Below are 72089 nucleotides of genomic sequence, written 5' to 3'. Positions count from 1 at the left end.
TTAAGCTGAGACTTCCTGTTCTGTCTGTGATGGTGGAACTGCTGGAAAGTGATCTTTACAGCATCATAAGGAAAGCATAGTTGCCAACAGTCCCGTTTTTGCCGGGACTGTCCCAATTCTGAGGAGCAAAAGCATGTGTCGGGAAGCTCCGCCCCCTTTCAGCACAAGTGATGTCACTTATGCAGAGCAGGGAGAGGAGTCCCTAGGGGACTAGAAGAAGAACAATACTGGTGGGGTATACCTGTTTTTTGTTTTAAATACAGATGAACGGACAAGAGGATGCTGAAGGGGGTACTGGTATGATGATGAAGGGACAGGAGGAGGATGAAGGGGCAAGTAGTATGATGATGGAGGGGAAGGAGGAGGAGAGGGGTAGTAATATGATGGAGGGGCAGGAGGATTAGAGGGGTAGTAGTATGATGGAGGGGCAGGAGGATGAGAGGGTTAGTAGTATGATGATGGAGGGGCATGAGGATGAGATGGGTAGTACTATGATGATGGCAGGGCAGGAGGATGAAGGAGGAAGTAGTATGATGATGGAGGGGCAGAAGGATGAGAGGGGTAGTAGTATGATGATGGAGGGGCAGGAGGATGATGATGGAGGGGCAGTAGGATGAGAGGGGTAAAACTATGATGATGGAAGGGCTGGAGGATGAGAGGGGTAGTAGTATGATGATGGAGGGGCAAGGGGTTGAGAGGGATAGTAGTAGGATAATGGAGGAGGAAGTATGATGATGGAGGAGCCGGAGGATGTGAGGGGTAGTAATATGATGGAAGGGCAGGAGGATGAAATGGGAAGTAGTATGATGATGGAAGGGCATTAGGATGAGAGGGGTAGTACTATGATGATGGAGGGACAGGAGGATGAGAGGGGTAGTAATATGATGATGGAAGGGTAGGAGGATAAAAGGGGAAGTAGTATGATGATGGAGGGGGAGGGGGATTAAAGGGGTAGTACTATGATGATGGAAGGGCAGAAGGATGAAGGGGGTAGTTGTATGATGATGGAGGGGCAGGAGGATGATGAAGGGGTAGTAGTATGATGATGGAGGGGCAGGAGGATGAAGGGGGTAGTAATATGATGATATGGGGTGCAGCTGCATCATATGGGTACAAACTACTAGTATATAGTCTGTAAAGTACTATCTCTGAGTCTCAGCCTGCTCTGAGTGGGGTGTGTAATATTTTGGGGACCTGAAACTAGGGTGTGTAGTATACTGGGGACCTGACACTGGGGTGTGTAATATACTGGGGACCTTATACTGTGGTGTGTAATGCTCCTTTTGTGTTGTTCTGACTGTAAATTCTAACTGGAAAATTTTGAACCCACACCCATGATAATCCACACCCATAATAAGCCACACCCCTTAACGACAAATGGCGTATATTTACGCCCTGTTGCCCTTAAGGACGTTCAGAGCGGGGCCGCACGGCGACCCCGCTCTGAACCACGGCGGTCCCGGGTGCCGCTTGTAGCCCGGGAACGCAGGTATTAGCGGACACGGTCCGATCGCCGTGCCCACTAATACAGTAATCAGATGCAGCTGTCAAACATGACAGCTGCATCCGATTACCGGATTCAGCCGTTCCCTGGTGTCTAGTGGAGGAGATCGCTCCTCCGGGATGTTATCGCGGAGGAGCGATCTCCGTTTCTGAAGCCAGCCGGGGACCGCTCCAAGATGGCGCCGTCCCCGGCTCGGCATTCGTTTACTTCCGGCTGCAGCAGCCGGAAGTAAACGAGTGCCTATCTCTTTGATCTCTGCAGCATATCTATGCTGCAGAGATCTCTATGAGAGATCAGTGCACTTATAACATTTCCCCATGTTATAAATAAAAGTAAATAAATAAATAAACATGTTTGGTATCTCCGCGTGTGTAATCGCCCGAACTATTAATTAATCACATTCCTGATCTCGCACGGTAAACGGCGTAAGCGCAAAAAAATCCCAAAGTGCAAAATTGCACATTTTTGGTCGCATCAAATTCAGAAAAATTGTACTAAAAAGCGATCAAAAAGTCGTATATGCGCAATCAAGGTACCGATAGAAAGAACACATCATGGCGCGAAAAATGACACCTGACACAGCCCCATAGACCAAAGGATAAAAGCGTTATAAGCATGGGAATGGAGCGATTTTAAGTGACATATATTTGTTGACAATGGTTTGAATTTTTTACAGGCCACCAGATACAATATAAGTTATACATGTTACATATCGTTGTAATCGTAACGACTTGAGGAACATATATAACAAGTCAGTTTTACCCCAGGACGAATGGCGTAAAAACAAATTTCCCCCAAATAAACAAAGTGCTTTTTTTTTTTTCAATTTCACCACACTTTAAATTTTTTTCTGGTTTCGCAGTGTACTTTATGCAAAAATTCAGCCTGTCATTGCAAAGTACAATTAGTGACGCAAAAAATAAGGGCTCATGTGGGTCTCTAGGTGGAAAAATGCAACTGCTATTGCCTTTTAAGCACAAGGAGGAAAAAACGAAAACGCAAAAATCGAAATTAGCTTTAAGGGGTTAAGGCTAAAGTGTCCCTGGAAAATTTTTTCAAATGTTGACAACTATGGGAAAGGTGACATTGGTAGATAAAGAAACAATAAATGAAGCTCAGCCCTCCCCTTTTGTGAAATGACCTCTGCACAGGTAATAGAGCATACTTACAAATATTCCCCATAGAAAAAAATTGGGTCTGGAGATATTGTTTGTGTTTTTGTCAGTGGGGCCTCCCTTATTACATACATCTAAATGCTGCTAAAAGCAGCTTAGGTAAGATGGCTGCCCCCATAATTTTAATTAAATGCAATCTGAAAATTAAGAGATTAGAAAAAGAATTTATTTAATGGTACTTCTACACGGAGCGATAATTCGCCCGATCACACGATTAACGATTTTGAATGAACGGTGTTTTTTTTATAACGATCAGCGTTTAGACGAAACGATACATCGTACGGAAAATTCGCTATGCGATCGTTTAAGCCTATCTCACACATAGGTGAAATCGGTGAAAGAATGTTTACACGGAACAATCTGCGAATTTTTTGCGAACGATCAACGATGATTTGAGAACATGTTGAAAGATCTAAATGAACGATTTTTTGCTCGTCGTTTGAACGTTCGCTGCGTTTACACGTACGATTATCGTTCGAATTTGACCGTTATCGTGCAAAAACGAACAATCAATCGTCCCGTGTAAAAGGACCATTAGTGATGGCCCCAATCAGTAAGTTGACATTACCTGTAAGCACAAAGACAAATGCAATGCAGTATCTGTCCTGATGAGGGAGCACTGGCACACAAAAAAATAAACTTCAAGGTCTTCTCTGGTTTTGGGACTTTGCAACAGTCACTACATGGTTGAGCTGAGGGGGCCAGATCAGAAAGCTGCTTTTAAAGGATTTTTCATGCTCTGAAGTATCTGGCACCTTCATGCAATTATCAGCAGGGGGCAGTGGCAGTAAGTCTGTCTCTTATAAGAACAAGTCTCTTGTAGCACCGAAGTTCGCTGTGCAACTAATTTATCAAATAGTCGTACATTAGTTTGTAAAAAGTCACATAAGCATAAATGCGTACTTTGAGTTATAAGTTTGTGACAGGTTATGTAGCATATTTACTTACTATTTTTTTCTTAGAGCAGCAGATAACCATGGCAGACAAATAAGGATTCTATATCAAGCTTATTGGAGCAGTTCTTCTGAATAATGTAAGGGGGTTATCCAGGATTAGAACAACATAGCCACTTTCTTCTAGAAACAATGCCACTCTTGTGTGTGGTATTGCAGCCAGTTTGTAATACCACACACAACCTGAAGACAGGCATGGCACTGTTTTCGATAGAAAGCGGAAATGTTTTTCTAATTCTGCATAATCCCTTTAACTATTAAATAATAAAGAAACATAGGTATACATTGATGACAAATGACTAAGATAGCAACGATCTGCTGCCGTCGCTCTGTGGAATAGGAGCAGTGGCAGCAGACCGTTTCTAACTTCTATGGGCTGCCTGGACGATCTAGCAATCACCTGGGCAACCCCGCGGACCCACGGCTCTAAGTGCCAGTGGCGAGTGGGGCCCCGTGTAATAGAGGCTTTACTTTCATCCTCAGCACTGTTTCCGTGATGTTAGTTGTGCCTGATAAGCCATTAGGAGCCTTGGGGGCATGGCTACTGCCATACCGAGCACCGAACTGGCCCATCCCAGGGCTGCCCCCCCTTCATTGATAATCATTAGAGGGGCGGGCGTCACATCTAACAGCACAGAAACGGCACTGAGGATGAAGGTAGGAGACATAACTTCATCCTCAGCGCCCTGTGCCCACTAGGGAGCTATCAGCAGGTGAGAATCGAGAAAAAGGTTTCATCTGTCATCTCATTGGCAATTTATAGAAACACTATAGCTCGCTGTGCTACACTCTTACAGTAACTGCCATTCACCTCTATGGGAGTTAAAGGAGAAGTCCAGCCAAAATATTTTTTTTTAAATGTTATTACTTATGGAAAGTTATACAAATTTCTAATGTACATTAATTATGGGAAATGCACATATAGGGCTATTTCCCTTAATTTAGTAGGTCATGGAGTGTTAGAATTCTCAGATACAGCGATGGCACGACCCAGGGTATAATTCCTATGGAGTGTCCAGCAGGGGGCGCTCTATATGTAGAAGTCTATGAGGCTTTATGGTTTCTATGAATGTCTATGTAAACTAATGGAATGTAATGTACAGTGTGCTTTATTGAATGAATACATTTATGGAATACTTTGGGGAGCAAGTGTCCTTGCTCCCCAAAGTATTCCATAAATGTATTCAAGTCAATACATTAGGAGGGCACATATACACAGTACTACTCCTCCCATCTGCTCATAGTATGAGTATATGACGAGGGTGTAGTACGGCCGCAGCACTGGACTATATGCACTGAACTACTACTCCCATCACCTGCTCATAGTATGAGCAGGTGATGGGAGTAGTAGCTGAGTTATCCCTATGACATGCCTGCCGCCGCTGCTGATGCCGTCGAGCGCAGGGGGGGGGGGAGACGCTCATCACAGTGCAGCCATCATGCCCCCTCCGCTCCCCCCTACTTCTTCCAGGATTCTGGCTAACTTCCCCCTTTCCTTCCCAACCGGCACGTGTGGGAGAGGACGGTTCGTGCGGACACTGAGAAGCACCGGAAGCCAGTATGTCTGAAGGGAGATCGGCGGCCGAGCGGGGAGTCAGCAGTGGGATAGGGGGAAGTTAGCCAGAATCCCAGAAGAAGGAGGAGGGGGGAGCGGAGGGGGCATAATGGCTGCACTGTGATGAGCGGCTCCCCCCTGCACCCGGTGGCATCAGCAGCAGTGGCAGGCATGTCATAGGGATAACCCAGCTACTGCTCCCATCACCTTCTCATACTATGAGCAGGTGATTGGAGTAGTAGTTCGGTGCATATAGTCCAGTGCGGCGGCGGTTCAGTGGGTGATGGAGATCGGCCCTAGTACTACACCCCTCTTATCTGCTCATACTATGAGCAGATGATGGGAGGAGTAGTACTGTGTATATGTGGCAGCAGCAGCACTGAGCAGGGAGGGAAGGGGGGGAGGTAGATGCACAGGCACCTCTCTTCCTCCCTGCTTGGTGCCCTCCTAATGTACTGATTGAATACATTTATGGAATACTTCGGGGAGCAAGGACACTTGCTCCCCAAAGTATTCCATAAATGTATTCATTCAATAAAGCACACTGTACTCTACATTCCATTACTTTACATAGACATCCATAGAAACAATAAAGTCCCATAGACTTTTACATATAGAGTGTCCCCTGCTGGACACTCCATAGGAATTACACCCTGGGTCGTGACATCACTGTATCTGAGAGAATTCTAACACTTCCTGATCTACTAAATTAAGGGCAATAGCCCTATATGTGCATTTCCCATAATTAATGTACATTAGAAATTTGTATAACTTTCCATAAGTAATAACATATCAAAAAATAATTTTGGCTGGACTTCTCCTTTAAAGTAACAGTGTAGCACAGCTGGCTTGGTTGTTTCCATAATCCTGACTACCTCTCCTATCACAGCAGCTGCTTTAACATGTGGGATAGGAGGCCTCTGTTTTGGAGAGAAATGTGACCTACAGCTACCCACCATAAATGCTTGAAAATAGAATAATCCTTTAAATAGTGCTATTTACTACTCCTTTTTTCTATTGAACAGTAGTAAAACGCCTGTCTTTTCATAAACACGTAAATTTTACGACAGTAAAATTAAGTGTTGTCCCCAAAATACATTCGAAGTTTAAATAAATAATTTTTAGGCAATTGATTTTGATGAAGCCCAAGAAAAACTACTAAAAATAGACAAAAAAATGCCATAAAAGTAGTGAAATATAAAACCCACAAATGTCCCAAAAGAAAAAAAAAAAGCGGCTAAACATTTCACACGTTTAAAGGGGTACTCTGACATCAAGGGGAAAAAATAAACATGCTGCAGAAGCATACAGAATTGCTTACCTGTCTGCCCCAGTTCTGAAACAACAAAAATCTATTTGTTGTCTGGGTTTTAGTTCTGTACAATTCCCAGAATGCATAGCTTTCCTCAGCTCTCCAACACCCTCTTGCTCTGTCTATTTCACTCCCAAAGCACTCCTGTCAGTTCTCCACCCAGAGCTGTTGCAGAACACCTCATTTCACAGATGACTATTTCATGATAAATGAAGGTTGCAGCACCTGCTGCATTCATCCCCTATATGCTCTTTTTGTGACATCATGCTGTAAACATACCTCACTCTCCGTAAATACTTCAATAAAGATATATATGTTTCTGCATATATAACAAGGAGGTGATATAGGCTGTTCAATTCCAGTCCTCATGGCCACGAACAGGTCTTGTTTTTAGGATCTCCTTTGTATTTCACAAGTGATATAATTGTACTCATTGCAACAGGTATAGGGGCTGGCTGGCAAATTGTAGCCTAAGGGTGCAAGTGCATCAGATATTGTCAACTCTGGAAGAAAGTGGCCATGCTTTTCTAACACTGGATAATGCCCTCTAAGGGCCATTATTTAGGGAGGATTGTCCAAAATGGTAGGAACAGTGGTTGTAGTAAGAGCAGGACTGAACTGTCCCTATCCATTGTGACCGATTAGCTCTTTGTATCCCAGGCATCCAGAGGTACAGTATTGCATTGGACACTTTCCTGGGTGCCCTATTATGGGTCCACTCAATGTGTACTGTATATTGTACAGAACTGTGATACTTCTGTTCTCATGAGGTGTATAGCCTATAATTCCTAAGCACCATTGGAGAGGTTTATTAGGACCTGTATGCCAATCTTGAAAGTGAAGTACCAGCAGGCACTCCGGCGTGTAGATGCCGATGCCGTAGTCCTCTTTTTTTAACCACAGCCCAGTTCCAGCTGGTATTTACTAACAGCCTGTCCCATATTTCTCCTTTCTCGACCAAAAAGTAATTAGTAGCAATTAAAAAATAAATTAATTAACTGTGTTCTCTCTTTTTTTTTACCTAACTATATATATGTATATTTTTTTATTGTAAGAGAATATTTTGTCATTAGTGTGACTATCTTGAAGTCCCTTAAGTGTAACTGTAATTTTAAAACAACTTTACAGAAATCAATGGTACAAGAGATTTTAAGAAACTCTGCAATAGGTTTTATTAGGCAAAAAAGCCTTTCTGTCCTCGAATCCCCCCCCCCCCTTTCAATTCTTATCTGTTCATTATAATGGACACAGCAAAGTCGCCTTCACTTTGCTTCACTGCAACGAATAAGTGGGGTGGGGGTGGAAAACCGCTTTATCAGTACAGAAAGGCTTTTTTTTGCCTTATAAAATCTATTAGGGTAGGTTCAGACGTACCGGATTTGCAGCGGATTTATCCGCTGTGAATCTTGGTAGTTTAAAGTTCAATGGGGTTACAAACCTGCAGCAGAATTTTTATTCTGCTGCGAGTATGTAACCCGGCCCCTGTAACCCCCCCCCCACCACCCGGAGCATACATTACCTGCTCGGCACCGCGGTTGCATGTGAGCCTCCCAGCTCCTGTCGGTCCCCATAAGCCAGTCAGGGCACGGCAGCACTGATTGGCTAAGCGGGAGCTGGGAGGCTCACATGCAGCCGGGGTGGGGGGTTAAAGGGGCCGGGTTACATACTCACAGCAGAATGAAAATTACGCTGCGGGTATGGAACCCCATTGAACTTTACAGTACAAGTATTCACAACAGATTTTGCTGCAAATTGGCAGCGTGAAATCCGCTGCAAATCTGGTATGTTGGAAGGCACCCTTACAGAGTTTCCTAAAGTTGCCTGTACTAATTTCTGCAAAGTTGTTTTGAAATGACAGTTACACTTTAACCACTGCTAGCTGAGCTGACTGTCATCAGCAAATGGGTATAGAGAATTAAAATTTGCTCAAGTCATGGACAGCGTTGTATATACATCTGGGCACAACGCTGTATAGTATACTTGTGCGATCGGCGCAGGCGGGATTGTGTTAGGAGATTGACGATTCTCCCTATATGATATATGCGCATGCGCGAGTCTTCTAGAATGGCGCTGCTGTCTATTCATAGTTACGGTCGCCATGTTTTTGTAGCCTTGATAGGATTAGCTTCTTCTGTTTATTCCTCTTATTTTTTTAACTTACTGCGTACGCGCAGCCTCCCCAAGATGGCGCCCGCTATCGCTGGAAGCCAGATTCTCCTGCACATGGTACGTTCTGATTGTAATTGTCCACACATGTTTCAGATACATATATAGCATGCCCCCCACTCTACCACTCATATCCCTGAGGAAGCCGCTGGGCGGCGGAACGCGTGGGGTAACTCTTTCCCACCTGACCCGTTTTCTATACGTTTTTAGGACTGTTATGGTGATTACTTTGTACTGTCCTACCTATATGGATATACCATTGTGGTGTTGTTATAGGGTATATGTTACAAGGACTCTGCTTAGGCAGTTTGGTTATATTCTGATATTGGTTGTACAGTCCTGGGTCAGGGTGGTTGAATAGTCCTTGCTGGTACACCGGCCGGACTCATGTGGACATTTTAATTGTTTTTAATGCAGAGTGTTATTGGGGTTTGTCTCCCTTTTTGCCATACTCCTGCTTTATCTATTTAGTGGTAATTTCTGTATTTGTGTTTATATTGTAATAAAGTATTTTTGTGATGTGCTACCTATTTGTGCATATGCTTTTTGTTCTTTTTGGTTCTATGGACCACGACAGGACCCCTTTCTGCAATGTGCAGCCGCACAGCGGGATTCAGAGTGGGGGACATGGAAGCCAGGGAGGTAAGTGTGTGTAATTTTTTTTTCAATTACCTTCTCCCCTGGCAATAACACAGAAAGGGATCTTGGCAGGACAACCTCTTTAAATGGTCATAAAAAAAAAACCAAAAACTTTTCACATCAAAAAAATTGTTTGGTTGGGGTCTCACTGTTAAGAGCCCCACTGATCAGGAGAACGAGCTGGGAGAAAGGCAGCAATCTACGTCCATGTGGCTGCCTGGACAATGATTGACAATGGAGAAGTGCAGTGCTCCCACCTTGTTCCCCTGATCGGTTGGGGTCTCAGCAATGAGAGGTACACTTCAAGTTGCAAGCTTTGTGGAAATACATGTTGTTTGCAGATCACAGGAAAATCATGATTGCAATGCAGGTAATTCCTATAGAGGAAAAAAGTGAACTAAAAAGTGGTCAATTACTATGAGTCACCAAATTACTCATATACTTTTCCCATCTTGTAGTCTTCACACAGCCTAGCTAATAGCTAGAATGATGTGATATATATGGAATGTAAATTCTAGGGATGTCAATTTTGAAAATAACGTAGTCAACTCATGAGTTTGAAATCTTACTTCATAAACTAGTATATTGTTTACCATGACACACAACATAATATAGGAAGCCTTACTAAGCACTGCCTCATCGCCCTAGCTTATCCTTACATGGAATGAATTAACTTGCAGGATCTTCAAGGACGTTTAAAGGTTATCATACATAAGGCTGATTTAGGCAAGACAGGCTACCATCTAAGAGGCTCTGCAAAGTGTGACATAGAAAGTCATTCTTTTTCATTTGTGTTGCTTATACAGTTCCATATCTTTCATTTCTGAATGAAGGTTGCCATCACTCATTGTAACACTGCTGCTCAAGACTCACCAGCAGCAGCGCCATCCTGTCTACTCCTCTGCTGTGCTCCATGCTCTTCATGGGGCTGCTCATGGCTTCTCCTGCAGTGACACCTCTGGCCACTACACAGGCTGCCAACTTCTCTGTATTTATAGAGGTTATAGAGGTAGCTTGTCTCCACCTGCCACTGCCCTCTACCAATCCAGAGCCCTCTGCACCTATTTAAAGAAGGTCCACCTGCTGCTTCCTGCCGGAGCGTGTGTTTCTGCCAGTCTACTGACTGTCAGTGAATTCTGACCTGTTTATTGCCTTACCAGTCTGTACTGTGTACCTCTACTGCCAACTCAGACTGTCTGACCACCTCTGAAGCAGCCTGCCCTGATTCTTCGCCTGTCTGACTAAAGATACCTGTCTTATCCCTAGTCCCTTGCGCAGACTGTCTGGTTCTTGGGAAACAGCTGCTGCTCACACCGAGACCACACTTGTGGAGCAACCAGGTGCCCTTTAGCCAGGGCCGGCCTTAGGGTAAATAGCGCCCTTTGCAAAACCTTTTTTTGGCACCCCCACCTGTCCCCTTTAAAGGGGTACTCCGGGCTGGGGGTATTTCTCATTTATATAGCTTTAGCATAACTTTGCCTATATGATGGATTGGGAAATGAATCTATGAAGGGAAGCAAAAGGCTTCTACTTATATTATTCTTCTTTAATGAAGTCTCCACTACATCCGGCAGATAGCGGCACCCAGCACAGCTGGCAGGTAGTGGCAACCTGCACTACACCCAGCACAGCCGGCAGGTAGCAGCACCCAGCATTACACCCAGCACAGTGGGCAGGTAGCGGCACCCTGTATTACACCCAGCACAGCCGGGAGGTAGCAGCACCCTGTATTATAACCAGCAGAGTCGGCAGGTAGCAGCACCCTGTACTGCACCCAGCACAGCCGGCAGGTAGCGGCACCCTGCATTATACCCAGCACAGATGGCAGGTAGCAGCACCCTGCACTACACCCAGCACAGCCGGCAGGTTGCGGCCAGGGGCGGTTTTGGCATTTCTGGGCCCCCCCCCCCTCGACATGCGCTCCACAACAATAGCCCGCTGTGTGCTGCCCCCAGTAGTATATACCCCTTGTGCGCTACCGCCAGTAGTATATACCCCTTGTGTGCTGCCCCCAATAGTATATACCCCTTTTGTGCTGCCCCCAGTATTATATGCCCCTTGTGTGCTTCCCCCAGTAGTATATAGACCCCTGTGTGTTCTTCCAGTTATATATAGCCCCCCATGTGCTCCCCCAGAAGTATATAGACCTCATGTGTGCTGTCCCAGTTGTATATAAACCCCTGTGTGCTGCCCCCAGTCATATATACCCACTGTGTGCTGCCCCCAGTTGTATATAACCCCTGTATGCTCCCCCACTAGTATATAGCTCCCTGTGTGCTCCCTCAGTGGTATTTAGCCCCCCTGTGTGCTCCCCCACTTGTATATAGACCTCCTGTGTGCTCCCCCACTTGGATATAGACCCCTGTGTGCTCCTCCAGTAGTATATAAACCCCCTGTGCAGGGCCGATTCTAGCTCTTCTGCTGCCTGAGGCGAGAACTGAAATAGTGCCCCCCCCCACAACTGAGATCAACATCATATAAACACCAAATAATCCCACCACATAATGATTGCATATCAGCACTCCATAGTGACTAAATACTATCACCAATATTGCCACTACAAGGGAAAAATTCCACCACTGATTGATCAATACCACCAGTACTGCTACTGAATAAAAACACTGTATAGAGTCCAGCATTACCCCCACACAGTGACAGTATAGTGATCAGGGTACAGTTACATCCAGTGACTCACAGGTGACATCTTCTCTCATCAGAGTTGTTCACTTTCTCTTTTCTTCTATATTCGGATCCGACTCCATCTTGAAGACTTCTGTTAGCCATGACTTGTCCCCGCAGCATCTATTGGACAGACATTTTAGGCTCCACAATTTAAAAGATCCCTTCTGCATCTCCACACTATTATAATCCCCATTCTCCTCATGTAGTCATAATCCCCCCATCTCCTCCTGTAGTCATAATCCCCTGTGTCCCCCATCTCCTCATAATCCTCCAATCTCATCATAAGCCCCCCCCCACCTGTGTCATAATCCTCCCATCTCCTCATATTCCTCCTGTGCCCCCCATAATCCTCCCATCTCCTCATATTCCTCGTGCCCCCCATAATCACCCCCTGTATCATCCATCTCCTCATATTTCTCCTGTGTCCCCCCATAATCACCCCCTGTATCATCCATCTCCTCATATTCCTCCTGTGTTTCCCCATCTCCCCACAATACCCCTGTATCATCCATCTCCTCATATTCCTCCTGTGTCTCCCCATCTCCCCACAATCACCCCCTGTATCATCCATCTCCTGTGTCCCCCATCTCCCCATAATCACCCCCTGTATCATCCATCTCCTGTGTCCCCCCATCTCCCCATAATCACCCCCTGTATCATCCATCTCCTGTGTCCCCCATCTCCTGTGTCTCCCCACAATCACCCCCTGTATCATCCATCTCCTGTGTCCCCCCATCTCCTGTGTCTCCCCACAATCACCCCCTGTATCATCCATTTCCTGTGTCCCCCCATCTCAGCAAAGTAAAACAAAAAAAAGGCCAGCAGCTACTCACCTCACCACTGGTTCCCCCGCTGTCCCTGTGTCCTCCTGGATGCTTCCTGGTCAGGCTGATCACAGATCTCATAGAGTGCCGGCAGGTAGCGGCACCCTGTACTATACCCAGCACAGCCGGCAGGTAGCGGCACCCTGCACTATACCCAGCACAGCCGGCAGGTAGCAGCAACCTGTATTATATCCAGCACAGCCGGCAGGTAGCAACACCCTGCACTACACCCAGCACAGCCGGCATGTAGCAGCACCCTGCACTACTCCCAGCACAGCCGGCAGGTAGCGGCACCCTGCACTTCACCCAGCACAGCCGACAGGTAGCGGCACCCTGCACTACACCCAGCAGGTAAGGCACCCTGCACTTCACACAGCACAGCCGGCAGGTAGCGGCACCCTGCATTATAACCAGCACATCCGGCACGTAGCGGCACCCTGTATTACACCCAGCACAGCCGGCAGGTAGCAGCACCCTGTATTATATCCAGCACAGCCGGCAGGTAGTGGCACCCTGTATTACACCCAGCACAGCCGGCAGGTAGCAGCACCCTGTACTACACCTAGCACAGTGGGCAGGTAGCAGCACCCTGTACTACACCCAGCACAGCCGGCAGGTAGCAGCACCCTGCATTATAACCAGCACAGCCTGCAGGTAGAGGCACCCTGTATTACACCCAGCACAGCCTGCAGGTAGCAGCACCCCGTATTATACCCAGCACAGCCGGCAGGTAGCAGCACCCTGTATTACACCCAGCACAGCCGGCAGGTAGCAGCACCCTGTATTACACCCAGCACAGCCTGCAGGTAGCAGCACCCCGTATTATACCCAGCACAGCCGGCAGGTAGCAGCACCCTGCATTATATCCAGCACAGCGGGCAGGTAGCGGCACCCTATATTATAACCAGCACAGCCGGCAGGTAGTGGCACCCTGTATTACAGCCAGCACAGCCGGCAGTAGCGGCACCCTTTACTATATCAAGCAGGTAGCAGCACCCTGCATTACACCCAGCACAGCCGGCAGGTAGCGGCACCCTGCATTATAATCAGCACAGCCGGCAGGTAGCAGCACCCTGTACTACACCCAGCACAGCCGGCAGATAGCAGCACCCTGTACTACACCCAGCACAGCCTGCAGGTAGAGGCACCCTGTATTACACCCAGCGCAGCTGGCAGGTAGCAGCACCCCATATTATACCCAGCACAGCCGGCAGGTAGCAGCACCCTGCATTATATCCAGCACAGCGGGCAGGTAGTGGCACCCTGTATTACAGCCAGCACAGCCGGCAGTAGCGGCACCCTTTACTATATCAAGCAAGTAGCAGCACCCTGCATTACACCCAGCACAGCCGGCAGGTTGTGGCACCCTGCATTACACCCAGCACAGCCGGCAGGTAGCGGCACCCTGTATTACACCCAGCACAGCCGGCAGGTAGCGGCACCCTGCATTATAACCAGCACAGCCGGCAGGTAGCAGCACCCTGTACTACACCCAGCACAGCCGGCAGAAAGCTGCACCCTGTAGTACACCCAGCACAGCCGCAGATAGCTGCACCCTGTACTACACCCAGCACAGCCGGCAGGTAGCAGCACCCTCCATTATAACCAGCACAGCGGGCAGGTAGCAGCACCCTGTACTTCACCCAGCACAGCCTGCAGGTAGGGGCACCCTGTATTACACCCAGCGCAGCTGGCAGGTAGCAGCACCCCGTATTATATCCAGCACAGCCGGCAGGTAGCAGCACCCTATATTATATCCAGCACAGCCGGCAGGTAGCAGCACCCTGTATTACACCCAGCACAGCCGGCAGGTAGCAGCACCCTGCATTATACCCAGCACAGCCGGCAGGTAGGAGCACCCTGTATTACACCCAGCACAGCCGGCAGGTAGCGGCACCCCGTATTATACCCAGTACAGCCGGCAGGTAGGAGCAGCCTATATTATATCCAGCACAGCCGGCAGGTAGGAGCACCCCGTATTATACTCAGCACAGCCGGCAGGTAGCGGCACCCTGTATTATATCCAGCACAGCCGGCAGGTAGCAGCACCCTGTATTATATCCAGCACAGCCGGCAGGTAGGAGCACCCTGTATTATACCCAGCACAGCCGCCAGGTAGCAGCACCCTGTATTATATCCAGCACAGCCGGCAGGTAGGAGCACCCTGTATTATACCCAGCACAGCCGGCAGGTAGCAGCACCCTGTATTATATCCAGCACAGCCGGCAGGTAGCGGCACCCTGTATTATATCCAGCACAGCCGGCAGGTAGGAGCACCCTGTATTATACCCAGCACAGCCGGCAGGTAGCAGCACCCTGTATTATACCCAGCACAGCCGGCAGGTAGGAGCACCCCGTATTATAACCAGCACAGCCGGCAGGTAGCGGCACCCCGTATTATACCCAGTACAGCCGGCAGGTAGGAGCAGCCTATATTATATCCAGCACAGCCGGCAGGTAGGAGCACCCCGTATTATACTCAGCACAGCCGGCAGGTAGCAGCACCCTGTATTATATCCAGCACAGCCGGCAGGTAGGAGCACCCTGTATTATACCCAGCACAGCCGGCAGGTAGCAGCACCCTGTATTATATCCAGCACAGCCGGCAGGTAGCAGCACCCTGTATTATATCCAGCACAGCCGGCAGGTAGGAGCACCCCGTATTATACTCAGCACAGCCAGCAGGTAGCGGCACCCTGTATTATATCCAGCACAGCCGGCAGGTAACAGCACCCTGTATTATATCCAGCACAGCCGGCAGGTAGCAGCACCCTGTATTATATCCAGCACAGCCGGCAGGTAGCGGCACCCTGTATTATAACCAGCACAGCCGGCAGGTAGCGGCACCCTGTATTATATCCAGCACAGCCGGCAGGGTAGCGGCACCCTGCTATTATATCCAGCACAGCCGGCAGGTAGCAGCACCCTGTATTATATCCAGCACAGCCGGCAGGTAGCGGCACCCTGTATTATATCCAGCACAGCCGGCAGGGTAGCGGCCACCCTGTATTATACCCAGCACAGCCGGCAGGTAGCGGCACCCTGTATTATATCCCAGCACAGCCGGCAGGTAGCAGCACCCTGTATTATACCCAGCACAGCCGGCAGGTAGCAGCACCCTGTATTATATCCAGCACAGCCGGCAGGTAGCAGCACCCTGTATTATATCCAGCACAGCCGGCAGGTAGCGGCACCCTGTACTACACCCAGCACAGCCGGCAGGTAGCAGCACCCCGTATTATATCCAGCACAGCCGGCAGGTAGGAGCACCCCGTATTATAACCAGCACAGCCGGCAGGTAGCGGCACCCCGTATTATACCCAGCACAGCCGGCAGGTAGCAGCACCCTGTATTATATCCAGCACAGCCGGCAGGTAGGAGCACCCTGTATTATACCCAGCACAGCCGGCAGGTAGCAGCACCCTGTATTATATCCAGCACAGCCGGCAGGTAGCGGCACCCTGTATTATATCCAGCACAGCCGGCAGGTAGGAGCACCCCGTATTATACTCAGCACAGCCGGCAGGTAGCGGCACCCTGTATTATATCCAGCACAGCCGGCAGGTAGGAGCACCCCGTATTATACCCAGCACAGCCGGCAGGTAGCAGCACCCTGTATTATACCCAGCACGGCCGGCAGGTAGGAGCACCCCGTATTATAACCAGCACAGCCGGCAGGTAGCGGCACCCCGTATTATACCCAGTACAGCCGGCAGGTAGGAGCAGCCTATATTATATCCAGCACAGCCGGCAGGTAGGAGCACCCCGTATTATACTCAGCACAGCCGGCAGGTAGCAGCACCCTGTATTATATCCAGCACAGCGGGCAGGTAGTGGCACCCTGTATTATACCCAGCACAGCCGGCAGGTAGCAGCACCCTGTATTATATCCAGCACAGCCGGCAGGTAGCAGCACCCTGTATTATATCCAGCACAGCCGGCAGGTAGGAGCACCCCGTATTATACTCAGCACAGCCAGCAGGTAGCGGCACCCTGTATTATATCCAGCACAGCCGGCAGGTAGCAGCACCCTGTATTATATCCAGCACAGCCGGCAGGTAGCAGCACCCTGTATTATACCCAGCACAGCCGGCAGGTAGCAGCACCCTGTATTATACCCAGCACAGCCGGCAGGTAGCAGCACCCCGTATTATATCCAGCACAGCCGGCAGGTAGCAGCACCCTGTATTATATCCAGCACAGCCGGCAGGTAGCAGCACCCTGTATTATATCCAGCACAGCCGGCAGGTAGCAGCACCCTGTATTATACCCAGCACAGGCGGCAGGTAGCGGCACCCTGTATTATACCCAGCACAGCCGGCAGGTAGCGGCACCCTGTATTATATCCAGCACAGCCGGCAGGTAGCAGCACCCTGTATTATATCCAGCACAGCCGGCAGGTAGCAGCACCCTGTATTATATCCAGCACAGCCGGCAGGTAGCAGCACCCTGTATTATATCCAGCACAGCCGGCAGGTAGCGGCACCCTGTACTACACCCAGCACAGCCGGCAGGTAGCAGCACCCCGTATTATATCCAGCACAGCCGGCAGGTAGCAGCACCCCGTATTATATCCAGCACAGCCGGCAGGTAGCAGCACCCCGTATTATATCCAGCACAGCCGGCAGGTAGCAGCACCCCGTATTATATCCAGCACAGCCGGCAGGTAGCAGCACCCCGTATTATATCCAGCACAGCCGGCAGGTAGCAGCACCCCCGTATTATATCCAGCACAGCCGGCAGGTAGCAGCACCCCGTATTATATCCAGCACAGCCGGCAGGTAGCAGCACCCCGTATTATATCCAGCACAGCCGGCAGGTAGCAGCACCCCGTATTATATCCAGCATAGCCGGTAGGTAGCAGCACCCCGTATTATAACCAGCACAGCCGGCAGGTAGCAGCACCCTGTATTATACCCAGCCCCACTCCCAGCCGCCTCGGAGTAGCCAGCTGCAGGGCCCTCCACTTGCTACCGTAACTACTGATAGACTCCCGCCCACTCCTTTCATTGATCCGCACACGTCGCATCCTTGCTTCTGATTGGCGGGAGCAGCTGTCAGTTAGCAGCTGCCAGACACGGGCTGTGCCGGTGTGCGGGGGGCGGAGACGGGAGGTTACGGCTCCTCCCTCTGCCTTCCAGCCGAGTCTAGCAGGGTCTGGCGGCGCAGTGCTGTGCTGAGGGGTAACCAGGAAGGAAAAGGGGGTGAAACTGCTGCTGCGCCCCCTGCGAGGGACAGGTGCGGCGTCCAGAGGAGAGCGGTGTCCGGTCCCTCCCTGCTCTCTGTCCCCGCCCGGCACTGCCGGCTCACTCTGCTCTTGTGTTGGGTTTGAGCGGACTGCACCGCTGCCGGGTTAGAGCATGCTCCTGCCTGCCGCTGCCATTCATCATCTCCGTGCACGCTGAGCCGGGAGGCCCCCATTGTAGTGGGTGTAAGCTGCTCCCACCAGTGACCTTCCCTCCCTCCTCGTCCTGCCGGGGTTCGGGCTGCTCCTCAGTGTCCGGGCTGCTCAGTGACTGGGTCAGCGATCTGTCCCCATAGTTCTGTATGGTCATCCTCCTCCCATACTTCTTGCCTGCCGCCTCTATAGCGCCCCTGGCGGTGCCTCTAGTCTTCTGGCCTCCTATCATGGCTTCTCTGCTGACCTCAGGACTCGTCTTCCAGAAAACTTCAGCAGAGTGAGTTCAGTCTGTGGACAAGTAGTGGGCACCTTACCATCTTGGCACTGAACAAAAACCAAGAAGACTCAGGATACAGCCAAGACCCAAGAAGTGCAGGAAAATGTCTACCCCCAGCAGGTTCAAGAAGGACAAGGAGATCATTGCAGAATATGAGAGCCAAGTCAAAGGTAAAAACCAGGGGTGTCGCAGGGTGGGCATGGCAGAGGGTGTGCCAGGCGTTGGTGGTATCTCTCTGGGGGTGCAGGGGCATATCACACAGCAGGTGGCAAACATTAGATAAGAATAGTCTACTGTCATGTCTGATTACCAGAGTATGTGCTGGAGAAGTCCACTTTGGTATGTGATGACTGCCCCAGCCTTGCATGTAGGCTGCCAAGGGGGGCCGAGTAACCCACTGGACCACCAATGTACACTGCAGCAGGGCATGTGTGTGTAGTACAAAGGCTGCAGACCATTGATTTAATGGCTGCCATTTATACATTGGGTTGTACTATGGTTGTGGTCCCTACAATAATGTCTGGTCACCCCACAGCTGCAGTTATTGGGAATGTATTCAGTCATTCCACTGTCCATAGGAGTGCATTCAGTAGTCCCAAGGTTGTAATCCATAAGAAAATGTGGAGTAACAGTATAGCTGCAGTCATTAGGAGTGCATTGAGTCACAGCAGGGCTGCAGTCCATAGGAATCCACAGAGCCACAGCTGGGCTATAGGCCATAGGAATCCACTGAACCACAGCTGGGCTGTAGGCCATAGGAATCCACTGAGCCACAGCTGGGCCATAGGAATCCACTGAGCCACAGCTGGGCCATAGGAATCCACTGAGCCACAGCTGGGCTATAGGAATCCACTGAGCCACAGCTGGGCTATAGGAATCCACTGAGCCACAGCTGGGCTATAGGAATCCACTGAGCCACAGCTGGGCTATAGGAATCCACTGAGCCACAGCTGGGCTATAGGAATCCACTGAGCCACAGCTGGGCTATAGGAATCCACTGAGCCACAGCTGGGCTATAGGAATCCACTGAGCCACAGCTGGGCTATAGGAATCCACTGAGCCACAGCTGGGCTATAGGAATCCACTGAGCCACAGCTGGGCTATAGGAATCCACTGAGCCACAGCTGGGCTATAGGAATCCACTGAGCCACAGCTGGGCTATAGGAATCCACTGAGCCACAGCTGGGCTATAGGAATCCACTGAGCCACAGCTGGGCTATAGGAATCCACTGAGCCACAGCTGGGCTATAGGAATCCACTCTGAGCCACAGCTGGGCTATAGGAATCCACTGAGCCACAGCTGGGCTATAGGAATCCACTGAGCCACAGCTGGGCTATAGGAATCCACTGAGCCACAGCTGGGCTATAGGAATCCACTGAGCCACAGCTGGGCTATAGGAATCCACTGAGCCACAGCTGGGCTATAGGCCATAGCGATCCATTGAGGCAGAACACAGCTGCAGCCTGTGTCAAAAGTTTCCCATGTCTTAAATTGGTATCCCCATCGCAATTAATATATTTATACGGGTAGGAATCGTCAAGTTTAAATATTTTTGCATATACAACCATTTAGCAAACTTGCCTCCCTCTCCTGATATGTCGCTCTTTCCCTCCCATGGTTGACAGTTCATTGTCTAGGTTGTGGAGCCAAATGTATACTATAGCTATATATACACCAGCCAGACCACTGCTTAGAGCAGAGTGGTGGTCAGTAACCTAGACAACAAGCTGACAACAGTGGGAGGGAAAGGGCAGCATACCAGGAGAAGGAGGTAAGTTTGCTAAATGGTTGTATATACAAAAATATTTAACTTGACGAGTCCTACACATATAACTATGATAGTATAGATGGGAATACCTCTTTAACTCTGTTACCAGTGTTTGTATTTATAGAACTGATTAATATAGACATTACTCCCAACCCTTTGTTGTGCTTGTATCTTCTATGTCGGTGCCTTGTTCTGTTCTTGCTGTATCTTGGGCTCATTTGGTTTCTTATAGATATAAGTAGTGCAGAGAAATACGTTATGTTTCCTAGTACCACTTATTTCTCCTATAACTTTGCTGGAAAGAACAAAGGAGCCTGGAGAAGTCCGCAGTACAGCATGGTTGTAGGCTGTCAACGTGTGAGGTGCAGGGCCTACAAGTGGTGACATGTACCTTTACATTGGGCCTCCTGTATTAGGCTGGCCTTAGAGGCAAGCCTTGTCCCCCATCCATACATTGTTTCAGGATTTCTCTCTATTGTTGTAGATCTGCAGTGATCTTGTGGAGATATTGGTCACATGATTTGTTGCTTGTGTATTTTTTGTATATATTGTATAAGATTTGAATAGATTTTCCTTTTAGTGGTGTGTGCGGGTTAGGTGGAAGAAACCATGCATGTGCTTACACTTCATTGCGTTAAATGAGTCTGGCGGCTGGCCAGGGACCACTTCTAATTCCTAACTGTTTTACATACTGTTCATTTATTCACTGTTCTGTGATCTCATTGACTGTTGCATTGATGTATTTTTATATTTGTGTGTCATAGTCTGGAATTGCTTTGTGGTTTATGTGTGGTCATGGTTTGTGTGGTTTAAGCACATATGACAGCATAGGGACACAAATCTGAGTAAGGTTTTGTTCACAGAGTGTGCTCGTACAGTCATTTACAGAATGCAAGTGACTTATGTTCTCAGTATATGAAGAGAAATGATACAGGAGTGAAAAAAGCCAAAACATCAGTTTATAAATCCTGGCCATTGTTGTTGCATGTATTCACGCGAAGTTAGAGGTACATTCAGATTGCTTTTTAGTAGGTCTGGACTATCAAATATACTGGATTTCTGAGACATAATAGAAAAAGTGTAAAGGTAAAGAGCATTGAGGAAGACTATAATCTTCTACCTCTGTTTTTGCAAAATTCCAGATTAAAGGGGTAATCTAGAGCTATAGAAATTATTACTGACCTCGCTTAAGACTCCTCAGCTTTCTTGTTTCCACAGTCAATCTCTTTCTCTACGCTTGTATGGGGTGGACTGTGTTGCTGTTGGTTCTAAGTTGTAGCCAAAACCGTGGCCGCACAATTTTGCTAGTAATCCTGGTAATATCATGTGGCCGTTGGTCATTGTGGCTTTATTCACAGCTCAGGTGTAACTCAGAACCCATCAACATGGAAGCTGGAGTGCCAGGCGTGAGGTTAGTAATAAGCTTTTATTCAGCTTGGGTCTAAGCTTATGTATTCACTCTTGTGTCTGAAGGTCCATCATATTTGTGAAATAGTGCAGTGCAATGTGGCGCTGTTCTTTCTAACAATCTGACAGACAACATGGCGGACACAACAGACCCAATGGGTCTGTCTGTCACTGGATTGTCCATCACACGCTACATGTGAACAGTCATTGTGGTAAAGTGTTGTATGTATAGGCCTATTATCAGGCTGTGATGGATGATATCATTGAATATGTCCTTGGGACTTTCTTGTAATTATTCTTTGGGGAATTCTTGGAAGTTCAGCAGTGGCTTGGCTATGTACGGCCCATTGCTTAGCAACACAGGCCGCTACTAGTAGCTGATGCATTTACCATGCACCATCTATCCATTACAAGAGACAGTAAGGAGGGATTCAAGGGAGGTGACATTTTCATTCCACAGACAAACCTGCCACAAAAACCGAATGTCACACAGAGTATTAAAGAACAATGATGAGAAGCTTTGTGCAGTTGACTGTCTAGAGATAGAAGGGTTTGGTATACATCAGTGCTTCTCAAACTGTGAGGCGCCCCCCTAGTTGTTGGTGAGGCTCAGCTGGGAAGCCAGTTTTCAGAAAATTTACTATAATCCCCACAGTCCTTTTTTGCAGTTTGCAAAAATCTCCATTTTAGCAACATTATTAATTTATTTAGTACTTGCTTTATTAGTATCTAGAGCTTGGAAGATGGGTGAAAGGTAGCTCTAGCATTACTTTCAGCTTTTAAGCAGACTTTGGTGAGGCCCAGGCACCCTCTTAGTCATTCTGGTGAGGCCCAGGCATTACCTTGGTCTGTTGGGTGAGGCTCCAGTAGAAAAAGTTGAGAAGCACTGGTATACATAATAGATGTACTAGCCATAACAGCACCTGGCCTTAGCCTGCAGTACAATACAATGCTCATTGTTTAATGGCAGTGGTTGGGGCTACCATCTGTGGGGTTATTGTGCATCCTGTGACCCATTGATCTCTCTCCTTTTCTTTATGGCTGACACCTACTCTGGGTCTTGATGTCACATTTGGACAAATAGACTCCCTACTGGGGCGGAAGCTATTAAAAGACTACATAAAGTAATATCAGGTATCAATGAATGGTAAAATATTAATGTATTGGTAATTGAGATATTACTAAGTAATGGTGGATATTGGTAAAATGATAAATAACATTGTATTAGTTGCCTTTAAAGTATAATTCTGCCCTGTCATTCTAGTGATCAGTGGGATTTAGTAGTACTTTATGTTGCTATGCATTAACAGCATCTTGACCAAGTCCATGAAAAGCTTATGCGACTCATGGCTTTAATAAATTTTGGACCAGATTTAGTAAACTGTCCATACCAACCAATCACAGCTCAGTTTTCAGCTCTGGTAACATGACATCTGAGCTTTTGATTGGTTATCAGTGGTAGTTTACACCAGGATCAGTTTTGGGGTATGTCCACACTACAGAATCCCGTCGGCTCACCCATTGCGGATTCCGCAGCTCATGGCCACAGCATCTTCGCTGGTCCCATAGGTTTCATTCTATGGTTAGCAGAGTCCGCCGTCTAAGAATCTGCCAAACCATAGAATGGAGTCTATAGTAGCAGTGGAGATGCGAGCGGGGGCAAGCTGCAGAATGCGAGGTAGGTGATCCGTGGGATTCTGTAGTGTGGACATACCCTTACACTCGTTGATATTTGGGCCTTTGTGTTTTATAAGAGTTTTGCCTCTCTGTAGAGTTTTGATCTCTTCTAGTTTCCATGACCGTGCGTTCTAAACCTTCATAAGGAAGTGGTCTGTGTGCTTGGGTGTTCCAGCCTGTCACACTCAGTATTCCAGAATAGTTTCTTTGTGTTTATTTGCTTTGTATACTTCTTATGAAATGACAAGACTCAGATCTTTGACAGCTGGTGACTTTAAATGCCAGAGTATGTGACTCTCAATGCCAGTGTGTATTTGTAGAGGCACCTCAGAGGTGAATAAAAGGTGACTCTTCAGAAGATACATTGGCGAAGCATGCATGGGCAGGTACATGACTGTAGGTGTGGGATAACATGTCATCACAGTGTTTTTTATTGCTGGAAGACTTCAAAATAAGAGGTTAAATGTCCTTGGGTGAGTGCACTAGGTATGTTCCTTTCTTCAGTTGGATCTATTGATGAATATAGAGTGGCTAAGAGAAGTGTACACAGGAATATGACACACAGTAGACTCTGAATGTGAAAGCCTTGAGGCTTCATCTGGCCCATAGACTGGCAGCTGCAGAACTTTGCTATAATGTAAGGATATGCTCAACAGAAGAGATGGAATGACTCACCGAACTAGGAAAACAATGTGTCTCTGATTTCATATACATAGGCTTTATGATTATCCCAAATATATTGGCTTGGGATAGTAGAACACAATGAAAAACATTTAACATTATCTCTCGTATTTTCCTCCACTTTTCCACTTTAAACATTTCAGTATAGCCCAAGAGCATGGATGGAGGCCAAGATGCTGAGTTCATGCCAAACACTATGCAAAATCCTTACAATCTACTAGTGAGTGGTGGGAGCATGGCCAATGCAGGCTTTTAATGCTGCATTTTGATCAATTATTTTCTATTTGGTCTCTTAGGTTAACAAATGTGTATTTACTTGTACATAACCTTTCCAGCAATGAGAATATGAGCAGCATAAGGGGTGTTTTGCCCTCCTGGGAGTTACACAAGCAAACCTTTGTGGTTTGCCAAATGTGGAACATGCTTGTTTTTTGTCATCTGTATTCTCTAAACTACACTTTGCTTAAAATAAATGGTTATATTTAGTATGTCTGCCACTTCTGATTGTGGTTGGGGCATATGGCAAGTGGTGCTTCAAAGCTAAGCCATGTTGACCATTTGCCTTAAGAAAACAGGGTACTGTTAACACAGTATGGGTCCATTGTCACCAAACGGGGTGTAGGTGTTATTTTCTATCACATGACTACGTGCATGCACTATCTATAAGGGATAAGTAGAAGCCAGAGTCCGCTGATGTCACAAAATGATGAAAAATAATAAGCCATGAGTGATTTCCCTAGTAGGTTCTAGACATGTGCAAGTCCCTATGTAAGAATATGTTACGTATACAGAATGTATTCATAGATATTCTGCAGCACTGAAATAAACTGAAGAAGAGCATTGGTAACAGTCTGAAGAAAAGCTTCTGTCTGTATACACCACTTGTATTCTTGGTTGGAGAAATTCTGAAAGAATGGGACAGAGCCTTCCAGAGCCCACATAGTGTGATGGTGGGCGGTGGTAATGACAGCCATAGGTCCATGGCTGAAAGGAACTGAATTCATACTGTAGGATGAAACAGAATAAGGAAAGGTGGGTGCAGTTTGGTAATGGGCAATAATGCACCATCTCCATTATGATGTGTGCTGGCTAGTGGGGGTGTCGGTGAAGTAGTCATATGTGATTACATCATGACATATCCTTGTCTTACATGAAGAGGACAGGAAGCTAAAAGGAAAACACAGCCCATTGCTGGAAAGAGCGAGATACCCCTGCAGGTTTGAGAAACTTCCTGAGGCATTCTTTATGAAGCAAGTAGTCAGTATATTAGAAATGCAATGCAATTCTAGATTAATAAATACCTGGTGTGTGTATTACACAGAGATTTATCTGACAAATTTTTAAACCAAAGCCAGTAATGGATTAGAAAGAGGAGAAATCTTAATCTTAACCTGTTCCCCTGTTTATAGACTGCTTCTGTCTTTGTCTTGAAAGATCTGTCAGATAAATCTCTGTGTAAACACACCATTACTTTTTATCCAGGAGGACTAATTATGCGTTACACAGAGATTTATTTACAGATTTTTGAAGCCAAGCCAGGAATGGATTTGAAAAGAGGAGAAATATCAGTTTTTCCTTTGACCTGTTCCCTGTTTATAGTCTATTCCTGGCTTTAGCTTCAAAAATCTGTCAGATAAATCTCTGTGTAAAGACACTTCTCAAATATTATGAATTTTACGACTGTCTAGTGCTGCGGAATCTGCTATACAAAAAATAACAACAACAACTACTACGACAGGCAGTTTTATAATATGATCAGGCTTTGACAAAAGCAAATAAGTTACAAGAAAAATTAGACACCCATTCATTTCTTCAACTAGAGTTTGCTGACAGTGTCTCGTCAGATCTCATGTACTTTTATTACAGAGTCAGTTTTCTTGACCACACCACAAATATTGAAGCATTTAGAAAGTCTTCAGAGCCTTTTACTTTTGTTTTTACATTTTGTTATATTGTGGTCTTGTTTAAAAAAACACTTGGTACCCCATATTAAGAATATAAAAACAGAATGATAGAAATCTTTGCAAATTTATTTAAAAAAGGAAAAAAACGAAGTATTGCATTGATATGTGTTCCAACTCTTACTTAGTATATAGATGAAGTACCTTTGGCAATAATTACAGCCTCCAGCCTTCTTGCGTATAATATCACAAGGATGGCACACCTGGATTTGGGGATTTTCTGCCGTTCTTCTCTTGAGATCCTGTTATGCTCTGTCAGGTTGGATGGTGACCATCATTGGATTCAGGTATCTCCAAAAATGTTTGATTGTTTTAATTCAGGCCACTCATGGACATTCACAGAATTGTCCCTAAGCCACTCCCTTCTTGTCTATATGCTTAGGGTCATAGGGGGAGATTGATCAAACATGGTGTAAAGTGAAATCAGATTCCACCTTTCATTTTCCAAAGAGTCTGTGAGAAAACAAAAGTGGAATCTGATTGGTTGCTAGGGGCAACAGAGCCAATTCTACTTTACACCGGTTTGATAAATCTCCCCCATTGTCTTAAAAGAAGGTGAACCTTCAGTCCAGTCTGTGCTCCAGAGCACTCTGGATCAGGTTCCATTAAGAATAATTCTGACCAGTTTCACTGTTCCAGCATTGAAAACATTGATGCCGCAGGTGATGGGACTTTCCTTCAGAAATGACACTTAAAGTGTCTCTGTCGTTTGAAAAAACTTTTGACATGTTAGAGAGGCATGTCAAACGTTCTGATCATTCCGGGTCGAGTGTTCAGATCCATACCAATTGCAAGAACGAGCAGCTTTGTTTCAAGTGATCAGTCGTACTGATTGTGTATGTAAGTCTATGGAGCCCGACTGATAAAACTGACACAGAGCAGGGAGCTCCCCCCACTTGTTCGCACGATCGGTCCAGGTCTGAACACTCAGACCCAGAACAATCAAAACTTTTGACATGTCAAAGGTTTTCCCAAAACGACAGTGACACTTAAAAATTGAAGACAAGAAGTAAAATTTTTGTTTCTTACAATCAAGCCACTCTGCAGTGTTAAGTGGTTCAGCATAGTCACTGGCAGCAGTTATACGGTATGTGCAGTAGAACCTGTACCTTCTGATTTACATTTTTGATGTTTAATTCAGAAAAAAAAATCTATTCTTTTGTAAACCACAATATTTAAAGTTGCATTTAGGCCTCATAGACATGGCTGAACCCTGTGCAGAGAGTCAACATAGAGTGATCTGGGGACACCTTGAAATTTTCTGAAGCTTCTAGGCTAGAATAACTCTGTAATATGGAATGTGATGGAGCACGGAGAAAAAGTACATGATTTCCAAGTAAGGAACTGCAGTTATTAAGGGTTTAAAGCATTGTTTGGAATGGTAAACTGTGGCACCTTTTAGAAGTGTTACTCTTAAGGTGTGACACGTGTAAGTGAAGGTGGTACTTTGTCTTGTAGGAGTTGTCATTGACTAATGTTTCAACACTTTTGCCAACATTTCAGATAGTGGAATGAAGCTCAATCATCAGTGCTAGGTTTACTGCAGTTATAAAGTTTCTGCCTCTGTTTATTTGGTCAGAACATCTATACTTATTTCAGTATACTGTTATGAAGGAGTAATAAAGCCTATAATTATGGACACAACAGGGCCATTCACCTGAATCATAGATGTCCTGTCCATTTGACTGGAAGTGGTCTAGCTGCCTAATAAAGGCCGCATCATTTTGTACATCATTGTGTTAAATACAGGTTTTGTCTGACACTAAACATATATTGCATAGACATTGGGTTCACGCATGCTTACAGACTCTTTGGAAAATGAAAGGTGGAATCTGATTGGTTGCTAGGGGCAAATGAGCCAGTTTCACTTTAAGTCATGTTTGATAAATCTCCCCATAGTTTGGTTTCCTGCTTAGCAGAATGACTGAATCTGTTGGTGGATCTTGCTGGAGATACAATATCCTTGTGATATCTGCACGGTTTTCATAAATCTCAAGTTATAAAGATGTGTCTAGCAGCGCTTGTGCTTCTGGAGTGCAGACCATTAATCATATATATGATGCTTTATGACTGGTTTCACCTAAAGCATGATAGATGTCTGCTGAGAAGATGCAATCCATGCCTTCAGGCGCTTCTTTTTATTGCTTACTAGCTGACGTAGACGATGTATATTCTGTGCATCTCAGTCCGTCTGCTCACCAGTGTGTAATGTCTTTAGATTTCATTAAATGCTTGTTGGTTTCTTTTTGTTCCGTATTTAAATGGGTTAGTAAGGATGAGTAAAAAAAACTGTCACTTACTTGCAAAAACAGCACCACCCCTGTCCTTAGGTTGTGTGTGGTATTACAATTCAGCTCTATTTACTCGGATTGAGCTGAGTTGCAGAACCTCACCCAAAGTGAGGACAGGAGAAGTGCTGTTTTTGGAAGAAAGTGGCTGTGTTTACTTAACCTTCATAATCCATTTAATGCAGAGGTCTCAGTATTTGTCCATTCATCCTTCCTTTGCAACTCCTCAGCGGTGTAATCCAGTGCCTCGCTACAGTGAGGTTATGCTCTAAAACAATGAAGTTGGATGTTTCAGTCTGCTGAGCAATTGACAGGATGAATTGAACATAGGAAAAGTACTAGATGATTCTTTTTAATGCATTGCTGTCTGCCGGTGAAGGTTTGTTGTCCTTGCCATGATGTGATAATGAGACATTACATTTCCTAAGTAATGCTTCCCTCCGTGTTGCATTGCGTTGCTGTCTACGTGAGCTGTGAAAGTGATGTTGGCTGCCACACTTGGTTTTGGTCTATTTTTAAAGACAAAGCAATTAGATATAAAAATATCTGTGAGTCAGTTTCCATGTCTGAAGATTTTTAGGCTGTGTTCATGTGTAGCCTTGTGTGCCTCAGGGACAGAACTGCATGAGGTCAATTGCTGTGGTTTTGCAATATAGTTAGGCTGGGTTCACACTGCGTTTTTGCAAACCTTTTTTTTTTTTATCCGTTTTTTGCAAAAAAAAACAGATGAAAACCGGATGACAAAAAGGATGCATTTGTGTGCATCTGTTTTGATCCGTTTTTCCATTGACTTCCATTGTAAAAAAAAACGGATCAAAACGGATCCGTTTTTTTTAACGCACACATAAGTAGTGTCAGCTACGTTTTTGTGTTCGTCAAAGAAAACAGATCCGTTTTGATCTGTTTTTATTTACAATGGAACTCAATGGAAAAACGGATCAAAACGGATGCACACAAATGCATCCGTTTTTTTCATCCCTTTTTTTGCAAGTGTGAACCCAGCCTTACTGACCCTGCTGTTTTGTTTCAGGTAAAACGTGAAAAATGTTACACCTATCTGCAGTGTCACAAAACCATGGTCAATTGGTGTTAACATTGTTAGCTTTTGTTTTTTGTTTACCTGCAAAATGCCTAAGGGTAGCTTCACACGTACAGGATTCGCAGCGGATTTCACATTACGAGTTCTGGAGCGAAATCTGCTGCGATCCTGTGTACTGTCATTTTCTATGGATTTACATACTCGTAGGCAGATTTTTTTCATTCTTCCCAATTAACCCATTGCTGCTGGAATAATACGTTACCTTGCCTGCACTCCCGCTTTCTTCTCAGGCTCCATGGTGTCCCGCTTAGCTATTCAGTGGCTGTAGCGTGGCAGCGCACTGATTTCCTGAGTGGGACGCCAGGGAGCCAGGAGCATGAGAAGCAAGGTACTGTATTAGCCGGGCAGTGCCGGGGTAAGTGGGACAAGGCTTTACACGCTCGCAGCGGAATTAAAAATCCACTGCAAGTATGTAAAGTCATAGAAAATGACAGGGCACAGTATTGCAGTGGATTTTTCTGTGGACCCTGTATGTGTGAAGCTACCCTTAGGCTTGATTCATGTTTAGCATATTGGTCAGTATTTTACTCATACTGTCTGGTCCTCATTTTCACCAAAACCCACATGGAACTGACAGAGAAAGAAAAAAAATAGTGAAACATGCCTTTTCTGCGCAAATTAAATTTTTTTTCTGCCACGTTCTTTTTCCACAGTAAAATTTGCGATTGATATTAAATCCTTTTTTTAAAAATTGATCCTTTTTTAAAAAAAATATTAATCAATGGATTTATTAGTTATTCCTCTGCAAAAATAACTGCCATTAGTACAAGGTCATGTGTGAGAGTGTAATGTTGTGCTTACACAGAGAGATTTATCTGACAGATTTTTGAAGCCAAAGCCAGGAGCAGGCTATAAACAGAGAACAGGTAATAAAGTAAAGACCGAGATTCTCCTCTTTTCACATCCGTTCCTGGCTTTGGCTTTAAAAATCTGTCAGATAAATCTGTGTAAAGGCACCCTTATGCATGGTGCATGATTGCAAGCAGCTTGCAATTATAGACCACACAATTCTGAAGGGGATGAAGTATATGGAGACACAACTGCAAAATAGACTGTATAAATGCTGGTCTTAATTTCTTGTGGAACTGGTTGGAAACTACACACCGATATGTTTTCAAAACAGATGTGTGGATAAACCCATAGAAATCAATGTTTCCTATTTCTGTCCGTTAATCAGGATCCTGATATACGAACAGAAAAAAAATGATGTATGGACGAGGCCAAGCCAAGTATTTCAGAACTTATTATGCACCACAACGCATGTGCAATGCGGATACATTGTTTTTAATGGGAGTTGGCTGTTCCCCTTTTTTCGGTGAGTGCAGGTCAAGTCTGCAGGAATAAGGGACATGTCACCTATTCAGAGTGAGCATGCTGACACGGTCATTTGGTGCTTGGCGTGATATTTACCATTGCGGTAGAACTACAGTACATATTTATTTTTCAGAACAAAGTGCAAAAAACAAGCCAGAAACCTGTATAAAAGTGGCCCCTTTAAATGTTCCCTTAGTCTCCGCCTAGCCTCCCTAGCTCTGCGCTGCTTATACAAGACTTTACACCACCAAGATGGGCAGGTGCTCAATTATTGAAACAGAATTTAAACGCATTTTGGCTGCTTTGAACCCTTTACTGAGTACAATGGCCACAATCCTCTGCTCTCTGAGATAACCCACAGAGGATCCCCAATCTTTGTCTCTCTCAGCTGCTTTTTGTTTGCTTTAATGCCTTTTGAGAAAGGGGGCTGTACCCTTATAGACATTATAACCCATTGATAAGTGTAGTGATGGAGACAATGTGTTGTAGCGGTTTCCTCTCTTGTCCGCGGTTCATTTCTGCAGCAGATCTAGAATATGTGAGCTTACTATTTGGGATCCAGTTCAGGTTTTGGCAAGTTTAAAGAATGCATTATCTGTGTAAAACAATGCTTTAGATTATTTGTTACATAAGTAGTCAGTTCTAAGGATGTCACATATTTTCTATTCATGTTGGTTGTATTATGAAGCCTATGCAGTTATTGTTTCCTGGAAAGTACAATTTAGTGGCAGCTGCCAATGGGAAATACCCTCCGGACTCTGGATTTTTATTCCATGTGAAAGCTCCAGAGTAAAACGACTATTTATAACTACAAGGGCACATGAAGTGCGTTTATAGATATTATTCTCTTTCTGTGTACATTGGTCTGAACCCTGACTGCACAAGCCTAGGGAATAGCATGTGTAGCCAGTGTTCCCAATCTGTATTTACAGGATATGCTAAGTGTTGCCCAGACCCTTCTCTCTGTCTGTCTATTGAGCCGATCTATTCTGACACTTTGAAAGGACTGGCAGGACAGTCGCTCTCTAATATTCTCTGGCACCTGCCATTTTTTAGGATTAGGTTATTTTTAATGTGGCATATCAGCAGATGGGATGCGCTGCCCTTATGTATATGGGATTATGGTTTTATACTCGCGTGCATGTCCTGATATCTGTATTAAAAGCGGTTTTACAATTCCAAAGGAGGCCCTACAGGCTATGGGGAAAGCTGTACCTGAAGACTAGTACATAGGTATATCATCTGCTATTTTCTAAGGTTTACATTGTGGACACTGAAGGACATATAGCTTATCCCAACCAACTACATTGCAGGACAGAGGGAAGGAGGTCTCTCCTCTGCCTTAGCCACATTGAGTGCTTTCAGTATGTACAGGTAGAGAATCGGTCGTTCTCAACCAGCAGGGACATACAAAGCATCAGTGACATTCATCACAGACAAAGGCCGTCAGTGCCCCATTGTCTGTGATTTGTTCTGTGGGCCCAGCCTGTGTATTACAGGTCTATTGTTCTTCAGGAGGGTCAAGCCTGTCAGGACCTCTGCCCACTCAGCCCTGAATATCTCCATTTTCATGAACTTTTCAGTGCTGGATAAAAGACTCAGCAGGGCTTGTGGTTTTGTCTCTGATTCCTCCCATTCTGTGCATTATGTCAGTGGACAATCCCAAAGTAACAGCTGCTTCTCGGCCCATCATTGTTCTTTACAATATGCTGATGTACCAGCGCAGTGTTTTTACACACCATTGTGACTCCTGTATACTAGAGATGCTTGTTTCAATCAGCCATAACATTAAAACCCCTGAGAGATGAAGTGAATAACATTGATTATCATGTGACATAGGAATGTGTGAAAAGTTTTGATCGATCAGGAAAACAATCAGTGGTGCGTGGTAGCACACGTAACTTTCCTGCTGTCAGTCTCTCAGTCCAGCAGTCTCATAGACTTACAATGTTTTGGCAGGACAGACATTGCTGGATCTGGCTGCCTCATATTGTCATGCTCTTGTGGCAACTATCAGGAACAAAGCCCCAATCCTAACAGTTAACCCTTTAGTGTGACAGAGGGATAGGACTCCCTTTGTCTTCCAATGTTACACAGCCAAGTAATTGCAGGGTAGGCTAGATTCACACAACGTTTTTGTAATCCGTTTTTTTTTTTCATCCTTTTTTTTGTTGCAAAAAACGGATATAAAAACCTGACAGGTAATGTGGGCTGCAAGGACATCGGTAACTATGTCCCTGCAGCCCTCGCTTAACGATCATCGGGCCGTGGACTAGGCCCAGTAAACGAGCGGCGATCTAGCAGATCGGCGCTTGTTTACATCGTTGATCGGGCCATCCTCGGCCCGTGAAATAGGACCCTTATGGTGCGTTTACACAAAGATTTATCTGACAGATTTTGGAAGCCAAAGCCAGGAATGGATTTGAAAAGAGGATAGATTCCAGTCTTTCCTTTATGACCTGATCCCTGTTTATAGTCTGTTCCTGGTTTTGGCTTCAAAGATCTGTCAGATAAATCTGTCTGTGTAAATGCACCATTAGAAAGATGGCCTACCACTGATGCCTTTTTTTGTATATGCTTTAAATTGGGGGAAAGCAAAAACTTGAAAAGTAAACAAAATCTCATCTGCTGGAAGGTTAGGAACTCTGCATCACTGAGCAGTCTGGTTGTATTTTTGTGTGCTATTACTTCCTGCTGGCAGCAGCCTGTTTACACAGAGAGATTTATCTGACATATTTTTAAAGCCAAAGCCAGGAATGGATTTGAAAAAAATCTGTCTTTCCCTTATGACCTGTTCCCTCTTTTTAGTCTGTTCCTGGCTTTGGGTTCAAAGATCTGTCAGATAAATCTCTCTGTGTAAACGCACCATTAGGGCGCTATTATGTTAAAAGACTATTGTGTGGAAAATTATAATATTGTTTGAATTTAAGCAATTATCTTTCAGTGTGTAGGCAGCCAACAATCAAATGACTAACAAAAATTTGTTTGTATGTTGTTGATAGCATCTTTTGAGCTGACCACAAAATCATTGTTTATCGTTGGCAAATTTTTTGGTGTGAGTACACAAATGATCGTAATTCAAACAGTAACTAACGTCTGGTTCCTTGCATTATGATAAATGATTTCAGGTTGTTCCCAAAAGCTCTCATTCGCATATGTTTATTGTTAATCTGAGAAAACGAAAATCTGGAGAATCTGCTTCTTTATTTTTACATTATCTGACTAATTGTGTCTGTGTGGTATGTACACTTTTAGGGTTATTTTAGGGTCTGGGCACAGCTTATTGTGCCTGCTTTTAGACTAGGATACTACTAGTTATAGCTAGTACTGTGAATTAGCTCTTTGTTTGGACTAAAGAGGAATACAGACTATTAAGTAAGGACTTTCATTTCTTCTTGCTGCATAAACCTCTGCCTGTGACTTTAAACAAGCTGAATGAAAAGCTGCCAAAAAAGCTAATCGAACTTAAAGGGGAAATATGAACAGGTTAGACGAATCTAACGTGCTGATAGCCCCCTATAGCGCCTGGGATGCTGAGGAGGAAGGTGTGTGTGTTACCTTCCTCCTCAGTGCCAATCTTACAATGTTAGTTGGAGAAATCTTTGCTCTGGTGCGGTTAGGAACATTGCTGCGTTGTCCGGCCCACCTGCTCCATTGATTAGCATCAGAAGGATCGGCCAGATGACGCAGCAATGCACTGGAGCGGAGATGACTCCGACTAACAACACGGGACACACAATGCCAGGCCGACTATGTGCTCAAACGCTGGTGCGTTTCGGAGAGTCTCTCCTTAATCATGGCATGGTTCACAAACCTTACTACACTTGTAGTTTCAGTATGTGCTGCCTCTATGGGGAGTGTGTAAAGAGGTGGTCTTACACAGGTGTTTGTATTTGCCATTTAATTTCTATGTATATATAATATATTAGTGTGTGTAGTAATGCTTGTAAACCGTGCCATGACTAAGGAGCTAGTCTCCGAAACACATCCGCTTTTAAAGTGACTCTGTAGCCACAATCTGACCCCCCCCCCCCCCCCCAAACCGCTTGAATCATTGCATAGCTGCTTTTAATCCAAGATCTGTCCTGTGGTCTGTTCAGCAGGTGATGCAGTTATTGTCCTAAAAAACAACTTTTAAACTGGCAGCCCTGTGTCAGATTGGCTTGGCCTAGAATGTCTGTGCCCTAGGATTGCACCACCCCTCTGTCCCTCCTTTCTGCCCTCATCACCATTAGGATTGCCCCTAGAACAATTTCTCCTATTCATCACCTGTCTAAATACTGCACATGTGCTGGATCGTTAAGGCTTCAGAAAAGTGATGAATAGGAAAAATCTTTCCTGGGGGAACATGATGAGGACAGAGAGGCGGTGCAGGCCTAGGGCATAGACACTCTAGGCCATGCCAATTTGACACAGGGCTGCAAGTTGTTTTAATGTTGCGAATAAAGTAAAAGACTTTAACATTTGGAGCCGGAGACCATTTTCTTCTTAGCCATAATGTATTATGTGACCCTGGAGACCTTGCCTCTTTGACCTTAGTATTACCTCTCCTTTTCCATCCTTGAACACTTCTTTATGAGGCATGCTCACTCTGTTCTGTGATTTACATCCAGACACGATTATGACACCTCAAGTATGGCAGAGAACTACTGCGAGAATGATGTGTTCTGTTTGATGTAAACAGATTGAGTGGAAAACCTGTCTCTTAAAGGAAGTCTCTATGCTCGGATAACTATTATTAATTGTTGCTGGGCACTTTTTACAGAACTCCTAAACATCTGTTGTAAGAAAATCTCCTGCTGGCCCTTCCTCAGCATACTAGCAACAAGGCTTTGAGAAATGACTACAAAAGGACAAGTTCCTAACTATTAAAGAACGGTCCAAACATTCTACCTGTGTACATGACATATTAAGTCCTTTGATGGCTCCAATTCAGCCTTGAATGCACATCGTTTCTTGTGACCTCAAAATCCCTTTGCTTGAATGTGCTCTGTGCAGAGTACTCGGAGGCATTACTTTCATCTGATACTATTGCAAAATCACTGCTGCATAGCTAAAAGTGCAACACCGTTATAACCAATACTTATACTAATTCATAATTCATTAAAATGTGTGCGGTATTCCCTCCATTTACAATAGCCATTTGTTCTTAGCAGCTGTGAAAGTTATACCCTAAGGGCTCGTTCACACTAGTGATGCACGATGCACCGAAATATCGATACTACTATCGATATTTCGGGCAGAAAAACTGTTCGATACCAGGATTTCCTGGTATCGATACTTCATGTTAATCTGCATAATAGTGCAGATTAACATGAACTATGGTGCAGAGAACACGGCCGGCAGCTACTTGAGCGCCGGCCGTGTGCTCTGTGTGCCGCCCCCTGCCCCCTGTCGTCCCCTCCTCCGCCCGCGCGCTCTCCGCTCCCGGCGGCGCCAAATTTAAATAGCCGGCACATAGCGATCGCTATTGCCGGCTATTTTAAAGGGTAGATGCTGCTGTCATAACAGACAGCGGCATTTAACCCCCGCAGAGCCGATCCATATGCAGCACGAGTCTGTTGCATATGGATCGGCCCCTCACTGCTAATGACTGCGGCCCGCAATCCCGCGGGCGGCAGTCATTCAACCATTCCAAAAACGGGACCCGCCGGTGCTGCGGCAGCGGTCCCTTACACCAGCCAGTTCCCCAACCTCCGGGTCCACAATCCTGTCGCCGCCCCCCCCCCCTTCCCGCGGGGCCCACCGATACAGTGGCACAACAACTCCCAGAATACCTTCTTGTGGGGAGTTGTTGTTCACAAGGAGGCATGCTAGGAGTTGTTGTGCCAGGAGGCTGCTAATGCATTACAACTCCCAGCAGCATACCTCCTTGTGCACTACATCCCCCAGCATACCTCTTTGTGCACGAGGAGGCATGCTGGGAGTTGTAGTGCACAAGAATGTATGCTGCACGGAGTTGTTGTGTCAGGAGCTGCACAACTGCAATTCCCTGCATACCTCCTTGTGCACTACAACTCCCAGCATACCTTCTTGTGGGGAGTTGCAAAGCACAAGGAATTATGCTGGAAGTTGTTGTTCACCAGGAGGTATGCTGAGAGGTGTAGTGCACAAGGAGGTATGCTGGGAGTTGTAGTGCACAAGGAGGTATGCTGGGAGTCGCAGTTGCGCGGCAGCAGCCTTTCAAAACATCCCAGCATACCTTCTTATGCACTACAACTCCTAGCATACCTCCCTGTGCACTACAACTCCCCACAAGAAGGTATTCTGGGAGTTGTTGTGCACAGGGAGGTATGTTTGAGGTTAGAGGGGAATTAAAAAAATGTAAAAAAAGTGTTTTTAAAATAAAACAAAAAAAATAATAATAAAGGTTCTAATAATCCCCCCTTTTCCCTTTAAAAAAAAAAAAAAAAAAAAAAACACCATACATGTATTTGGCATCCATTACATGTGAATTGTCCGAACTATAAAATGTAACAAAGTGATCAAGAAGTCACATAAATAAAAATGTTGTGCATGGGGGGGAACATATCTGTAGTCAGGGAGGAGGGAAATTATATTTGTATTTTTACATGTTTTTTTTTCTCTCAAACTTTTTATTTAGTATCGAATTGGTATTGAGTATCGAAATCCAAAAGCTGGTATCGGTATCGAGCTCAAAATTTTGGTATCGTGACATCCCTAGTTCACACAGAGCAAAAGCAGCTGAATTTCTGCGCTGAATCAGCGCTGAAATTTCAGCCGTTAAAATAGGTGCAGAGCTAATTTCCATTGTGTTGAATGGAGGTTCTGCTCTGAACTAATCCGCTTTCCGCCAGAAGAATGAACATGTTCATTCTTCCGCTAGCGGAAACCTATACAAATCAATGGGGCTCTGATTTTCTGTTTCAGCGCGGAATGCGCATATTCAGCGCGGAATACAAGCGGAACTTACGCGCTGAACCAGCGCGGAAATGGGGAAAATAGGGGGGGGAGGAGGATTCTAGTATATATTCTGGTATAGTCTAGTTTACTCGCCGAATTTCAGCGCTGAATGCATGCGGATTCAGCGCGGATTCCTCGAGTATTCCGCGCTGAATTGGTCCAGAGCTGATTGCGTGCTGAACACTTTCCTAGCGGAATACGCAGGGATTCTGCTTACATTCTGCTCGGAATTCAGCGTCAGTTGATTTCAGGCGGAAATATTTCCTCGCGTAATCCGCCCCTTTTGCTCTGTGTGAACGTAGCCTAAAAAAGACCATAGTTTTGTAGTAAAGTGCTTCCTCCAAACTCATCTCAAGAAAAAGGTTTAAAAAAATCTAAATCTAAAGAGATTAAAGCAAGTCTCTATGGATGAAAGTGATAAAGAGCAGTTAGGATAAATTGGTGTTACCCACACTTAAAGAATGTACCCTTATCTGTCAGACTTTTATGGCAAATCTTGTGATATCTGCACCTCTTAAAGGGGTTATCCAGCGCCACAAAAACATGGCCACTTTCTTCCAGAGACTACTCTTGTCTCCAGGTTCAGGTGGGGTTTGCAATTCAACTCCATTCACTTCAATGGAACTGAGCAGCAAAACCCCACCCAAGCTGGAGACAAGAGTCGTGTTGTCTCTGAAAGAAAGTGGCCATGTTTTTTAGCACTGGATACCCCAACCCTGCTGTTGAGGTGGCAGTTGCTGTTATATTATATGGGAATAAATAAGGTGGTGCCTGTGCATGTTCACGGTTCTCTCCATTAACTTGTATGGAAGAAACAGTAAAACCTGTATCTGTCAGTGTGTATATACCATAAAATATCTTGTATAGTACACCCTGTACCAATTGAATTAAAGGTAGTATCCCCCACCTAGCATCCAATGGGGAACCCTGGCACATACATTGTATGTATGCTATTTTAGAGTGAGGGGCTGTATGTTATATGGCTATATGCTAAAGCCATATATATGGTGCTAGGGGTCAGATCCTGTTCCTATAAGGACAAAGCAAGGAAGCATTTCCTAAAGGCTTTGTTTAAGAAAGGTTTTCCTGTTTTATCATGAGTATTGTAGATCAAATCCTATTCTTGGTACTAAATGTTCCTCTCCTATGAAGAGCCACGTTACAGCTATCGTGGACCAGAATAGCATTTCATGGCTAGGTTCTACCACTATTTAGAAAAAGGTGAGGCAATTAGTTTTGAAACCACAGGGTTATCCAGTGCTACAAAAACATGGCCACTTTCTTTCTGAGACAACAAGACTCTTGTCTCCAGTTCAGGTGCGGTTTGCAATTAAGCTCCATTCTCTTCAATGGAACTGAGCAGAAAAACCCTGCCCAAGCTGGAGACAATGGTGGGGCTGTCTCTGGAAGAAAGTGGCCATGTTTTTGTAGCGCTGGATAACCCCTTTAATCAGGCACAGGATCAGGGCAGGCTGCTTTAGATGTGGGTCAGACAGTCTGGGTCTGCAACAGGCACAGAAGGGGTAAGGCAGGCAAGTGTTATCAGAGAAAAAGGCACGGGGCAGTATAGACAGAATAGTAGATGCAGGAACACACCTTCGCTAAGGAACCAACAATGCTTCTACAAGAAAGGACAAATGAAGCAACTTTAAATAGGTGCAAGAGAGACAGCATGACTGCATTGGCTCCTCCCTGCCAAGTTCCATCCACTTTTTTGACTCTGTGTGGCTGAGACCTTGTGCAAACATTTGCACTTTTCTCACACAAAACTGAAGTCGTCTTGGGTTGATTAATTCCTCCTTCTTGTTTTAGCATGTAATTAAATGCATTTCTTTCTTTGGTAGAGCTTGGAGAGGTAGTCAAGGATCTATTCTCCTTTTCATATCGTAAACTACAACAGCAGAGTACAACTTTTTTTGTTTTGTTAAATGCTATATATGCCTTTAAATCTAGAATATTAATTGGTCACTTTATATTTGACTCTGTTGTGCTGGAGGTATAAAGTATGTTTCATTTACTTGGCATCCTACTGTTAGGACTCTGGTTACACTCAATACCCTCCAGTCTTGGGCTTCCTCCGGTCACGCTAATATATTTAGCACACAATTAATATTACCATGTCTGCTTCCGTTAAGGCGTTTAGCATCAATGAAAAACCCCAACACAGCAGATTTTGAAGCTTTGTTCCTTCCCTTAGTGGTCAAGTAAATCCCCTTTTCCTGAGAAATTCTATAAGTGCTTTGATACATTTTGCCAGTCAAACAGCAGACATCACATCCTGGGCTTTGTTTGTTAGCAGTTCTTCCAGTACTTTTTTTTTCATTTTATATTTTGTAAAATGTGGCTACTATTTTTTTCTCATTCTGCTCAGTAGATGTGCATTCTTTCAGCTCAACAGACATTGATCTCATACGTTTGCCTAAGGTATAAAATTAGATGTTTTAAGAGGATAGGAATGTTTCTGGATCAAGTTTAAGTCTACATTCTCAAAAACATATCTAACACTGTTGTCCATTGTCCATGCCGTCCAGCTTTGTCAGTAATATGTCACCTGATAGGTGGGTAAAAAATCAAATTACTTCCTCTAGCACACTTTTTTAAATTAATGTCCACAGCCAGTCTAAAGGAATATTCTCAGCTCAACTAACATAGTTAAACTTGTAGGACTCGTCATAGTAAATTTTTTTGCAAATACCTTTAATTTAACTCTTTACTTACTGCCCCATGTTAATTAAAGGCAGGGGAAAGGCATATGGAGCAGGCTCAGGTGCTAAGCCTCCTCCATACACTACATGGATCCTGCTAATGACAGCAATCCTGCTGATGTCAGTCATGTATCCATTTTATTTCTGCGATCAATAGCTGTCAGACGTTCGGTCGTCACGCCACAGCGCTTTTACAAGGTTGCACAAATGCTTAATAGATAACTTGTGCAGCCAGAGGCCTATACTTACCATCCATGGCGGCTTTAATGTCTCTGGTAATAGAGTCTGGCTAAGCCAGAGCACCAATCTAACTGAACATGGAATAGTATTAGCAGTCTAATGGTTACTTATGAAAGTTCTCTAAGGGGACTTACTTTTTAAAAATTTATCAAAATAAAAAACTCTCCCATGATAAAAGTTCAAATCACACCCTTTTTGCCTGTAAAAAAAAAAGTTTCTGTCCTTTGTAGTTTTTGTTTCCATTGTTTCTTGTTTGTTATTTAGATTCCTGGATTCCCAGTTAATACTTTCTTAAAAAGATGAAGTTCTCACTTTGTACCAATTATTTGAAAGACTGGCAAAGTACACACAGAGGACAGACAGCGTGCACGTGACCAGTCTTAAAATAGATCAGACAGTGACGTGAAATGTGGTAAGGGATATTGCAATGGCAAGCATATAATGATCTGCACTGCAGAGATGGAGGGGGAAAGCATCAGATTCCTAGGACGACTCTGCCTATCACTACTGCTAAGCATAGCAACCATCTCCTAGGAGACGCCAACAATCAAGAAGAATGAAGAAAAAAATAGGGAAAACGAGGAACGATTCTTTTGTCAAAATATTTTACAAAGATACTCTGTGTAGCCTGGAGTGTGCAAACTGCTGTATAATGCTTACAAGTCACAAAGTTCAGGGAATAGTTATATATTCGTGCAGTGTATGCTAACCAATATTAGCAACATTTGGTAGGTTTGTATAGATTTTTTTTTTTGGTGATTAATTAGGACACTTGCTATAAAATATAAATAAATGCCCCTTTGTAGAATATTTGTATTACTTATTTTATCTCTTTACTCCTGGTTCATTCCTGGTAGACAGATTCCTGTGAAGAATTTATGGATACTGACTACAAAGTGTCATGTAGTCAGGTTCTAGACAGTTTTCTCTAGTGATTCATCCTGCAGCTGCATCCCGTCACATCCATGTTCTTAAAGGGGTTATCCAGCGCTACAAAAACATGGCCACTTTCCCCTACTGTTGTCTCCAGATTGGGTGGGGTTTTGAAGCTCAGTTCCATTGAAATAAGTGGAGCTTAATTGCAAACCACACCTGAACTGGAGACAACAGTAGGGGGAAAAGTGGCCATGTTTTTGTAGCACTGTATAACCCCTTTATGGTGCGTTCACACCTACAGGATCTGCAGCTGATTTTCTGCAGCAGATTTCATTTAAATAACTGAACACAGCATCAAATCTGCTGCAGATCTGCTGCAGATCCTGTAGGTGTGAACGCACCCTTAATGTACCTGCTAATATGCCCATAGACTCAAACATATCAGAAGAATACTGAAATGGTGCCCTATCTAAAGCCCCTATTACATGGGGCAATTACCGGGAGCAAGCTGCGCCGACAGTGAGCGGGTAAGTGTGTGTTTGGGGGGAGGGGGGGCTCCCCGGACGATGTAAAGATGGTCCGGGGAGCCCGTAGGAGATAGCAACAGTCTGCTGCCATCGCTTCTATTGCACGGAGCAACGGCAGCAAATCCTTGCCTTCCAAGTCGTTTGTCTTTCAACATGTTGAAAGACAACGATCAGCTAACATCGTTCATGTCTGCTGATCATTGATCATTTTTATGCTGCGTTTACACAGACAGATTTATCTGACAGATCTCTGAAGCCAAAACCGGGAACAGACTATAAACAGAGAACAGGTCATAAGGGAAAGACTCATTTCTCCGCTTTTCAGATCCATTCCTGGCTTTGGCTTCAAGAACCTGTCAGATAAATCTGTCTGTGTAAATGCACCATTACACGAAGTGATTTTCAGCTGTAATGGCCGATAATCGCCCATATACGGCTGATAATTGCTTTGTGTAATAGAGCCTTAAGGGTGCCTTCACACCTACCGTATCGCAGTAGAAAATCAGCTGCGGATCCGCAGCAGATCCGCAGCGGATTTAACTAAATGAATGAACACAGCACTAAATCCGCACTTACAAATCTGCTGCGGATCCGCAGTGCGTATTTAATGCTGTGTTCATTCATTTAGTTAAATCTGCTGCGGATCCGCAGCGGATTTTCTACTGCGATACGGTAGGTGTGAAGGCACCCTAAGGGTACCCATTAACAGATCTAGACAAGCAGAGGGATGTTCATTTTTAAAGGGTACCTATTGCTTGGAAAACCTTCTGACGTCACATGTGAGAACAGGTGGGGGAACTGGCCACCATCTGTAAATAAAGCAAGCTGTTAGAATCACTCAGCTAAGTGATAGGCCTGTTTGTTTCTACTTGGCACCTTACTGTTTGGACGGTGGCATAATCGATGTATGGATTTGGAGTAAGGCTATTGACTTTCTATAGTATTGTAATAAACTCTTAGTGTATGTGCACACTATGGAATACATGCTGAAATTTTAAGCGGGTCTGCACAGCAGACTCTGTTTGAGGTTCCGCCGTTCTCATAGATTCAATGATGTTCCCAAGCGAAATCCCCCATCCGCCCAAAGAATTGATATGCTTGAAATTTCTGCGCATATTCCGTAGTGTGCACATACCCTAATAATTGTCACTTTGTTCTATGTGCAAAACCAGCTGTTCTGCCTGCTTATTTTAGTGATCATTGGGGACTCAGCACCTGGACCACTACACCATGTCAGAAGGTTTTCTAAGCAATAGGTACCCTTTAATGATGATAGTTTCTGCTTCATTAATATCTAGCTCTGCCCTGTATTTGTAAGATGCATGGATTAGTAACCCATAGGATTGCCAGCAAAAAAAGACCACCTGGTCCATCTAATGTGACCTTTTTTACTTTTTATTTTTAGGATAGATACAGGTTTATTGTAGACATGTGCATTTCATGCATATGGCAGCTCCTATTCAGAGCCACGTGTGGTGCTGCAGATGAATAAAACTGAAGAGCTCTGAGACACGTAAGAAGAGTAAAGTCATTCAACACTTACATCCATACACTCAGCATCTAAAAAGCTATTCAATAGTGTCCTCCAATGCATTTAGCGTTTAAAAGCACTAGAAACGGAAGTAATTTCATCTAGTCCCAAAAACCGTGTGTTAAATGTACGATTGCTAAACCTGCCAAGGGCTGCCCTAAGCACCATAAATTACATGGCTCGCTGAGCGTGCGCTGTGGCTTTGAGCAACAGCTGCCCTGCTAAAACTTGCTGATCCTCGCCGTCTACCTGGCTCAGGCTGTAAATTATATGCCTGGTTTCCATATGACGCAGCTGTTTTACACTCTGCAAGCTATATTTATACTATTCTGTAATAGCAATGTAAAACGGAACCACACTGTTCTTGTCTCGTATCAGTTGAAAAAAGAAAAACATTTCTTTTTGCATTGTTCGCAGGTGAAAGCTATAAAAAATAAAATGTGTTTCCATAGAATTTCTCCTTCCCCTTTTTTTTAAGCATATGTTTTTAGAAAAAAATCTGTAAAAGAATGGATGACAGATCCCTTTCATTTGTTTTTCGCACAGCTGTACATTTTGGCATGCGTTAGCATAGAACCTATTGCAATCCTTGTGCTCGCTTCAGGGCTAGAGGCATATTGATAAAGATGTAATGTGACCTGTGCATTTTAACCTAGTAAGAAAACTACACCCTAAAATAATTGAAGTGTCAGGCTGATGGAAAATGTGTGGGGATCCTAGGTTCAGGATATAAGCTGTGTGTGAGGAGCTGAGAACCTGTGTTATGGTGCGTTTACACGAAACGATAATTGGCCCGATCGTACGATTAACAATGTCATAACGATCAGCGTTTAGACTGTACAATATATCGTACGGAAAAATCGTTAGGGGTTGTGCGCACGCAGCCCGGCCCCCCGCTCATCCGCAGGCCGGCCCCCCGCTCATCCGCAGGCCGGCCCCCCGCTCATCCGCAGCCCGGCCGCCGCTCATCCGCAGCCCGGCCCCCCGCTCATCCGCAGCCCGGCCCCCCGCTCATCCGCAGCCCGGCCCCCCGCTCATCCGCAGCCCGGCCCCCCGCTCATCCGCAGCCCGGCCCCCCGCTCATCCGCAGCCCGGCCCCCCGCTCATCCGCAGCCCGGCCCCCCGCTCATCCGCAGCCCGGCCCCCCGCTCATTCCGCAGCCCGGCCCCCCGCTCATCCGCAGCCCGGCCCCCCGCTCATCCGCAGCCCGGCCCCCCGCTCATCCGCAGCCCGGCCCCCCCGCTCATCCGCAGCCCGGCCCCCCGCTCATCCGCAGCCCGGCCCCCCGCTCATCCGCCGCCCGGCCCCCCGCTTATCCACCGCCCCGATCGCCACCGCTCTGATCGCCCCCGCCGCGAGCATACGTTACCTGCTCCACGTAGCAGGTCTTCGAAGTCCCCGGCTCCCCTCTTCAGTGCATTGATTGGCTGAAGAGGGGAGCCGGGAATTTCAAACGGCTCCTCTTCAGCCAATCAGTGCTCGTCTTCAGCCCTGATTGGTTTGCAATTCCCGGCTCTTCTCTTCAGCCAATCAATGCAAGGCAGCACTGATTGGCTGAAGAGGAGCTGTTTGAAATCAGTGCTGCCGTGCATTGATTGGCTGAAGAGGGGAGCCGGGAATTTCAAACAGCTCCTCTTCAGCCAATCAGTGGTGAAGAGGAGCACTGATTGGCTGAAGAGGGGAGTCAGGGATTTCGAAGACCTGCTACGCAGAGCAGGTAACGTATGCTGGGTGGGGGGGGGGGGGGGTATTGGAGCGGCGGCGATCAGAGCAGCGGCGGGGGTGGCGATCGAGCCAGCGCAGGGGGCTGCGGATGAGCGGGTGGCCGGACTTTCATGCGACGACTGTTTACACGGAACGATCAGCGAATTTTTTGCGAACGACTATTTGATAACATATTGAAAGATCAAAATGAACGACTTCTCGTTTGATCGTTCGCTGCGTTTACACGTACGATTATCGTTCGAATTCGATCGTTATCGCGCAAATTCGCACGATAATCGTTACGTGTAAACGCACCTTTATGCTAGGTTCTTTTTTTGCCCATTTGATGGCTGTCTTTGTGGACGCCCATCATTTTGAGGTCAAATACTGATGTTATTTCAAAATAACGAATGTTAATTTTAAAATTAATGGGCATTATTTGACCTCAAAATGATGGACGTCCCCAAAGACGGCCATCGAACGTCAAAAAAAAGGCGTGAACCTAGCCTTGCCCTGTCGCCACCAAACCTTGAGGGAGACAATTGTTTTTCTCGTCTGTTGTTCCATACTTCTCAGCTATGATGCAGCTTGTGGTGTGTAGTAAACGAATAGCACTGCATTTAAGAGGTGATTCTCTTTTTCTTTAATCCGCGTGACCCTGGTTTTGGGTTTCACCTTGCTTTTGTGATCTGCATGTCCCAGGAATAATAAAATCCTTTCAGTTCTCTCCCATCCTGTTATTTAATACAGTGGTGCTGCTTACACACCAGGCCGCTTATCTCTTCAGAGACTGCATAGTTTAGCTGGCACAAAGCCTACCACTCTGCAAACAAGCAGCACTCTTCCTGAGGTCAAAGGACAAAGAACTGTGTGTGTTTATAAAATATGCAGTAAATGCTATACGATTTCCTTATGCTGACTTAACTGGCGTGCTTGGGATAGTGCTTCTGCTTGGGGTTTCTGTAGCGGTCACGCCACATATTCTAGTGCAACTAATGCTGCACTTATATGAAAACTTAAGGATAGCATTTCCAGATATGTTCTGTTAAGGGTCACCCCTCAGAAACGCATTTGTTGTAAGAATATGAAGGTTATTGTCTGCTGTTCTGTATACTAGATCTTTTGTCTTTGTGAATGCTTTACATATATTTATATAGAGTGACACTAGTGAAATGTGAGCAAGGCCGAAGGGAGCCAGCATACAGTATGCTCTATAAATTATGCACTGTCAACATACGGACGGCTGTGCTTGCCTTATGACATGCTTAAGACCTGTATTGGAAGCAAGTGCAGGATGTTCAGCATTTTTATCAGGTGTGATAAAAGATCAGCATTTTCCGTCTTTGGTGTGGCTGCTTTGTCACCTGGCACTGGCTAATTCATAGGATATACTAAAAAGGCACTGCCACAATATTATTATTATATTTTTTTTTCAGAAATCAACAGGGGTTGGGAACATAAGCATTTCTGCAGTATTCAATATTTTTTTTAAAGTTTGCTATGTTTAAATCAATGTTATACATACGGTCACTAAATATCTCCCTTCACTGCACATGTGTACAGCAGCTGCATGTCCACATTCAGTAGCAGAGAATCCTAGGGGTTCTTGCATTCTCCTTTGAAATAAAGAAAAAAACTCACTACAGATATATCTTTAATAGAGATGAGCAAACCGGGTTCGGGTTCGAGTCCATCTGAACCCGAACGATCGGCATTTGATTAGCAGGGGCTGCTGAACTTGGATAAAGCTCCAAGGTGGTTTGGAAATTATGGATACAGCCAATGACTATATCCATGTTTTCCACATAGCCTTAGGGCCTAATCCAACTTCAGCAGCCCCCGCTAATCAAATGCCGAACGATCGGGTTCAGATGGAATCGTACTTGCTCCAGGTTCGCTCATCTCTAATCTTTAACAGTGTTTTTTGTGAAGTAAGAGAAAATACCAGAACTCTATTTCCATTACCTAAACAAGAAGGGTTATTTGAGGTTATTTTTTTACAGTGGACAGAGTAAGTGGTTGGGAAATGAACATATTATTGTGAATTTATGTGAAATACCATTAGCAAAATGGTATTTTGTATGAAATTGAGTCAAGTTCACTGCAATTTTCTATTGTATTTTCACATCTACTCATTATTTATTCTCTAGGCTATTAAAATAATATAGAAATAACATTTACTTTAATCTTCATTAAAGAATAGTTTTAGCGACTCAAAACATTGGTGGCTATTGAGATGGTAAAGTAAAACTGTCCCATGGAGCCCCTTTCATCTTTTAACAAATATAGACAAAGCAATTTAACGATTACCGATAAACAATCACAAATGAGAGCTCTGTTAAATTATTCACCATATTACATAGAACGATAGTTTTTAGGTACTATGATGATGTTTACTCCATCTGATTCCAGCAAAAGAGTGAACGATGTGAAATTACACTTAAACGATTAGCCAACGACTAAAGGTGCGTTTACACGTAACGATTATCGTGCGAATTTGCGCGATAACGATCGAATTCGAACGATAATCGTACATGTAAGCGAACGATCAAACAACAAACGAGAAATTGTTTATTTTGATCTTTAAACATGTTCTCAAATAGTCGTTCATCGTTCGCAAAAAATTAGCAAATTGTTCCGTGTAAACAGTCGTTCGCCGATTTAGGCAATGTGTGAGATAGGCTTAAGTGATCGCAAAGCGAATTTTCCGTACGATATATCGTTCCGTCTAAACGCTGATCGTTTTGAAAAAAAAAATCGTTACTCCAGCATTGTTAATTGTACGATTGGGCCAATTATCGTTTCATGTAAACGCACCTTTACAATGATTTTGGTATCAGCACAAATCACCGACACATGATGGACTTCTCATTGGTCGTTTGATCATTTACACAAAACGATTATTTAAATTTGAACAATATAAGGATTTTTTGCATGATAATGGTTCTGCGTAATAAGGAGTTTTGTCCAATAAGTGGCTGATTTTTTTTCCTATCAGAAGGAGGGCCACTCTTATTGTATTAGGTATTGCTTCCCTTTACCATTTAAAGGGGTACTCTGGAGAAAAAAAATTGTTTTAAATCAACTGGTTTCAGAAAGTTATATAGATTTGTAAATTACTTCTATTAAAAAAAAAAAAGAAGAAAACCCGTAGTGTAGACATACAACACTGAGCTGGTTGGGGATGTCACTGTCCATGAACACCTGGGTAATAGTGACCACAATATAGTGACTTTTAGCTTAAAGTGTAGAAAAGAAAAACATGTTGGGAGGGCAAAAACTCTTAATTTTAAAAGGGCCAATTTTCCTGGGTTAAGGGCAGAACTTCAGGGCATAGACTGGGAGCGGCTGCTGTCACATACGGATACAGCTAATAGATGGGAAATCTTCAAATCCACATTAAATAACTGTACTGCCAAATATATTCCTATGGGTAACAAATATAAACGGTTAAAATCCAATCCCACATGGCTTACAACCGAGGTTAGAAGGGCTATAAATGAGAAAAAAGGGGCATTCAAAAAATATAAATCAGAGGGGTCAGCTGTAGCATTTAAACATTACAAAGAAGTCAACAAAACCTGTAAAAATGTAATAAAAGCAGCAAAAAATTCACAATGAAAGGCAGGTAGCTATAGAAAGCAAAAGAAACCCCAAAAATTCTTCAAATATATTAATGCAAAAAAACCAAGGTCAGAGCATGTAGGACCCCTAAATAATGGCGACGGGGAATTAATAACTGGGGATCAGGAGAAAGCTGAGTTACTTAATGGGTTCTTCAGTTCTGTATATACAAAAGAGGATGGAGCTGTGGTGGGTGGGGCCAGTACTGAGGTGGGTGGGGCCAGTGCTGCTAACACATGTAATGTACTGAACTGGTTTACTATAGATATGGTCCAAGATAAATTAAACAAACTTAATGTAACCAAAGCTCCAGGGCCTGATGGATTGCACCCCAGAGTTCTTAGGGAACTCAGTTCTGTAATTTCACTACCCTTGTATGAAATATTCCGTGATTCTTTGCTTACTGGTATTGTGCCGAGGGACTGGCGTAAGGCAAATGTAATGCCGATCTTCAAAAAGGGCTCTCGAACTTCCCCAGGTAACTATAGACCCGTAAGCTTAACGTCCATTGTGGGGAAACTATTTGAGGGGCTTATAAGGGACTACATCCAGGAGTGTGTAGTGGCTAATAGTATTATAGGTGATAACCAGCATGGTTTTACTAAGGACAGAAGCTGTCAAACCAACCTAATATGTTTCTATGAAGAGGTAAGTAGAAGCCTGGATGGCGGCGCGGCTGTGGATATAGTGTACCTGGATTTTGCAAAAGCGTTTGACACAGTTCCTCATGGACGTCTGATGGGTATGGAAAATTTAATGTGTAACTGGATTGAAAACTGGCTTAATAATCGTACCCAGAGAGTGGTGGTCAATGATTCCTACTCCGAATGGTCCCCGGTAATAAGTGGTGTACCCCAAGGGTCAGTACTGGGCCCTCTTCTGTTTAACTTGTTTATTAATGATATTGAGAATGGAATTAACAGCAATGTTTCTATCTTTGCAGATGACACCAAGCTTTGTAGTACAGTACAGTCTATGGAGGATGTGCAGATGTTACAGGATGACTTAGACTCACTGAGTGTTTGGGCGTCCACTTGGCAAATGAGGTTCAATGTGGATAAATGTAAAGTTTATGCACCTGGGTACTAATAACCCGCATGCATCATATGTCCTAGGGGGAGTTATTCTGGGAGAGTCACTGATGGAGAAGGATCTGGGTGTACTTGTAGATAATAGACTACAGAACAGCACACAATGTCAGTCAGCTGCTTCTAAGGCCAGCAGGATATTGTCATGCATTAAAACAGGCATGGACTCTCGGGACAGGGATATAATATTACCGCTTTATAAAGCTTTGGTGCGGCCTCATCTGGAGTATGCCGTCCAGTTTTGGAACCCGATTCATAAAAAGGATGTTCTAGAGCTGGAGAGGGTACAAAGACGGGCAACTAAACTAATAAGGGGAATGGAGCATCTTAGTTATGAGGAGAGATTAAAAGAATTACATTTGTTTAGTCTGGAGAAGAGACGTTTAAGGGGAGATATGATTAACTTATTTAAATATATAAATGGCCCCTACAAGAGATATGGGGAAAAGATGTTCCAGGTAAAACCCCCTCAAAGGACAAGAGGGCATTGCCTCCGCCTGGAGAAAAAAAGGTTCAATCTCCGGAGGCGACAAGCCTTCTTTACCATGAGACCTGTGAATCTGTGGAACAGTCTACCACAGGATCTGGTCACAGCAAAAACAGTAGAGGGCTTCAAAACCGGCCTAGACAAGTTCTTAGACCAAAATAATATAAATGCATATGTATAGAACATATCACCCCTCCCCCTTCCCTGTATCCATCCCCTCCTTGGTTGAACTTGATGGACATGTGTCTTTTTTCAACCGTATTAACTATGTAACTATGTAACACTTTTGTGTAATTATTGACATTATTCTTTTAGGGTCCAGGTTCTTCTTCCAACAGACCCCACAACAGACTGCATACTGCACTTCATCATTTGCAGTTATGTAAAATGTGGACAAGTGGACTAGAGTTATCTAGGATTAGAAAAAATAGCTTTCTTCCAAAATCCGCACCACACCTGTCCATACATTATGTGTAGTATTACAACACTGCTCTGTTCATTTCTATGGAATCATTTCTGGAAGAAAGCAGTTACGCTTTTCTAAGGAGGTATAAGCACGAAAGTACTCTCCAGCTCGCTTGATTACTTTTAAACCTTTATTGTATAATGTTTAAAAGGCCTTTTAAACATTATACAATAAAGGTTTAAAAGTAATCAAGCGAGCTGGAGAGTACTTTCGTGCTTATACCTTGTTGGATGCCCTTGGGTCCGGGGGTTTTTTCTCGCGTGCTCGTGGAGAGGCATACAGCCATAATAAGAACACCACATTCCATCTAAAGGGACTTTTTTGTTGTGAGTGCTGACCATTCTTCGTTTTTTGCATACGCTTTTCTAATCCTGGGTACCTATTTAACAAGATCAGCTAAGGTGGAAGTTGTGACATAGTTTTGTCTGATGATATCCAGTGGGGCTTGCTGTGTATTGGGTTTTTGGAAACTTCATATAGCTATATGGCTGTAGAAATATACGTATGATTTTAATTAGAGATGAGCGAACCTTGAGCATGCTCGAGTCGATCCGAACCCGAACTTTCGGCATTTGATTAGCGGTGGCTGCTGAACTTGGATAAAGCCCTAAGGCTATGTGGAAATCATGGATATAGTCATTGGCTGTATCCATGTTTTCCAGACAACCTTAGAGCTTTATCCAACTGCAGCAGCCGCCACTAATCAAATACCGAACGTTCGGGTTCGGATCATCTCTAATTTGTATGCCTTTGTTGATCAAGTTTGGCACCATATTAATTGCTCCCTATAGTCTATGCAGTAATACTGCAGCACTTGTAGTGTTGAATTTATGGGGTAAATACAGTTTATTTCATTACATATAATGTATATAAATATATATATATATATATATATATAATGTATGTGTGTATATATATATATATATATATATATATATATATATATATATATATATATATATATATATATAAAAATTTTCGTAACTACTGGGAACACCTTGAGGGTACAAACCCACACACCGTATACGCAGCAGATACGCAACAAATACGCAGCAGATTTGATGGTGCAGATTTGATGCTGTGTTCAGTTATTTAGATCTAATCTGCTGCGTGTTTGCTGTGTATTTGCTGCGTATCGCAGCAGTAAATACGCTGCGTATACGGTGTGTGGGTTTATACCCTCAAGAAGCTTAGCAAAGTGCCTGAAAGCTGCAAAAAATAAATAAATCGGGTCTAATTTGGTTTCTATTATATTTGCACATTGTATTGTACTGATATATTTTTCAATGTTCAGTAATATCATACTTTGTGCATTATTTGTGTAAATGGCTTTTCATTGTTTTCCATTTTGTAGCTCTACGTCTTCCTGCACGGTTATGATATTGTTCTCTGTTCTATACTGCATTTGTTCCAGTCCCCGGTCTTGGGTTGATGTAATAGCCGTGGTTGTCTCAGTACTGTTGTAATGAGATTTTCTGTGGCTTGTCAGCCCTGAGGCGGCCAGATTGAAGGATGAACTTTATATGTAGACAGGAAATTGTCTCCAGTCCAGACACTGGTGTTCGGTGTGCTGATGTGCACATAACATGCGCAGTGCACTGAGACAAGCCGCTTCCAAGCAATTGAACAGACAACAACAAATGAACTTTGTTTATCTCCAAAGGTAAAGACCTGCAGACACTGTCATGCACTGTACACTGCGGCCCCAGCCCCTAGTATTTATTGTGCAGAGGGAAGGGGTCACATAGTCTCCTGTAAATTGCTTATTGGAATTATTTCATTGGGTGATTTTAGGTTTGAAGGATTCTCATATTACATGGTGCATGGAATAAGGGTTTGCTACAATGAATTGTTACTATTAATACATGGAGATCCTCTCCATTGTTGCGTACATGCAGCAAATACCGAGTTTCAGTGTCCTTGGTTGCCCTTACAAAAAAAATCCATTCAGCTGTTCTTGTGACAGATAATATAGTTATAACATCTCACGAAGAAGGTACAGTTCTTTTACACAGAGATTTATCTGACAGATTTTGAAGCCAAAGCCAGGAACAGACTATAAACAGAGAACGGGTCATAAAGGAAAGACTGAGCTTTCTCCTCTTCTCATATCCGTTCCTGGATTTGGCTTTAAAAATCTGTCAGATAAATCTCTCTATGTAAAAGCACCCTTAGTCCAGCCTTGAAAAGCATGGACGAAATAAAAATTCTGCGTTACCAATGTTTTTGGAGGAGACACTACACCCAAACCAAAGCCTCCTGGACTCCTCCTTGCTTTCTCTACTGTCATTACAGCTTCCTGTACAAGTTATGCAGCAACACATCCTCCTCTACTGTATTTCTGCATAAAGTTGGAGTTTTTCTCCCGAGAATGGATTAGTTTATAGGAAATAATTCTGAGGGTCCGTTCACATATAGTGAAAATCCGCTGCGAGTTCTTCAGGCAGAGCACTGTTTGAAAATAAAAAAAAAATTCTGCTGCGAGTATGTAAACCTGTTGAAACTGACAGTACGGGGAATTGCAGTGGATTTCACAGCAAACTCGCTATGTGAAATCTGCTGCAATTCCGTTGTATGTGAACCCATCCTAAAGCCCCTATTACATGGCGCTCGCTTGATCCTCGTTCCCCGCTCGCTGCCGGCGCTGAGGGGGGCTGCCCAGGTGATCGCTTTATCACCCAGGCAGCCCATAGCAGATGGCATCGGTCTGCTGCTGCTGCTCCTATTCCACAGGGTGATGGCAGCATATTGCGGCTATCTAGGTCATTTGTCTTTCAAAATTGTTGTCTTCTATTACGTGAGACAATTATTGGCCGTAACGGCCGATAATCGTTTTGTGTAATAAGGCCTTAAGTCTATGGTTACACACTGCTCAGTATTTTGGTCAGTATTTTTACAACAAAAACCAGGAGTGGATTGAAAACACAGAAACTCTATGTTCACACACTGCTGAAATTATGTGGATGGCCGTCATTTAATGGCAAATATAGGCCGTTATTTCAGAACTATGTAGGACAGTGTGTAAACATAGCCTTTCTGAGTTTTCCGTCTACTCCTGGTTTTGGTTGCATATTACTGACCAAAATACTGTGTGTGGACATGACCTAAACATGCAGGACTAAAGAATGACCATATTGTCATTCAGAATTCTGGAAAAGCTGGGTTACCGGCTCTGAGTAATAAGTGCTTTTTTTTTTTTTTTTTTTTTTTTTTTTTTTTTTTTTACACAGTTCTTTGCAAAAGAAAATAATACCACACAAGTTCCATTTCACTTCTTATATTTTCTAAGCAGCTTTTTAGGTTTCGCTCATACGGAGTAAAACTGGGGAATTTGCCGCCGCTGAATCCTGCCAGCCTCCCTGTCATAGTGACAGTCTATGGGAGGCTCGCGCACCTCCTCTCTCAGCGCTGAAGAATGGGCATGTTTGTTCTACAGCACAGAGAGAGGAGGCGCGTGAGCCTCCCATAGACTGTCACTATGACAGGGAGGCTGGCGGGATTCCGCAGCGGAGAATGCCCCAGTTTTACTCCATGTGAACAGAGCTTTACAGTTTCGTTACTAATATTTTAATTCACATTTTATATTTTAATGTGCCTCATAACACTCCAGCAAGTAGTTGGTTTGTCATTGAAAAGATGTCAATTTTTTGTTCTTTTGACCTCTGCACATCGCTATCCCTAGACCGTATTGATATATTGGAAAGAAAGATTAATTGTATATTGGCAAAGTGTGCATTTTCTAATTTTTTAAAGCAAGGTGACTTTCTTTTGGTGAGTTAAAGGTGAATCATTTGCTTGTGTATTTGGGATTTTTGTAAAAGATTTCCTGATATACTTGTGTTACCAGAATTACATTTTAACCAGTGCTACACTAGGCATTTTTGTAAATTTAAAAGATTGATTTTAACCATCAAGCTACAGCTGCAGTCCAAAGCAGTATAGTGATTTATGTGCAGTTATGTGGCCTACATCTGTAACTCAGTGTCTAAAATCCGTCGTGTAGCACTACAAATTGCAGTGTAGCCCCTGGCCTAGCATGAGCAGTCACATAATAAAGAAGGGTAGCTGTGAGCCTTCAGACTTATCCACAGTATACAAATGGGACTTCCTGGGGCAGTACTATATCTCTACATAACACAGATATAGTCTTCTGCTCTTCCATCCATCCTGAAGAATCTAGGTGTACCCTCCCTCCATGATGTCTTTCAGGAGTATTCTGTCAGATTATAAGCAATTCTCCACTGTCCCAACATGACATGGTTCTAACTATGTAGCTGATGTCCCCTGAGTTTACAATGTGCAGTCTAAATCATTGTGTTCTATACTTTTATTATGGTTCAGTACAGTGTTAGTAAAACACCAAGCATGATTGTAAATTGGGAAGGATAACAGATAATCTCTGTATTAGGAGCAGATACTATTTGTATAGGTAAGCTTTCCCACATGCTGCTTTGTATCTGTAATCATACCATCTACATAGTAACAGATGATGCCAATACAATAAAGTGCAGCTGTCTAATTTACCAGCATTATGTTTGGTCCAGGCCTGTGAGCTGCACATCTGCCCTAGATTAATTACCACTAACTTCGAGCCTCTTCCAACATGGAAAAGTGTGTGCTCCATCTGGGACGGTCCCTACATGCTTCACATTCAATCCCGCAATTAGGTTATCTGATAGGAAATGAAGCTTATATTATTAGACGCATTTAGTGTTTTCTTATCAAGGGATTAGAGCTGGCAGTGGCACATCAAATTGTTCATAATGTCGCTGTCACTGCTGATCACATCATGTTTCGGATGAATTGCTCCTTAGTCATGGTAGGTGAAATTGAACTCTTTTTATTGCTCTTTGTAAAAGGTGGCCTTTAATGTAAATGAAAGTGGTAGCTTTACATAAAGAGAAGGTACATGTGCACTCCTGAGGAAATGCAAGAAGAGCTGAAGAATACTTATTCAAGATGCCAGCATCATCCTGTAGTAGTTCTAAAGCTTCTTGGTGTTTAAACCTTTTTTTTTATTTTTATTTTTGGAAGAAATTTTAATTACACTTTAGGGTCTATTTACACATATAGTATCGCAACTAATTTCACGTTGCCACTTTGGCAGTGATTGGCTGTGATTCTAACGTGTCATTGTCATTTCAAAAAACGTTTGACATGACATAGAGACATGTATCAAATTTCATTTGTATCCAAGTCTGCATAAATACGACGTTTCAACCCCTCCTGGGACCTTTGTCGCGGGGTTGAGGCGTTGTATTTATGTAGACTTGGATACAAATAAAATTTGGAACAACACCTCTGGATGCCGTTGGCTTCTCTTCATACTGGTTACGAATACCCACCCGGGGATTGTGGGTACACCTACGGGCATCCTAACAAGTAATTACTGCTTAAAGGGACCATTGGAACTGCTGAACCCTTTCTTTGCCAGCCTTGATGTCATAGACACGTGAAAAATTTTGATCAGTCCTGGTCTCAGTATTCAGACCCATACTAATCAGGCTCCTCATGTAAGTCTATGGAGCCTGACTCTTTCACTGATACGGAGCAGGGAGCTGACCACACTGCAGTGCTGTCCTCTCCCTGCTCATTCTCACAATCGGTATAGGTCGGAACAATCAGACCCAGACTGATCAAAACTTTTCACAGGTCTCTGACATTTCAAGAAATCTTTAAAAGTCTAATAGAGTCCATAGTGGAGTAAAAGTAACTATAGTGCTGCTGTAATGTTAAAATAAAAAAAAGCCATGCTTATCAGTCTATGCTCTGCCCCCTACAAAGTCTCCAGGTCCCCACTTAGTGACAGTGGCTCACAGCCAGAGATTGGCCAAGCAGGCTGTCGGTAAGCCAGGGACAGGAGACGCTGCTTAAGAATATCTGGTGTAAACTTATTTTTTTTTTTTTAACATTACAGCAACACTATATAGTCACAGGTTTATGGAAAATCCATGCGTAAATGGAGTCATATAGACTTTTAAGGGTGCGTTCACATCTACAGGATCCGCTGCAGATCTGCAGCAGATTCGCAGCAGATTTGATGGTGCAGATTTGAGGCTGTGTTCAGTTATTTGAATGAAATCTGGTGCGGATCCGCAGCAGAAAATCAGCTGCGGATGCGGTAAGTGTGAACGTACCCTAATAGTAATCAGTATTGCAGTGGATTTCACTAAAGAAGCTTGCATTGTGAAATCCACTTAAGGGTAGCTTCACACGTACCGTATCGCTGCGTTTTTAACGCTGCGTCTTTAACGCTGCGTTTTTGCTGTGTTTTTTACATGCGCGTTTTGATTTTCACATGATTTTCATGTGAAAATCAAAACTCGCATGTAAAAGACGCACCGTTAAAGATGCACCGTTAAAGACGCAGCGATACGGTACGTGTGAAGCTACCCTAAATACGATACATGTGAATGGACCCTAAAGGGGCATTACCATTTAGCATTCTAACATACTTATACTTCTAAGGTTCATCAAGTTAAATATGTTTGCAAATACATTCATTTAGCAAACTTGACTTATATACTTCATCTTTCTCTCCTATTGTTGACCTTTCCTTGTCGAGGCTACCAACCACCACTCTGCCATAAAAGTAGTGAGTGGTATATACACAGCTGAAATGTGGTAATTTTTTCTGGCTTGTAGAGTTTTGCTTAAGCAGTACCTGTATTTGAAAGGTAATTATCACTTCGGGACTGGAGCAGGATACACTTACAATGGAGTCTACTGCACTTCTGGGAATTCCGTCCTTCGCTGTCAACAGAGGAGGAGCGCGCCTTCAAGATTTTTTTTGTGTATCCTGCTGCAGTCGTGAAGGATGGGTACACATTAAAAAGGGAGGGCAAAAAGTTTACTCTCTACTAAAATGTGCTGATTGTTCCCCACTTCTGCTATTTACACTGCTGCAGCAATGATGTGTTGTCTTAAAATATGACCGCAGCAGCCAATCACTGCCTGTTACACAGACATGAAGGGTTCCTGAACGGTGTTACTTAATATTAAATCCTATTATTATGTTTTGTTGGGTTTTGTTTTAGATATATGTGACATTTGCATATACAAGCACTAGTATGCTTTTGTAAACATTGGACTTACTATGTGATAAATACCTTTTTTGGTGTAAAAAATTATTTGCAAAAAATAAAAAAAATTGCATCCTTCTGTGGGGTTTATGCCATCCTAGCCAAGTGCTCAAGTGCGTGATCTTTGTGCCAAAGGGGGCCATGCCTCCAGGACCTGGCAGATTTACTGTAGCTCTCACCAGTATTTTGCTCAGAGCTAGTGTAGATTTATACATGCAGCACATGGGCAGCAGCTGCAGTGCAGATACATGAAGAGGAGCATGTCTCCAATCCAACAGCAGTGGGAGTTTACCAAAGACCTCGCTTTTAAATGCTCGTCTTAGTAAATTCCCTAAAACATTTCTTGTGGTTGTACTGTTGATTATATAAGTTGTTCTCTTGTGTAACATAGTTACAAATAGAAGATGCCTTTTTTCATTAAAATTCTGAATAAGCTTCACTTTGTGATCATGTAGACTTTGCACTTGATCATCTGACCTTTATTTCATAGTATTAAGGGGGTTATCCAGCGAAAATCCTCTTCATTCAAATCAACTGATTTCAGAAAGTTATATAGTTGTGTAATGCTGCGTTTACACGAAACGATTATCATTTGCGATAACTATCGCATTTGAGCGATAATCTGCTCGTGTAAACACAGTAAACGATCAAACGACGAGCGAGAAATTGTTCATTTTGATCTTTTAACATGTTCTCAAATTGTTTTTTCGAACGATTTTTTAAATGATTTATTCGTCTAAACGCTGATCGTTATAAAAACCAAATTGTTGCTTCAAAAACGTTAAACGATCGATTGGGCGAATTATCGCTTTGTGTTAACGCAGCATAATTTACTTCTATTTAAAAATCTGAAGTCCTACTTATCAGCTGCTGTATGTCCCGCATAAAGTGCTGTTTTCTTTTCAGTCCTACACGGTGCTTTCGACTGACATCTCTGTCTGACACAGGAACTGTCCAGAGCAGCAGTAAATTCCCATAGATAACCTTTCCTGCTCTGGACAGAGTCCCTGTCTGGAACAGAGAACTGAGCAGAGAGCACTGTGGCAGACTGAAAATAAAACAAACACTTCATGCAGGACATGCAGCAGCTGATAAGTTTGGGAAGATTTGAGATTTTTATATAGAAGTAAATTACAAATCTATACAACTTTCTGAAACCAGTTTATTTAAAAGAAAACGATTTTTGCTGGATAACCCATTTAAAGCCCTCAGTAACCAGTCAGTGATTACAGAAAGGAAATGAAGTGTACTGAAGTGTCTGAATGTGTGGGGTCCCTCAAAGCAAGAGACACTCCTTGTAGCCATTCTCCTTAGCGGTACTACATAAGGGACCTGCATGTAAAGCCAGCATTACCTATTTGTGTACCAGATAAAGCCCTTGGAAGAATTGTTTGTCTAATGGTACTTGTGGTTGTAACTAGTATTAGCTCAGCTTAAAACTGCACAACGCCATCAGTATGTGCTTTTGAAGTAATAATTTACATCTACTTGTGATGCTTCTACCAGGATCCACAGCTGCTACTTCCGTCTCTAATTGGTTTTGAATAGAAAAAACTGTTGCGCTAACTTCTTCTAACAAGTGCTAGCACTGTTTCCACCACTGCTAGTGGAGAGGTAGCCTTTATTTATTTATTTATTTTTAATGTATACAGTGGTGCCTTGGATTACGAGCATAATTCGTTCCGGGACCAAATCACTCTTAAACCAAAGCATATTTTCCCACAAGGAATCATCACAATGTAGACAAATGGTTCCACACCCCAAAAATATATTTTTTTTAAATTCTGAATAACAGGTTAAATGAAACAAATATTTAGAAACAGCTGAATATGTGATAATATAAGTTACTGTACAGTATAGCAATCAGCATGTAGAATATAATGTATCGTAAGTGCATAACAATTAAAAAACAGCAGTAGTTTGTAGATACAGGATGGAACTGCAGATCCAGATAATGCAGTAGTACAGCAGGCTAGAATAGAGAAGCAGGGCTGCTGTCAGGTCTGTGTGGTCACATGACAGCAATGGGGAAGGGGTGTGTGTTCAGCATGGACCAATCAGGAAAAGAGAATCACAGAGCTGTGCATGAGGACAGTGACAGAAACTTTTCTATACAGCAGTGTGAATGGCTGAGTGTGAGTGCAGGCACTTTATAGCAGCAGTGTGTATAGTTTAGTGTGAGTGCAGGCACTTTATAGCAGCAGTGTGTATAGTTTAGTGTGAGTGCAGGCACAATATAGCCGGAATGGTGAGGATGGGAAACACAAGGGCGGACAGAGACTGCAGGGAGCATGAAGCAATGAGCAGGGCAGATATGGGCACATACATGCAGCACTCTCTGCCCGGGAGAGAGGAGCCCCGATTAGCCGGCCGCACCGACACGCAGACAGGAATCTCAGGCAGGAGTCACAGGCAGGAAACCTGGGACCACAATGCTTAGGGTAGCAATGCAGAGGCTCCAGCGGCGGGGTCAGGACAGGAGCAGGGATTTATAGGAAGAGCTTGGTGCATACAGCCAATTAGGAGGGTACTGCCTCTTTAAATCTGTAAGAACTGGCTTGCATATGCCCAAGGAGGAGGGGACCAGAGCAGGACAGAACAGGAGCATGAACAGGTGAGACACCTGGGGGGGCAGCAACCCGGGCCCCTGCACGTGAGCTTCCACATCTGCTAAGATCAGCCGGCAGTGAGAGCGAGTGCGGCTGAGCACGGGATGTCGCCGCCGCCGTGACATGATTCCTTTGTTCCTCTTTTCTGCTGTTCCATTTTAATCATTTTTTTTTATCAACACTATGACGCAGTTTGTAGTGTTTAGGTTTCTTTGACTATGGCCTGCGCCTTTCCTTGCCCGTCTGTGTTAGTAAATTCCTTTAGCTCTGTGTTCTTTTCCTCTCATACTTTAGAAGAAATGTATGACTAAATAGCCAATTGGGTGTTGCTTGTTGGGGCTAAACGTTGTCACTATTAGACTATGTTTAGTCCATTTCCTGAACAAATATATGAAATGTCTGTGTTGGACAATAGTGGCCGCACAAAATGGACGTGTCAGTTTTTTGTGTGGCCGCATGGAATTGCGGCCAAAGTGCATACAGTGTGTATACACTCCAGACAGAATTCCATAGTAATTAAAGCGATCAGCCGTTGTCATTAAATAATGGCTGTTGTTGCAAACCTGCAATAACGTCCGTTGTTTAATGAAAATATATGTTTTTGTAAACATGGCCTAAATCCGACAACCTTTTTAACAGGTTGCCGATGTGTACCTGTGACGTGTGAACTATAGCAAAAAAAAAGTTTCTTTCAAATCAACTGGTGCCAGAGATTTGTAATTTACTTCTATTAAAAAAATCACAAGTCTTCCAGTACTTATCAGCTGCTGAATGTCCTGCGGGAAGTGGTGTATTCCTTCCAGTCTGGAGAGAAGGAGAGGTTTTCTATGGGGATTTGCTTCTGCTCTGGACAATTCCTGTCACAGAGGTAGCAGCAGAGGGCACTGTGTCAGACTGGAAAGAATACATCACTTCCTGTAGGACACACAGCAGCTGATAAGTACTGGAAAAATTGAGATTTTTTTTTTTTAAATAGAAGTAAGTTACAAATCTCTGTACTTTCTGACACCAGTTGATTTGAGCCAACATCTCTTTGCATCTACTGCATGCTCACTGTGTTTTACATTATAAAAAAATATAGTTCTAGCTCTTGTGTGGTCATTTCAGGAAAGAATCTGTCAGGATGTAATGCAGGAGCTCATCTAGACAAGCTTCTCAACTGGTTCTAGTATCATCCAGCAGGATTGAGGCTTCAGCCTGTTATCTGCCCGTTATCTGTAAAACAGGCTATAACTTGGGATAAGAAATACAAGGACAACAAGTCTGGAATCACACTTTTCCCCCTGTGTATATCAGAAAAGTACCCTACATAAATGCTAAGCACCTCCATAGGGATATGTTACATGACCCAACAGAGATTCTTTTTGCCCTCTTGCCGGTGTAGGTCAGTATACTGCATGAATTGAAGTATTGAATAGCATGGTAGACTACGCTATTTCCATTGACATGAAAATCCATTAAACAAATACCATATTAGCCTGTGGGTGAAAGATGCCACTGTAGTGGATATGTCATGCCTTTTCAATATCTTTTCTGAACAGATGCCATTATAGATTTTGGGTGATGGTTCATTATATCAATGCCTAATGGTGCTTTTACACAGAGAGATTTATCTGACAGATTTTTGAAGCCAAAGCCAGGAATGGATTTAAAAAGAGAATAGATCCCAGTCTTAATGACCTATTCTATGTTTGTAGTCTGTTCCTGGCTTTGGCTTCAAAGATCTGTCAGATAAATCTGTCTGTGTAAATGCACCTTAACAGTGGTATCTGGCTTCCATAGGCTACAAGGCAACCACTGGGTGAATGTCATTGCAAATCTCAGTGTATGCATTAAATGGATCCCATATTAGTCTTTGACCAAGGCCACTGGTAGGCATCTGCCACAGCCTCAGTATAGTGTATATATCTGGAGCTTTCCCCAGTGTGTACATATACATTAAAATTGGGGAAGATTTACTAAGACCGGAGGTTTCAGACACTGGTCTCGTAAAATAAAGATTAGTAAATTCCTGTTGGTTTCCAATTTATGCACTTCAGTGGCTGCCCTATGCGCCGTGCCTTGAAATCTTTGCTAACTTCAGGCTAGTAGATTTTAGCTAAAATTTGCATTAGCTCTCTAGCATAAGGTATAGTAAATCTGACTTGTAGGCCACACCGCTTTTCACAGTTTATCCATTTAAATCGGACCTGTCACAGGTTTAAAATAGTTAAATTATGTGCATTGTTGTATAGGGCTGCTTGGTTTGATTTTACAAACATCTTGCAGGCAAGTTGTAAGATGTGTATAGCTTTTGCATCCAGAAGGAAAAGACCCCTTTGCTTTTGGAACTTATTTCCATATTAATTAAAAAAAAACTCCAGGTAGAGGTAAAAAAGAAAATAACCTTCTGCCGAAGCATAAAGCATTACTTTCCTTTCTATCCCAGTTTTGAGACTACCAAAAATCCATTTGTTTTGGGGGGTTTTGTTCTGTTTTGTGTTTGTACACTTCCTGGTTTATCAGTTGTACACAGTACTACAGGTTCCAGAATGCAATGCTTTCCCTCAGCTGCTCATCACAGTCCTCCACCCTGCCTATTCCCCGCCCAAATCTATTGCAGAACATCTAGGCTGGGTTTACACATTGCAGTTTCATTTTGTTACTGAATTATTTGCAGTAATTTATTATTTCACAACACACAGTTACTACCTGTGACACCACACAGCACAATGTATTCTCTACCTGTAACACCACACAGCTCGCTGTATTCTCTACCTGTGACACCACACAGCACAATGTATTCTCTACCTGTAACACCACACAGCTCGCTGTATTCTCTACCTGTGACACCACACAGCACAATGTATTCTCTACCTGTAACACCACACAGCACGCTGTATTCTCTACCTGTAACACCACACAGCACCCTGTATTCTCTACCTGTAACACCACACAGCACGCTGTATTCTCTACCTGTAACACCACACAGCACACTGTATTCTCTACCTGTAACACCACACAGCACGCTGTATTCTCTACCTGTTACACCACACAGCACGCTGTATTCTCTACCTGTTACACCACACAGCACGCTGTATTCTCTACCTGTAACACCACACAGCACGCTGTATTCTCTACCTGTAACACCACACAGCACGCTGTATTCTCTACCTGTAACACCACACAGCACGCTGTATTCTCTACCTGTAACACCACACAGCACGCTGTATTCTCTACCTGTAACACCACACAGCACGCTGTATTCTCTACCTGTAACACCACACAGCACGCTGTATTCTCTACCTGTAACACCACACAGCACGCTGTATTCTCTACCTGTAACACCACACAGCACGCTGTATTCTCTACCTGTAACACCACACAGCACGCTGTATTCTCTACCTGTAACGCCACACAGCACGCTGTATTCTCTACATGTAACACCGATATTGGAATAAAGTAAAGAACTTTTTAAATTTAATTTTAATTTTTTTTTCTTTTCATCTCAACGCACATACAGTATTATGATAGCATCTTTTATCTTTGAGGTTGAGCCCCACAATAAGGACTTTTTCCGATATTATGTTACATGGAATATACTGTTTATTCCTTGTTTTTTAGCAGTGCCGGCTCTGATCCTCTCTGCCGTTTAGCATCATTTAATTGTGTTACTGCATCATTTTTGTGAATACGCTGCAGTACTGCAATGACACACTTTTCTTCCTCTTTAATCTGTAAAAGCAAAGTATGCATGCAATCAGACCTATACAACCACCTAAAACCCTGTGACAGGTCCATTTAAATATAAAAATGGGATTTATGAAATGGACATTAGGTCCATAATATAGTAATACCTCGGTTTTCGAACGCTTTGAAACTCGAACTGCTTGGTATTCGAACAAAAATTTACCCAGTAGTGGTGTTTGGAATTCGAACTTTGCTTGGTTTTCGAACGTTTTCCGAACGTTTTTGCGAGCGTGGATGGTGGGTTGTACCTGGTGAGTTAATCAGTGGTGAGGCTTCACATACAGTACAGTGCTGTATAAGACTGCTGGAGTGCATATACAGTGCAGTAGTAGTACAGGCAGTGCACCACCATCTCCCATACATCACAGTGCTTGGATGGGGGGGACGCTATACAGTAAAGGATGGGTGAGGAGTTGGTGACTACTGTACTACAATTGCTGGTAATGATGAACATTTCTTATGTTTAATGTCCTGTACAGTATAGTGCTGTTCTGTAGTGTACTGTAGTGATTATACTGAGCACTTATCAGTGTAATAAATGAGTATTGTAGGTAATTATTGGTGGCTGCTGGAACCAATTAATCACATTTACATTATTTCCTATGGGAAGACACTGCTCGGTTTTCAAACTGCTTGGTTCTCAAACTGCTCTCCGGAACCAATTAAGTTCGAGAACCGAGGTATCACTGTAATAGGAATAATTTATAGGAACCAAACAATTTATTAATGTATGCATTCTAAAATTTTGCAGCCAGTGTGTTGGCAGTCCAATATGATCTCTGCTAAGTCAGACTATGTCCAAGAGGTTTCACCACAACGGCCTCAGCAATTTCTAAATATTTTTAGAGTAGCTTAATGGAATGGCTTTGGGTTGTTTCAGTTTATTTAGGTCAAGCGTGGTCAATACTAATACTAGTTCCATGTTCATAAACTGTCCTCAGAACCCATAACTCTCTTGGTTTAGGACTCAATTCATAGCCTAATAGTATTACAGGTTTTCCTGCAGTTTTTTTTTCCTTGCGTTCCTTTTCGGAGCATGAAAAGAAAATAAATAGGGGATTTGTCCTGACTCATTTACCAAGACAACTTAGCAGATTTTTGCAGCCATTCACTTATTTCTTGGCCTGATTTTTCATTGACTTTCACCAATTGCTAAGAAAAGACCCATGGCTAAAAGTTATTAGTGGCTGTATTGTAAACTTGGCTGCGTTCTTGCTGATCGCTTGTGTTTGTTTGAATTTCTCTTGTTTTCTTGTGTTCTAGCAGCTGTAGTATTCCCAAAAGCCCCAGTCATAACAGAGCGCTTGGAAATGTCAACAGACCGAGCATTATCTGAACACTTACACAACTTTTTACAATTGTCTTTTTCATATTTTGCAGTAATGCTGGTATTGCTTGTAAAGTTTTAGCTTTAAACTGCGGATTTGCCTTAGTATTGTAAAGGTCAGATAAGGACACAAAGGTTGAAATGGCATGTGTTTTATGATGAATATAACCAGAATTCAAATGATGAGTTTGGCACACTATATTTTTTTATTTTGAGAAAAAAAATTCTATCTTGACTTACCTTTTTACCCCAATTTTTCTAGTAAAGAAGTGCTGCCACCATTGTAATCAAAGTTTACCCATGTTCTTCCTTTCTATATAGTCATTGTCATCATTAACTTCTGTATGTGTACATGCAAAGCTACAGTCCATACCTTCATAGATTACAGCCAGATGTGACCACTTTAGATTTTATAGAGGAACAGAAACAAATTACACTTTCCCTTGCACTATTCTGAATATTGCCATTTTTTAAATAGAAAATTTGTTATGCATATATATGTACTAGTCTGAATTAGTTTGTAGACTTAAGAAAGGTCTTGAATCATTTGACTTATTTTAAGTTAATCGGATCTCTTTATTGAGCAGTAGCCAAGCTGTTACATGCATCCCGCATAAGGATGTACATGTGCAAGATGTCATATATTGCACAACTGAACACAGTCCTCCTCTTTTATAAACTTTAAGAATCACTTAAAGTCCAGTTGAGATTCCCCATACCCACCCCCCACCCCAATGGCCAAAACCATACTATCTGTAGCATGTTATCCATTCTTTGCCATGTAATGGGAAATTAGTCCTGTTATTTTAAAACAACGGCCCTTGTTTGAAATAACGGATGTTATTTGGTCATTAAATGGCGGACTTTTCACTCAATTTCAACAGTGTGTGAACATAGCCTTTCTGTGTTTTCGATCCACTCCTGGTTTTGGTTGTAAAATACTGAGCAAAAATACTGTGTGGAAACATAGCGTTAGGGCCAGTTCACACAGAGTAAAATCGGCGGAAATTTTGTGAAGAACTGTCCACCGCGGAATCCAGCCTGCCTCAGTGTGGCACTCTTTCTCTTTGTGAGGGCTTATGCCCCTCTTCTCTCTGTGGCTGTCCGCTTAAAGAGTTGTCATGTTCCCGTAGAGAAACCTTGTCACACTGAGGCGGGCGGGATGCCGCAGTGGAGAGTTCCTCCGATTTTCCTCCCTTTTGAACTGGCCCTTGGGGTCCATTTACACATAAAGGCCCTTCTCCAGATTTGATGGCACAGATTTAAAGCTGTAGGTATTAATGTAACTGAATGATGGAACCCAGCATTAAATCTGCTGCAGATCCTGTATGTGTGAATTGACTTACACTTCAATAATAAAACTGTGACAGCCATTAGATAAGGTTGGATTTTTTTTTTCCGTGTACAAGTACATTCGATAGCATGGTAGCACATATTACATTGAAAAACATCAGCATCCAGCAGAGCTGTTATTAACTTCACAGTGTGCATCCCTTTGTGTCTTCTAAGACAAACAGCAATTTTCAGATCAGTGTGCGGGAAAACACTGAGCGCTTGCCTGCTATCCGCTGGGCATTTCAAATGTCACGGGTAATACTTTAAATGATCGGTTTCAAATATTACAAGCTTGTTGCATTTCCTCAGCTCTCTTTTATATGCATGAGAAAATCATCTTCAACTTTCATAAACCTTTCTGGCGAATAATCTTGCAATTACAACCTTGAGATAGATTAGAGAATTCTCATACAGGTCTATATCTATATAGGTGTATCTCCCGCAAAGATTAAGTTATACATATATATGAAGACCTGCCGGAGTGTGCACTGTGGAGTTTCGGTGCACTTGTATGCCTTTACATAAATCCTGTGACCCTGGGAGTTTTTAGGACCAGCGAGTTAGATGCTGGTCTTGATAAATTCCCTCACCCCCATAGTGACCTCATAGAGACTTATTGTCCCTTTACTGCGCTAATAGGCCCAAAATAACTTGTAATGGAAGCCAGGTCTTCTCGGGAACCAGGACAGGTAAGCACTCATTCATTGTCATAAAAAAAGAGATTTGTCAGTAAATTTGCTGACTAAAATAAATGCAGTGTACGAGAAGGCTTATTGGCCTGACTTATGAGACAACTCTTTTGTTTTTGTTGCTCCAGCACTGAAATAGGAGCATTAGAAATTGTATGCAAACTAGGAGATAAAGGCCACAGGGCATTCCCCCAGCTGCAAAAGCCCAGCAATGTTTGTGCTGGCAATCTAAACAGACACAAAAAGGGGGTCAAACATTGCTGAGCTTTTGTGCTCAGGGGAACACCCTGTGGGCTTTATCTTATTTACGTAAAATGTCTAAAGCTTGTATTGGCAGATTGAAATAAGAGTTACATCTCCTGATTTAGGATAAGAAACCCTATTGTACACTGCTTTTACGAAGACTAATGTTTCAGATGCTAGTCTTTAGCCAAAGTATGATTGCATATTAAGATGCCATCTTGTCTGTTCACCAGAAAAAGAGATATATACATCCACTATTAGCAGGCATAGATTTGTGCCACAATTTACTCCTAATGGCTAGCTGGATCAATGTATTCCCCAATCTGTTTAGTGATTAGCAAGGATACTGTAGCACATGGTTTTTTAAGACTTGCCATTTCTGCTCTTGGAGAGTTTGTGGAATTTGTTTTTGGTACATAGACTGCTTCCATATTGCTGCCAAACTGCTTATTTAGAAAAACAAGCACTACATGAAAATTCCCACATGCCGCATTGTCTGTGCCAGTTGACATATTAAGAAGGGGAATCAGACTTTTTATTTTACACACACTAGAAATCCATTGCAGTTAACAGCTGTGATCTTTTCATAACACCTTTGCAGTGACAAAACAGATGAGCCGTGCTCCTTGTTGTGCGGGGGAGGAAAGCATTTCGGTATATTAGGTGTTTGCTTGTATGCAGATGATTGGTGTTTGCTTAAGCTCTCGAACACAGAGTAATGTAAGATGGCCAAGGTGGCCTGTGGTTTGTGTTGCTGGGATCTCTTCCTACTGGGCCCCCTACTTCATTTTTTATGCTATAATTAATCTTGTGTACCTTGTATTGTTAATGTTTAAAGCCCCTTTACTCACACTTACTTTATACTGCTCAGCAAGAACCAAGGCTTTTGCTATGATTAAATGTATGTTTCTCAGACTGTAGATGCTGATTATAAGGAAACACAAAGCCACTGCCATTAATGATAATGGATTTATTGAGAAGCAGTGCGTCATACCTCATTCATCTTGGCATTTTAGCTTCTGTGGTTTTTAGTTGACATCCCCTTATAAAAATCCCCCCCATTCTTGCTCACAAGGTACAGGTACATTGGGAGCAAATTCCAAACGCTTTGTTTTTTTACCTTGTTTTCTGGCGTGAGTTTATTGTCTGCATCATGGTGAACTTGGCATTTGATCTGAGGATTCATATTTGTTTGCTTTATTTTGCAGAGATAAGAGCTCAGCTGGTTGAGCAACAGAAATGCTTGGAGCAACAAACAGAGATGAGAGTCCAGCTCCTTCAGGACCTCCAGGACTTCTTCCGCAAGAAATCTGAAATCGAGATGGAGTATTCCCGGAATTTGGAAAAACTTGCAGAGAGATTTATGGCTAAGACCAGAAGCACAAAAGATCACCAGCAATATAAGTAATAATTGTACTTTTTAATAGTTCTTATGGACTAGGGATGCTACTTTCAGATGTTGCTTAATTGTTTTTTAATTTTTCATGCCTTCAACATTTTTCCTGTGGATCGATGCTTTTGGCCTTTGTTGACCTCCTATGTTTCAGTAACTACTTGCATTCCTCATGAGCTAATGGTTCTGAAACATCTTTTCTTATAGTTCTGTTATGCTGTCCTTATGCTGTTATTCTTACTACAATGGCTAAATAGCCAACTGGGCATTACCTGGGTGATCTTTTTAATGGCATTGTCAGCTTTGATTGGATCAGGAGCGTTGCTAGGGTCCTAAAACATCCGGGGCCCAGGCCCTCTGAGTGCCATCATAAGCGGTTAGTGAAGGAGCCCAGTGCAGAAGCCCAGCTCTATTGCCGCCACTCATAATAACTGCGGCTAAGCAGACACAGACAGCTTCTTCACAGCTCCCCCTGTGCACACAGCCTCTGGGAGGTCTGCCCTATCTCCTATCCTCTAGGCCAGTGTTTCCCAACCTTTTCTACCTCGGGGAACTCCTACCAGATAAAGTTCTACAAAATGCAAAAACCTCATTCAATGACTCACAGGTCACGCATCACGCACACACACTACCCCACCAGTGTGCCTCCCATATAGTAATACCCCCTCTGCTGTGCCTCTTATATAGTAAAAATGGTCCTGCTGTAAATACCATAGTAATAAAGTTCTCCTGCCTGCCTGCAATTAACCGACGCCATCCACCCACACTACCCCACCTGACCCCCCTCCACATACACACTATCCCATTTGACCCACCACACATACTACCCCACCTGACCCCCCCCCCCCACACACACACACACACACTACCCCACCTGACCCCCTCACACACATTATCCCACCTGATCCCCCTCACACACATTATCCCACCTGATCCCCCCACACACTATTTTATGCATCAAGATAGCACCATTCACCTCCGCTTCGCTCCCCTGCCTCCCTCATGCTTCTCTCCCCTGTTTCTCTCTCCCATGCTTTTTTCTTCTGTTTCTCTCCCCATGCTTTTCTCCCTGCTTATCTCCGCCATGCTTTTCTCCACGTGCTTCTCCCCCATATGCTTTTCCTCCGAGATAGTCGCGGCTGCTGCTGTCCGCCTCCCCTACTGGCCGCCCGTAGCGCCCGGATGTGCTCCTACAACTTAATCAGCTCGGAGCGGGAGCGTGGGGTCGCTGCGGCGGGCTGTGGTGCATGCGTTGATTGGATGCGCGCACCACGGCTCGGGCGGGCGGCCAGTAGGTCAGGCGGACAGCAGCAGCAGCGATCTGCAAGCCAGATGCGGCCATCAAAAGAGCCCCGAATAAAACTGCCTAGCGACGCCAATGGATTGGATAGTGCCAGGCAGTGTAAGGACCCCCCCCCCCAACTTATAACACCCAGTGGCTATTTAGCCATACAGTTCTAGAAAAGATAACAGATGAACATAAGATTTTCTAGAATTAATGTTTCATGGAGAAGTATTTATTAAAGCTGGCAAATCTACAAGGGCTCTTTAAGGAGTCTATCCTAGATAGTCTTAAAATTGGAAAAACATTAGCTCTCATTGGCCATATCGAATTCTCTGAAAGGTAAATCTATGCAGATTTGTAGTCCTACAAATGGGGGGGGGGGAGATATATAATTGCACTACACCTTAAGGCATGCCTATATTTGTCACACATTTCTGTGCAACAGCTTATTTTGCTTGTGACTAGTCTTTAGCGGACCTGTCAAAATGTACGAGTTTGGCAACGCTATCCAAACATGAATGCTTGACATTTGATTCCCCACAGCTGAAGAAGTTGGATGCCGCCCTAAGGTCCTGCAAAACCTTGCTAAAGTCATAGGCGATGGTTTGGGTTTGGATTATGTTGCCAAACCTGATTATTTTACCAGGTCCACTCAACACTACTTGTGACTTCTACAAACCACAGACCACTGAAAATGTCCTTCATGCCAAATTTAATTTGCCACTTTGAAGTCCTATTTCTTCACGCAGAAGCCACTTCAGCCCAGACCACACATAGATATGGTCAAGATTAATTCAAATTGTTACACCTAGTATGAAAACTCAGTACATAAAAACTTCATGATAACTAAGGTGCTACTTCTTGACAGAGAAGTGCAGTGTAAATACAATAGAGCTAGTGGGAGAAATGCTGCCTGTAATAAATTCCCCCCAAAGTGGTGGTGAAACTGCTTGGATATATATAAACTCATATTTTGAAACACAAAAGCATGAGACAAAACAACATAAAAAACTTTGCAAGATAAAAGAAAATGGAAAATTTTTAAAAAATGGGAGATGTGACTAATGCTACTTGAAGGCAGGTGCTATGTGTTAAACTTATAGATTGTTAGGTCGTAGTTGGCATGAACGACTTTCTATCCCTGGAAGCTCAGGCTAGGCCAAAGATTATGGCAAAGATTGATTAGCAAATTTTCGCACTAACTGGCATGTGCCAAAAGGAAACCTTAACAGACCAACCATGCTCGACAAGTGGTCGAAATACGTAGTATATGGGCAGCTTAAGCCATGTGACCCTTTGAATACCCAGCTTTGAGTTATGGAATCACATGGGACAAGTGATATTTAGTAAAATGTATTTATATTAGCTACTAGAGCCTCATGGACTCCTATGTAAGTCCAGCCTGCAGCTGTTTTGACATGCCGAGGTTTCCAGAGCGAAAGCAGCATGTTCTGCTGAACAACTTCGGGGCACGGATAATGAGATACGCTGCAAGTTATGTGAAGTGCTCAAGTTTTTCTCTTGTCAACAAATTGTCAGGG

The 72089-nt window shown here is 43.7% G+C and overlaps 1 protein-coding gene across 1 annotated transcript; it reads left to right on the top strand.

Moving 5' to 3' along the window:
• The first annotated feature begins 18135 nt into the window (after positions 1 to 18135).
• On the top strand, positions 18136 to 69278 carry LOC138777140 (SLIT-ROBO Rho GTPase-activating protein 2C-like). The gene is made up of 2 exons (XM_069956245.1): positions 18136 to 18658; positions 69079 to 69278. Exons 1-2 carry the CDS (start codon positions 18592 to 18594, stop codon positions 69276 to 69278), a joined length of 267 nt encoding a protein of 88 aa, XP_069812346.1. The 5' UTR covers positions 18136 to 18591.
• The last annotated feature ends 2811 nt before the right edge of the window (positions 69279 to 72089 follow it).

This window comes from Dendropsophus ebraccatus, unplaced genomic scaffold (assembly GCF_027789765.1).
Source record: "Dendropsophus ebraccatus isolate aDenEbr1 unplaced genomic scaffold, aDenEbr1.pat pat_scaffold_518_ctg1, whole genome shotgun sequence".
NCBI lineage: Eukaryota > Metazoa > Chordata > Amphibia > Anura > Hylidae > Dendropsophus > Dendropsophus ebraccatus.
This window is presented reverse-complemented; position numbering and strand designations above follow the sequence as displayed.

Excerpts from the sequence above, each read along its gene's own strand:
- LOC138777140 (XM_069956245.1), top strand. The coding sequence starts at position 18,592 with ATGTCTACCCCCAGCAGGTTCAAGAAGGACAAGGAGATCATTGCAGAA. Across the intron at positions 18,659-69,078 it reads ATATGAGAGCCAAGTCAAAG|AGATAAGAGCTCAGCTGGTT; the intron begins GTAAAAACCAGG and ends TTTATTTTGCAG.